This window comes from Lycium barbarum, chromosome 8, assembly GCF_019175385.1.
Source record: "Lycium barbarum isolate Lr01 chromosome 8, ASM1917538v2, whole genome shotgun sequence".
NCBI classification, from domain to species: Eukaryota; Viridiplantae; Streptophyta; class Magnoliopsida; order Solanales; family Solanaceae; genus Lycium; species Lycium barbarum.
This window is the reverse complement of record NC_083344.1, coordinates 103474726-103546814: the sequence shown is the minus strand read 5'-3', so window position 1 is coordinate 103546814 and position 72089 is coordinate 103474726. Positions and strand designations below refer to the sequence as shown.

General features: G+C 36.9%; 3 protein-coding genes across 7 annotated transcripts; 2 read left to right on the top strand and 1 right to left on the bottom strand.

Annotated features, from left to right (window-relative positions):
- Positions 1–1342: 1342 nt before the first annotated feature.
- LOC132608059 (uncharacterized) lies at positions 1343–1837 on the top strand. The gene has a single exon (XM_060322134.1). It carries the CDS (start codon positions 1343–1345, stop codon positions 1835–1837), a length of 495 nt encoding a protein of 164 aa, XP_060178117.1.
- A 52941-nt stretch (positions 1838–54778) lies between these two features.
- Positions 54779–60294, top strand: LOC132606496 (FKBP12-interacting protein of 37 kDa-like). 5 transcript variants are annotated; one of them, XR_009569915.1, is made up of 3 exons: positions 54779–56838; positions 57583–57738; positions 57960–60294. XR_009569915.1 is itself a non-coding variant. In XM_060320029.1 (3 exons), the coding sequence occupies exons 1-3, from the start codon at positions 56644–56646 to the stop codon at positions 58209–58211; spliced, it is 534 nt and encodes a 177-aa protein (XP_060176012.1). In that variant the 5' UTR covers positions 56352–56643; the 3' UTR covers positions 58212–60294. The 5 variants fall into 5 exon arrangements, 2 of the variants coding, with proteins under 2 accessions (XP_060176012.1, XP_060176013.1); XM_060320029.1 differs by having other exon boundaries at positions 56352–56769; XM_060320030.1 differs by having other exon boundaries at positions 56352–57081.
- On the bottom strand, positions 58760–60695 carry LOC132606497 (vegetative cell wall protein gp1-like). Its single transcript, XM_060320031.1, has 2 exons — positions 59936–60695; positions 58760–59061 (listed from the first exon to the last, which is right to left on the bottom strand). Exons 1-2 carry the CDS (start codon positions 60611–60613, stop codon positions 58978–58980), a joined length of 762 nt encoding a protein of 253 aa, XP_060176014.1. The 5' UTR covers positions 60614–60695; the 3' UTR covers positions 58760–58977.
- Positions 60696–72089: the final 11394 nt, after the last annotated feature.

Below are 72089 nucleotides of genomic sequence, written 5' to 3'. Positions count from 1 at the left end.
GTTCCAATTAGACACTTCAGGTGGGTCATTCCTATTCCACTTAGACACTTTTTGCACCGTTATCGGAGCAAAACCAACACCAAAAGGGGCGCCACCTCATTGCACATCCAACCAGCCCAAATTAAAAGCCCCAATTTTTAATGGCCAAAACTCCACGAATTTATAAATTAGTGAATTTACAATTAAAATGAGTTGACACAATTTAATTAAGTTGGCACAATTTAAATGAGCTGGCACAATTTAAATGAGCTGGCACAATGTGTTGGTTTTGCTCCGATAACGGTGCAAAAAGTGTCTAAGTGGAATATGAATGACCCACCTGAAGTGTATAAATGGAACAAGGGCCACTTTAGACACTCAAGTGAAAGAAATGGACGACCACAATTGTTTGTCGATGGGTTTGACCTTTTTTTAATCATTAAACCTCGAATGCTCCCATATAAACATATCTATTCAGCTTTATGCTTTTATTTGTACAGCGAATTGTTCTTATGAGGTGTAACGTCTTCAATTTTTTATCTTCTTAGTTTATTTTACATTTTGCTTATTGAAATAACACTTCAAATTTTGATCTTTTTGGTACTTGTAGAGCATGACAAATTCAAGGTTGTGAGGTAAATGCACTCGAGGAGAATTTCGAGGCTAAACAACAAGAATCTGCTTTTATTTTCTTTATGTTTTTCTTCTTCCCAGCACTTATTTTCTTCATTTCCCCCCACTAAATCTACGAAGTTCATGCATCTTCTACCTTTACACATTCGTATTGTCAGTTCTCGGCTCTCCAAAATTTTAAGCTAAATATAAAAATTGATGGAATAATGGATGACAACATTTCACCCGAGAAGATGATCGGTGATTCTACACAAATCAGACATGAAGAAGTTGATTAAGTTTGACGACATTTTTAGGGACTGTTCGTGGAAAAACAAGAATGAAAGAGTAAAAGAAAGAGTAAAGTGGAGACACTTTTATTCGTTTGTGCATAAAGGGACACGTGGACACAACAACTGGTCCATTTCTAGAACCTTCCCAATATTTTACAACCTGTAAATAATTTACATTTCTACAACAATCAATTTCCTGTAAATAGAGGTTGTTACAAGCAAACCAATAAGGATAGGACACTTGCAACCAATAAGGATAGGGCATTTGTATAGGTAGTTATTTACATTATTCTTTTACTTTGCTATAAATACATGTATTGAACAGTGAATGAATACACAAAATTTTCAGCACAAATTTTCTTTCATATTCATTAAATCCTTTATGGTATCAGAGCAAGGAATTTAATATCTTCTTTTTATCTTGCTAATCATCTTTTCCAATCCAGTTTTCTGCAAAAATGATTGGAAATGTTGCTCCTGCTTCTGAAACTCAAATTGCTCCTATTTCTGGAAATTCTTCTTCTACTGAGATCATAAACTCATCCCATCCTTTCTTTATTGCACCTTCTGATTCACCAGGTGCTCTTCTAGTTAACACTGTATTTGATAGGAAAAGTTTTGGTGGATGGAAAAGGGCTATGTGGATAGCTTTGACTGCTCAAAACAAATCATGCTTCATTGATGGGTCCACTGCTGAGCCTGAATATGGATCTGATCTACATGCTGCTTGGTCTAGGTCCAACATGATGGTAATTTCTAGATTATTGAACTCTCTTTCTAGGGATATATCTGAAAGTGTTTTGTATTATGCTACTGCTAAAGATATTTGGACTGAGTTAGAGGCCAGATATGGACAAAGTTCTCGGGCTAGACTCTATCAGCTTCAAAAGGAATTAAGTGATCTGGTTCAAGGTGCATCTGATGTTGTTGCTTATTTTACCAAAATCAAATGACTCTGGGATGAAATGGACACCATGGATTCTTTTATTCCATGTTCTTGTGCTTGTTCCTGTGGAGCAAAAGAGAAAAATATCAAGTTCAAACAGGATGAGAGATTGGTTAAGTTCTTAATGGGACTTAATGATTCCTTTTGTGGTGCTAGAGGTAACATACTCATGATCTCACCTCTTCCCACTATTGCTAATGCCTTTGCTCTTTTGGTTCAAGAGGAAAAACAAAGGGAGATGCAAAACACACCCAAGTTCCCTGGAGAATCATCCTCTTTTATTGCTACTCAACAGAACAATACAGGATAGAGGTCCTTTTCAACTGATTTCAGGGTACCAAAAGGGCATTATGATAACAGGAAATTCAACCTATTTTGCAAGTATTGTAAGAAACCTGGGCATACCATTGAGAAATGCTACAAACTACATGGATTCCCTCCTAATTTCAAGTTTACAAAACAGAGAAACTTTCAGAATTCTATTCAGAGCAATGTTGTAACTAACAGTGAAAATTCTGCAGATCCCTTTCTCTCTATTGCTCAATCTGATGAGCAAGGTAAACTACTTACCCCTGAAAAACTAACCCAAATTATGCAGATGCTACAACAAGTCAAAACAAGTGATCAAACCAACAATTCTGATGTTATAGCTACTGCCAACTGTGCAGGTATAAGTCTTAGCCCTTTCTGATTAAACTCTAACGTTGATGTTTCAAAAATTACTACTAAAACTTGGATTATTGACTTAGGTGCTACTGAGCACATGAGTTATATTAAAGAATATTTTATTAATCTTAAACCACTACCCTCTTCTGTCTTTGTTAAATTACCTAATTCTCAAAGAGTTTCAGTTTCTTATTTTGGTTCAGTGAAGTTGTTTTCCAATCTTACAATACATAATGTTCTTTTTATTCCAAGCTTTCATTTCAATCTGTTGTCTGTCCATATGCTTTGCCAACAACTTTCTAACTTCCTAATCTTTTCCCCTTTTCATTGCTTTATGCAGGACCCTTCAATGAAGAGCCCCATGCTGCTTGGTGAAGCCCAAAATGGTCTCTATGTGCTGACCAATAGGACTCCAGATGTTCCTTTCTCTTCCAAGTCTAGTTTTAAGTTTTCTAGTTCTTATTTAAATTCCCTAAAGGATGTATCATCCAGTTTCAGTTGTATTTCCTTTTTTGATGTTAAGAGTAGATTATGGCACAATAGATTAGGTCATATGCCTTTGTCTAATATGAAGAATATTAATGGAATCCCTTTCTCTGTTTGTTCTAAATTTCTTGTCCCTTGCACTATTTGTCCATTAGCAAAACAAAGCAAATTGTCTTTTCCAAACAATCATATATCTTCTTACACATTGCTTTGAACTTATTCACATTGACACATGAGGACCATATAAAACACCTACTTATGATAGTTACAAATATTTTTTAACCATAGTGGATGATTTCAGTCGTAGTACTTGGACATTTTTATTATCTACTAAAATCAATGCTTTCCCTATTCTCAAGTCTTTTCTTGCTATGGTAGAAAGACAATTCACTAAAAAGGTTAAAATCATAAGATCTGATAATGCATGGGAATTGGGTTCTAGTTTAGAAACTTCATCTTTTTTATCTTCTCAAGGGATAATTCACCAAACTTCTTGTGTTGCCACACCACAACAAAATGGTGTGGTTGAAAGAAAACATAGACATCTTTTAGAGGTCTGTAGGGCTTTATTATTTCAATTCCATCTTCCTTCCAAATTTTGGGGTGACTGTCTTATGACAGCCACATATTTAATAAATAGGTGTCTAACCAGAATTTTGTCTTTTAAAACACCTTATGAGAAGCGTTTTGGTCATCCACCTACTTACTCTAATCTGAAATGCTTTGGTTGTCTTTGTTATGCTTCCACACTTTCTCAAGGAAGGACTAAGTTAGATCCTAGAGCTCAACCTTGTGTTTTTCTTGGTTATCCATTTGGAAAGAAAGGGCATAAACTTCTTAACTTAAAAACCCAAAAATTTCTTGTTTCTAGAGATGTGATATTTCATGAGGATGTTTATCCTTTTAGTTCTATTAAATCCATTTTGCCTATTTTTCCACTTTCTGATCCTGTTGATCCTCATATCTCTGATTCTTCTTCTGATCTTCCTTTTAATCCCACTACTGTTTCTACTCCACCAGATTCACCTCCCCCCTCTCTTGGTCCTTTTCCTCCCAATTCCCCTGTATCACCCCCAGATCCTATTACCTCTTTAAGAAGATCAACCAGATCAGTACAAACGCCAACCTACCTTCAAGACTACATATGCAATTCTATTCATCTTTCTAATGTAACTTCTTCATGTTTTACTTCTTCAGTATCTATTCCTCCATTTTCTTTTAATGCTTTATCTTCTCTTAATAAACACTATCACAATTCCCCCTCCCAAATAATAGAACCTACCAGTTTTTCCCAAGCTATTTTATACCCTGGTTGGCAGGATTCTATGACAAAGGAATTAGAGACTTTGATTCTTAATGACACATGGGAAGTTGTCCCTTTACCTAATGGCAAGAAGGCTTTACCTTCAAAATGGGTTTACAAGGTGAAATTGAATTCTGATGGTTCCATTGAAAGGTTAAAGGCTCATTTGGTTGTACGAGGTGACATACAAAAAGAGGGTATAGACTTTACTGAGAGTTTCAACCCAGTGGTCAAAATTACAACACTCAGATGTGTACTTGCAATTGCAATTAAAAAGGGTTGTGGCCTTTATCAATTAGACGTGAACAATGCTTTTATTCATGGAGAATTAGATGAAGAAGTTTACATGAAATTCCCGGTTAGTTTACAAGTTTCTGATTCTACTCTTGTTTGTCGTTTAAAGAAGTCTTTATATGAGCTTAAACAAGCCTCTCGTCAGTGGTATTCCAGATTAACAGCAGCTTTAAGTTACAAGGGATTTCATCATTCTTTAAATGATTATTCTCTATTTTACAAGTGTACTGGTTCATCTATTTCTATCATAGCAGTTTACGTGGACGATATTTTACTCACAAGCAACAACAAAGAGGAATTGGATGCTCTTAAATCATTTCTTGATACTGAATTTAAGATCAAGGATTTAAGGGACTTACACTATTTTTTGGGGATTAAAATTATTCGTGAACCTCAGGGATTGATTCTCAGCCAACGGAAGTTCATTTTGGAACTTCTCTCTGAATATCAATGTCATGATTTGAAGCCAGCTTCTTCTCCTTTAGACCCAACTCAGAAATTATCGGCTACCATGGATTCTCCTTTACCAGATCCTTCTATCTATCGTCGTTTAGTTGATCAACTCAAATTTTTGACACACACTCGCCCCGATTTGTGTTTCTCTGTTCAGCATCTAAGCCAATATATGCAGAATCCTCACCATGGCCATTTTGCCGCTGCTAAACATGTTCTTCATTATCTCTTTACAAACCCAGGTTTAGGAATTTTTCTCAATAACACTCATTTATTCAAATTACTTGCCTTTTGTGATTCCGATTGGGCTACATGCCCAGATTCCCGACGATCTGTCAGTGGCTTTTTCATCAGCATGGATGGTAGCCCAATTTCTTGGAAAACCAAGAAACAACCTTTAATTTTACTATCATCGGCTGAAGCCGAGTACTGCTCAATGAGACGTGTAGTTTCCGAGTTAACTTGGCTTGTTCGACTTCTTTCTGATCTTTCTATTCCACCTTCACTTCCCATTTCTCTTTATTCTGACAGTCAAGCAGCCATATACATCGCCAAAAACCCTGTCTTTCATGAAAGAACAAAACATGTTGATTTGGACTATCATTTTGTCCGTCAACAGTATTTGGATAGTCTTATCTCTTTATCTTTTGTTCCTTTTTCGTCTCAAGTAGCAGATCTATTCACAAAACCTCACACCTGTCCTTCTCATCGGTTTTTTCTACACAAGTTGGGGGTTCATTCTTCACCCTCCAACTTGGAGGGGGGGGGGTGATGGAATAATGGATGGCAACATTTCACCGGAGAAGATGATCAGTGATTCTACACAAATCAGACATGAAGAAGTTGATTAAGTTTGAAGACATTTTTAGGGACTGTTCGTGGAAAAACAAGAATGAAAGAGTAAAGTGGAGACACTTTTATTCATCTGTGTATAAAGGGACACGTGGACACAACAACTGGTCCATTTCTAGAACCTTCCCAATATTTTACAACCTGTAAATAATTCACATTTCTACAACAATCAATTTCCTGTAAATAGAGGTTGTTACAAGCAAACCAATAAGGATAGGACACTTGCAACCAATAAGGATAGGGCATTTGTATAGGTAGTTATTTACATTATTCTTTTACTTTGCTATAAATACATGTATTGAACAGTGAATGAATACACAAAATTTTCAGCACAAATCTTCTTTCATATTCATTAAACCCTTTAAAAATTAATATTCATGTGTTTATTTTACTTATCAACAATAAGAAGTTTCTAATTTGTATTTTTAAATTTTTTGTTTTTTACACGCATAAAATGTAATATGTTTTATGACAATACTAAGTGCAGTAAAAAATGTTGCAATTTTGTAGGTGCAAGAAATAGCTGGGATGCTATAATCTCACCCAAAGAAATGGTCCTGTTGTACTTTTGGTGTTAGAAAACAATGATCCACTCTCTTTACTCCAAGACACTGCAATAGAAATTATCTCTTAACTATTTATTAGAAGTGTTTAAAAAAACTGATCATAGGCGCGCAGAATCAGAATTTCAACTTTACACTTTATATTGTTAATATTATAGAATACTATCAACTGAGATAGAGAAATAGGCTGCATTGATTTTGAAACACATGTAAAGTAGTTAAGCTGTGATCGCCCCTACATGAATAAAAGTATGAGTAATGATATACTCATATTTTTATGATATTTAATTTTATTTAGGCTAAACCCATAGGCGGCCCCCTGTGGTCGTCTATTTCTTTCACTTGAACACCTCAAGTGCCCTTTGTTCCATTTAGACATCTGAGGTAGGGTTAGACTGTGTCATTTAGACACTTTTTGCTGACTTGGCAACTTGTGTGTTTTACACACCAAAACAAGCGCGTGAAAAGTCTAAAAAAACATAATATTTTTTTTATTTCCTTCTTCTTCTTCTTCTTTATTTTTTTCCATTCACTTCTTCTACACTTATTCTTAGAAATTACATGATCTATACATCCATAGTTCTGTTTCTCTGTCTATTTATTGATTTTCACCTTTTTTTTTTATCCATTATAGAGGCAGTAATGATAATGATGATTTAATTATAGGCTAATCGGGTCCGGCATAGAGACTTACCCGATCTGTATCTTGGCTTGGAAAATTACCTTTGCAGCCATGGCGGGTCGCCTCTCTTTTGCATCGATCTCTTTGCATATCTGAGCCTCTCATTACTAAACAAACACAAACTAAAACTCCTTGTTTTTCGAATTTTAATTGCTTTTACGACACAATAATGAGGATGCACTCTTCTTTCGTGTGGTTTATATTTCCAAATTTTTACGACAATAATTACTTAACAGTGATAATAATGGAGATAAAATGGAAAGAAGATAATATTTTTTGTGAAATTCCGAAAATCTGGGGGTAGGGATGACGCGGCAAGGTGGAAGTTCTGGGGGTTTTGGGGACGAGGGGAAGGAGGGGTGGGGCAGGTGGGGTTTTAAAAATAAGTTGTTTCATTTATTTTTTTGCTGAAAAATAATTTTGTCTTTTTTTTTCTTATAATATATTTTTAAATTATTATTTTACACTCAAATGCCACATGTCATCTTTTAATTGGTCATCATGCCACGTTAGCAGCAAGTGTATTACACTCACTTTGTAATATTAGTTGATTGTCAAAAAAGTGTCTAAATGACACAGTCTAATCCTACCTCAGATGTCTAAATGGAACAAAGGACACTTGAGGTGTTCAAGTGAAAGAACTGAACGATCACAGGGGGCCGCCGATGGGTTTGGCCTTTTATGTATGAAGAATGTTTAAACAAGAACTGAATAGGAACGTATTTATCTCTATGTAAGAGTCTAGATACAATTACTAAAAAAGTTATGATTTAAAATAATTACTCCTTTCGTCCCAAAAAGTTTGTCTTCCTTTCGTTATTAGTTTGGCCCAAAAAGATTGACACATTTCTATATTTAAAAACAATTTAACTTTATGAGATGATTTACAGTTGTATAAAAATTTAAGGCTTGTTTTGGACCACAATTTCAAAAGTCTTCCTTTATTTCTTAAATTTTGTGCTAAGTCAAACTAAGAAAATCTTTTTGGGACGGAGGGAGTAATATTTTTAATGATCTTTAGTCACAGTACGGGGACTGGAAAGTCGGGATGATGCACATAAGCAAATCTCTATGTACAATTAATTAAATGTTGTTGTACAAATAATTAAATTTGTAAAATTTTCTATTATCAAATTCCAAAAGTCTCTAAATATAATTAAGAACAAGTATCATTATGTACGACAAATAATAACATTGTTTCCAAACAACATATATAATTACTAATTATGTTTTCTCTATCCCGAATTTTTAATACAACTAATATATTTTTAACAATATTTACTTGGTGGATTGAGCGTGAGGAAAAGGGTGTCTATTTTCAAGAACCCGTTCGGATTCACACTGAGATGATTGACTACGGAGGCTATTCATCTTGTGAGGAGATTGGTAGAGTAGTACATGGAAAGGAAAAGGCCTTTGCATATGGTGTTAATCGACCTGGAGAAAGCTTATGACGAAGTCCTAAGAGAGGTCCTATCGAGATGTTTGCAGGGTAGAGGAGGGCCGGTAGCATACATTTGGGCGATCAGGGATATGTATGATGGAGCAAAGACCTGTGTAATGACCGTTAGGCCGTTTTAGCAATTTTGATTGTTTTGCCCACTTTTGACCTTTCCCCTAGATTCGTTAGAGTATTTTTGACTTTGGGGATGGGTGGTGCGATTCCGGAGGCAATCAGATGTGTTTTGGGTGAGAAAATGGAAATTTTAATATTTCATAAATGTTGGGTTGACCAAAGTCAACATCGGGGTAAACACGTCTTTTTGGGAATTTTGTCGATTCCATTAGGTCTGGATTTCGATTATCGCTTGGTTGAGTAGTTGGTTCGGTTCCTGAGGGGCTCAAAGGCATTCGATAATTTGGTTGGAAAACTAGTTTTAATGCGTTTGGGTTTGACCGGTTCAAGATGACCTCTTTTGGAATTCCAAGTTCGCGGGTGAGTTCGTAGCGTGTCTTTATGTTAAGATGCATATTTGGTTTGTATCCGGGAGGTTTCGGATGAGTCTCGGGATTTCGGGGTGAAATAGCGAAAAAACAGATGTTTTAATTTCAGTCTTTTCTGATGTACTTCTAATCGTTCGCGAAGAAGGCACGCGTTCGCAATGGGTAGTGGACCCAAAAGGGATCGCGTTCACGAGGGCATGTCGCGTTCGCATAGTGTAAATGGGGTCTGGGCCAGGTTGACCGACAATCGCGTCCGCGATGGCCTGGTCTCATTCCCGAAGGCCTGGGCCAGGTCAGGTGTCGCGTTCACGAGGTAGCGCGGTTGCGTAGAACAAATTTCACCTGGATAGATTAAAATATCCCATTTCGAGTTTTAGACTCCATTTACATATTTTGAAATCTAGACTCGGATTAAGGGGATTTTTTAGAGGATTTGCAAGGTTCATCAAGTGGGTATGTCTCTAACCTCCTTTTTACATTTATATCATTAATTAGTGGAGATATCCATGGTTGAAATCATGATTTAAGAAGGAAGTTGGGTGAATAAGAACCCTAAGTTAAAATTGATAAATTCTTGATTTAAGCATAAAAATGATGTTGGATTTAGCTCATTTTATATACTGGCTCTATAAATCATGGGTGGACCGATTTTGGGCTGAATTTCCTATTTTTCCCTTCGTGGCTCAGAATCCTATTTTGAGTGACTTTTTGGGTTCAGATTTAAAATATGGTAATATGGGTATCTTTAGATTCGTATGACTTTCCAGAACAATAATTAGATCATATTGGACCTTATTTACCAACGAAATTATGGATTTGACCTTTAGGGCTTAGAACGGGGTTTATGGGCTTGACTTTCTAAACTCGAATCCTTTATAAGGCAATATGGGCATAGTTTGGCTCATATTCTTATGTATAATCTGTATTTGAATAGATTGGAATCGTTTGGAGGCTCCGCAAAAGTGCAAGTCTCTGTTGTGATTTGTTAGACTTCTTACTAGGCATATTGAGACTATGAACCCTAACTTAAGCATCATGGTTGGTAAATTGGACTAATAAGAGGGAAATAGGGTAATTAAAAGAGGTCTCAATACTTGTGAGGTGACAAGAACCTGTATCGGGTATCGGTGCCATGCTAACGGTAATTGTGTAATTCCAATTGTATAGTCTGGTCTGAATGTCACGCTTTGGGCATTAGCCAATAGCATAGATTGATTTGTGTCCGTGATTGGGATATGAGGTCCCTTATTTGCTGCTTCCATGCTTCTTACCTGTCTGATTGTGATTATGTGTTTCTCGTGACTCCTAAATACTCATTAAAAAATGGAAAAAAGATAAAGATTGAGTCTTTATTACTAGCATTTGTTGCTTATCATGTGGCATGGCATATTCATGCTTATCATAATATCTCATGTGCATTTGAGGGTACTAGTGAAAGGTCTGATGGGAAATGATTCCGGATGGAGTGATGATGGTATTTTCTCTAGATTGGCTATATGACAGGTTATGTAGGCCCAAGGGCCGAGTATTGTGATTAGAAGCCTAAAATGGCTAGAACCCGATGAGATTTGGGAGATTTAAGAATGCCAGGTTGCTATATGGACCTTACGAGTCCTCATGGGTCACGATTCGTTAATGTTCGAATGTGTGTGTAAGAGATATGAAAAGAGGTCTTGCATTGCATATCATACTATCTTAGTGATTGCTTAATTGTGGTTGTTGAGTTGATTCCCTGATTTGCCTTTTTTTTTTACTTAGAAACTTGATGGACTTGTTGATTAGAAGCTTTCACCTAGGCTTATGACTTGATGTTGTCAAGATTACTATGATTATTGTTTTTGTGGACTAATAGCAGTTAAGTGTGAAAGTAGTAATCGTAGGCCAACCCTCGTCTCCGTTTTCGTTAGGGTCGATCGATAATGATGCTGAGTACACGTTGTTTCCCGTACTCACGCTACACTTGCTATACACTTTTTGTGTTCAGATTTTGTGCCCAATACTAGCGGCTCTCGGGATGTTTCTACCATTGAGGAGACCATCTAGACGATTTGGGGTAAGTCATCAGTAGATCCATGGCACTGGATCTTCTTCGGTTATCTTTACTTCTGTCTTTTGTTTGAGACAACTTATGTTTCCTCGGGATGTATTCCCAAACTTATACTCTATTTAGTTCGTTCTTGTACTAGTGACACCAGCTTCTTGGGGGTTGTAACACTTCATCATGTTTTTCTATGACTATCTACTTATTTAGACTTTAAAGTGACTTGTATGAGTTCTTTCCGCATTTAATGTCCTTGTAAATTATCTTAACGGGCTGTGGATATCTTACTAACTTGGTGGGAGTTAGTGCCTTCGCGGCTTATTAAATTGGGTCGTGACGAACTAGTATCAGAGCCTTAGGTTAATCGATCTCACAAGTACAAGAACAATGTCAAGTAGAGTCTTGAGTGTCAGGACCCAACCGGAGGGCCATGACGGGCACCTGAAGCTAACCCACCGGGCACCTCTCATTGTACATTCACATTCGTATCTAGGTGAGCAACATAGCTTTTCAACAAACTCTATGCCTCAATAATACCATTTCCAACGGCTAAAACACTTTTATATCAACATCAACAACTTCGCCCATATACATATACACAAGCCGACGTGGCTTAACAAAATAATATACCAAAAGTATGAGCCGACAAGCCGAAGGACATCTACTATACATGACTGTGTACGAGCCTCTAAGAAGAGTATGAAACATCATCATAATGGCGGGACAGGGCCCCGCCATGCCCATATATACATAAAATAATAGTACCCCCAGCTGCATCTCCAGATCAAATAGAGCTCTTCTAAGCAATCTCTGGATAAGTAGCCTAAGGATCAAGTCTTTCTTCCTGTCCACCTGCGGGCATGACGCAGCGTCCACAAACAAAAGGACGTCAGTACGAATAATGTACTGAGTATGTAAAGCATAATCAATAGCATAATGGAAGCATGAGAAATAGCATAAGATAGAAGAGTTATGGGAGGATAGAGCTATTTATACCTCTAGCGACGTTCGTCGTATTTACTTACCCTCTTTGTAATGGGAACCTTCCATTTCATACATTTATACTTATAGTAGTATCATACCCGACCATAGAGGTTCGGTGTCTTACGTACCTGACCATAACAAAGCTCGGTGTTATACGTACCTGGCCCTACAAAGGCTCAGTGTTATCCGTACCCAACTGTAGTGGTGTGCGCAATAGATATCATACTCGTCCATATAAGCTCGGTGGTCTTAATAGTCATACTTTGATATATATATATATATATAGGTACATACGTATCCTCAACATCATCATCGTCATCATTACTTCATTATATCCTTCTTTAGAGGATCAACTATTATAGGATGAGACCAATAGTATCATGAGATTATCAAGAATCATGAACCTTAGTGATTCTAAGAATGAAGTCATCTTGGAAGACAATATGGAATTCACATGAGGGCATACAACGACGAGATCATGCCTTAAGAAAGAAGGGTTAGCCTCACATACCTCTTTGTCTTCCCAACGATCTAACGTTCTCCGCTAAGGCTTGAGAAATCTACATTTAAAAGGATTCATACCATGGTTAAGTCTCAAAGACACTATTGAATTCAAACTAGAGAAACTCATGAACTAACAAAAATTGGGCAGCATTTTCCCTATTTCATCGACTTCCACCATATCGGAAAATAACTCCCAAACAACCATAATAACATCCACAACATCATACTCAAGTAGTCATATGCAATTAAGTCTCCAAAATTCATTCTCATATTCAACTAACATCAACAACTTCACATCTACCCTTTGCAAAATTTTATACAATACTTCCTTGTTGTCATTAATATCCTTCATAGCAAGATTATATCCGCAGCATACTAAGAATCATGACTCAAGTTGGTTTACTACTCAAAAGTATCATGAAAACTACATTTAAGCCTCATCTTCTACTTTCTCCTTCTACCCAAGTTGTTCAACATCTAAGCGTTCTTGATAACATGAAATAAGCCTGAAAACTAACCTTTTATCTCTTAAGAATGATCTTTGGAGAAAGCTATCAACTTATATGGAAACCCTAGCTTCCATTCCCAAGTTATTCTTGAAGTCTACTAACCTTAGCGAGCCTTCCAACACAGGAATACCTTGATTCTTGCTATTTGATCTTTGTTTTCTCTTGAGTTTGAGTGGAATATTCTTGGAGAAGGATTTTGGAGCTCTCAAGACTTGGGGGAAATGTGGGAAATGAAATAATGAACAAGGGTAGCCATATATAACAAAAATGAATTCTGGCCCGACCCGGATATACGGCTAATTATACGGGCCGTATAATTTATACGGTCCGTATAATTAGACCGTATAATCTCACCAGGAGTCACCCTTCTCTGGAAGCATTCTACGGACCATTATACGGGCCATATAATTTATACGGTCCATACAAATGGCCGTACAAACTGGAAATTCTCGAATTTCACTCTCGTCGACTCGTTTGACTCCTAATCTTTGTGGAACCTTCTTGGAACCTATATAACTCTTCATTAACCATATAATAGGCCCTATAGCATCCCCTCAAGACATTTCTAAATACACATCAGATCAACTATTGCGAAAACCTTTCCAAACACGTCTTGCTTCTCACTTCGTTTGACGAAATTAGCTTCACATATTCATACGACTTCAAAATCTTATGGTATGCTCTTAAAACTATTAGATACTCTCCTTAATCTCATAAGAACTTCATGTTCATCTTAAGCTCGCATTAGTCTGCTCACAAGACAACAATCCGGAAATCTCCGAGATGTAACATTCTTCCCCCTTTCGGAACATTCATCCTCGAATGTTAGGTTCTTGGGGATTCTACAAAAGTTTCGCCAGAGTTTCTCCTGTAATATGGCACTCCCGACCTGTCACAGTAACCCAAAATATATCGCCTCACAGGGCTATAATAACAACATAAAAAACTGTGGCCATACACGACAAGGAAAACATCAAAGAAAGCATTACATACCTGAGAACGTTGGCGTCTCTGCCTGAGTCGCTTCTGGAGGTGGAAATAAATGTGGGTACCTGAATTTCATGTATTCTTATACTTCCCAAGTCATTTCCTCTCTATTATTATTTCTCCATAAGACTTTAACTGAAGCTACATCTTTGGTTCGGAGTCTCCGTACTTGCCTATCTAGAATGGCAATGGGAACTTCTTCATAAGACAATCGTTTGGTGACCTGAATTTCATGTATTCTTATACTTCCCAAGTCATTTCCTCTCTATTATTATTTCTCCATAAGACTTTAACTGAAGCTACATCTTTGGTTCGGAGTCTCCGTACTTGCCTATCTAGAATGGCAATGGGAACTTCTTCATAAGACAATCGTTTGGTGACTTGAACATCATCTACCGGTACAATCCCGGAAGGTTCTCCAATGCACTTATGAAGCATCAATACATGGAAAACCGGGTGAACTGACTCCAAATCCTAAGGTAGATCTAATTCATAAGCCACTTGGCCTACCTTGCGTACAATCTCATAAGGTCCAATGTATCGGGGACTAAGCTTGCCCTTTTTTCCAAATCTCATGACGCCCTTCATTGGCGACATCTTCAAGAATACCCAATCTTTCACTTGGAACTCTAAGTTCCTTCAATGATTAACGGCAAAGGATTTCTGGCGACACTGAGCTGTTAATAACTGGTCCTGTATAAGCTTGACTTTCTCTGTAGCTTGCTGGACCAAATCTGGCCCTATCAATTTAGTCTCCCCTACTTCAAACCACCCAATTGGCGATCTGCACTTACGCCCATACAAAGCCTCATACGGGTCATTTGGATGCTAGAATGATAACTGTTATTATGAGCAAATTCGATAAGCAGTAAGTGATCATCCCAACTACCTCCAAAACCCAATACACATGCTCGTACTATATCCTCGAGAGTCTGAATGGTGCGCTCAGCTTTCCCATCAGTTTGTGGATGAAATGTTGTGCTAAGACTTACTCGAGTCCCCAAACCTTCTTGAACAGATTTCTAGAAATTAGCCATAAACTGTGCCCCTCTATCGGAAATAATAGATACTGGAACACCATGGAGTTGTACTATTTCTTTGACATAAATCTTTGCATAATCTTTTGCTACATATGTAGTTTTGACCGGTAGGAAATGAGCTAACTTCGTAAGTCTATCCACAATTACCCATATAGAATCATATTTGTGCTTAGAACAGGGTAAGTCTGCAATGAAATCCATATTTATAACTTCCCATTTCCAAGTCGGAATTTCCATAGCTTGCAACAATCCACCAGGCTTTTGGTGCTCAATTTTCACTTGCTGACAATTAGGACATTGGGCCACGAATTACACTATGTCTTTCTTCATTTCATTCCACCAATATATGGATTTAAGATCATGATACATTTTCGTTGCTTCGGGGTGAACAGAATAACGAGAACAATGGGCTTCTCTCAATATTTGGTGGCGTAATCCTGCAACATAAAGAACACACAACCTGCCTCGACATCGGAGAACTCCATCTCCAGAAATCTCAAAAGATGACTTCTTCTGAGGGAGTGTATTTCTGTAATGAAATAGCATGGGATCCTCGTACTGGCGCTCTTTCACCTCAACTACTAGTGACGAGATAGCTGAATTTTGAATGGTAGCTCCTATATCGCCCGAGTCCATTACCCGAACTCCTAGGCTAGCTAATTGCTGGAGCTCACGAGCTAACTTTCTTTTCTCTGGCTGAACATCACATAAGCTTCCCATAGATCTTTGGCTAAGAGCATCAGCCACAACGTTCGCCTTCCCGGGATGATATAGGATATTAACATCATAATCTTTCAACAACTCCAACTATCGCCAATGTCGTAGATTCAATTCCTTCTGCTTGAAAATCTATTGAAGGCTCTTGTGATTCGTGTAGATATCCACATGGACACCATACAAATAATGTCTCCGCATCTTCAATGCATGAATCATCGCAGCTAACTCAAGATCATGGGTTGGATAGTTTTTCTCATGTTTTCGCAACTGCCTTAAAGCATAAGCAATCACCTTACCACGCTGCATCAACACATATCCTAACCCAACGCCTGAAGCATCGCAATAGACGACATAGCCTTCCGGTCCCTCTAGAAGTGTCAGGACTGAGGCCGAAGTTAATCTATTCTTTAACTCTTGAAAACTACGTTCACAAGCGTTTGTCCATTGAAATTTAGCTAATTTCTAGGTTAACTTTGTCAATGATGCAGAAATAGAGGAAAAGACCTCTACAAATATTCTGTAGTAACCTGCTAAGCCCAGAAAACTACGAACTTCCGTAGGTATTGTAGGCCTTGGCCAAGTTTTCACGGCCTAAATCTTTTGGGTATCTACCCGAATGCCATCGGCTGAAATAATATGCCCTAGAAAGGTCACTGAATTTAACCAAAACTCACACTTTGAAAATTTTGCAAATAGCTCTCGAGTTTGGAGAATCCTAAGGACAGTACGTAAATGATCCGCATGTTCTGCCTCAGATCGAGAATATACCAGGATATCATCAATAAACACGATCACAAATAAATCTAGGAAAGGCATGAACACATTGTTCATCAAATCCATGAATATTGTCGGCGCATTAGTTAGCCCAAATGACATTACCCGGAACTCAAAATGGTCATATCTTGTTCTGAAGGCCGTCTTAGGAATATCTTTCTCCCTAACTCTCACCTGATGATACCCGGATCTCAAATCTATTTTTGGAAACTATTTGGCACCCTGCAATTGATCAAATAAATCGTCAATCCTTGGGAGTGGATATTTATTCTTGATCGTCACCTTCAGTTGCCGATAGTCAATGAACATTTGCAAGGAGCCATCTTTCTTCCTCACAAACAACACGGGTGCTCCCCATGGGGATGAACTTAGCCTTATGAAACCTTTCTCAAGCAAGTCCTTCAATTACTCCTTCATCTCTTTCAACTCTACGGGAGCCATTCTATACGGAGTAATGGATATGGGCTTGGTATCCGGTAGCACATCAATATCAAAATCAATCTCCCGCTCAGGAGGAAGGCTTGGAAGCTCATCCGGGAATACATCCGGAAACTCATTCACCACAGGGACAGACTAAAGAGTTGACGATTTGACTTCTATATCTTGAACTCGGACTAAATAATAAATACAACCTTTAACAATCATTTTCCTTGCCTTGAGATAGGAAATAAACCTACCTCTCGTAGATCCCGCAATATATGGAGTAACATATGACAATATGGAACCGGGATCTATCAAAGCATATACATCATGAGAAAATACCGATAATATACCTGTGACGACATCAGGGGAAGACTCAAAATCCTGTTGCCCAGCCAATGCATAAATACGGTGCTGAGGACCACTAGAACTGGGAGCTCCTCCTCTACCTCTACCATGGCTGATCGGCTCCTGTGAACCTTGCCCCAGAGGGCGTATAGATAATGAAGACTCGGTTGTCAACCCTGAAGGCTGGATCCTACCACTACCACCAATCCAGAGGCAATCATGCATGATATGGCCTGGCTGACCGCATGCATAGCAAACATCTGAACCTAGTCAACACTGGCCCCAATTCAACCTCCCGCACTGAGAACATCGTGGCATGGGTAGCCTTGCCTGACCCGAGTCGCCTCTGTAATGAGAATCAGAAGCTCTGAAACTCTGACTCGGCCCGGAGTCAGTAGATCTATCAAATCTCAGGTCCGTAAACCGTGGAGGCGCACTAGTCATAGAATGGTCTAAATGCCTAGAAAATTGTTGTCTTTTCCCTCCTCTAAACTCACCAGTCGGACCCGAAGATTTAGCCCTCTTATTACTACCTCTATCAAGCTCACGTTCACCTCTCTGCGGTTGTTGGCTTTCCTCCAAATTCTGGGTGTGGGCTTGAATGTGAGAAATATCCATATTGTCCTGAAAGGATGCAGTCTAGCACTTATTCATCAAATGTGGCCCTAAGCCACTCACAAATCGGTGCACTCAATCACCCATATCGGCTACCATGGCCGGAGCATACCTGGCCAAAGAATTGAAGCGGAGACTATACTCTAAAGCACTCATGCTTCCTTGCCTAAGATTCAAGAACTTATTGGCTCTAGCCCGCCGAATCTTAGGGGGCAAGTAATGTCGAAGGAAAGCATCAACAGATTCTTGCCATACTGGGGGAGGTGCATTAACTCCCCTAGAAGAAAACTACACCGTATACCAATAAACCGTAACATCCCGCAACCTATACGATGCTAACTCCACCGATTCAACATCGGAGGCATACATTAACTGAAGTGTCCTAAACATTCCGTCAATAAAATTTTGAGGGTTCTCATCCGACTATGACTCGAAGAACTCCGGAGGGTTCAAACTAATAAAATTATGGGCTCTTGCACTAACCGCCCTATCACCATGACCTATACCTTACCGCTGGGCCTGAGCGGCATCCAATTGAGTCAACAATTAAATAACCTCTTTCACCTCTTGGCCCTAAACCTCCGATGGAAGAGCTGGGGGTGCTGGAGCTGGGGCTGAGGCTCCCTCATGCTCCTCAGAAATATGCAACGAGTGAGAGGACTGAGATTGAACCACATTCTGGGACTCACCCTCCTCTATAACCGTTGGCGATACTCTTTCAGCCCGCTTTTCTGCCACTGTCTTGCCCTTTTGTGTTGCTGTAGCTTTCCGCTATACAGGCATTTATGAAATACATAGCACATGGTTAAGGAAAGAGAAATCCTTATATCATAGCTCTATCGCACGATCTATGAAGAAAGAAGGTCATTCATTCCTAAAAATGCCTGTAGCCTCCTATTTAAAAGCGTGACGAGCAACACACCCATAAACAAGACTCTACTAGACACTGCTCGTAGACACACCCCAGGACGGAACTGCTTTGATAACACTTTTGTCAGGACCCAACCGGAGGGTCATAACAGACACCCAGAGCTAACCCACCGGGCACCTTTCATCATACATTCACATTCGTATCTAGGTGAGCCACAAGGCTTATCAACAAACTCTATGCCTCAATAATACCATTTCCAACGGCTAAAACACTTTTATATCAACATCAACAACTACACCCATATACATATACACAAGCCGACGAGGCTTAAAAAAATAATATACCAAAAGTATGAGCCGACAAGGAAAAGGACATCTACTATACATGACTGTCTACGAACCTCTAAGAAGAGTATGAAACATCATTATAATGGCGGGACAGGGCCCCCCGCCATACCCATATATACACAAAATAATAGTACCCACAGCTGCAGCTCCGGATCAAATGGAGCTCCTCTAAGCAATCTCTGGATAAGTAGCCTAAGGATCAAGTCTATCTCCCTGTCCACCTGCGTGCATGACGCAGCGTCCACAAACAAAAGGACGTCAGTACGAATTATGTACTAAATATGTAGAGCATAATCAATAGCAAAATGGAAGCATGAGAAATAACATAAGATAGAAGAGTCATGGGAGGATAGAGCCATTTATATCTATAGCGACGTTCATCGTATTTACTTACCCTTTTTCTAATGGGAACCTTCCATTTCATATATTTATACTTATAGTAGTATCATACCCGACCATAGAGGTTCGGTGTCTTACGTACCCAACCATAACAAAGCTCAGTGTTATACGTCCCTGGCCCTACAAAGGCTCAGTATTATCCGTACCCAACTATAGTGGTGTGGGCGCGATAGATATCATACCCGGCCATATAAGCTCGGTGTTCTTAATAGCCATACTTTGATATATATATATATATATATATATATATATATATATATATATAGGTACATAAGTATCCTCAACATCAACATCATCATCGTCATCATTACTTTATTATATCCTTCCTTAGAGGATCAACTATTATAGGATGAGACCAATGGTATCATGAGATTATCAAGAATCATGACCTTTAGTGATTCTAAGAATGAAGTCATCATGGAAGACAATATGGAATTCACATGAGGGCATAGAACGATGGGATCATGCCTTAAGAAAGAAGGGTTAGCCTCACATACCTCTTTGTCTTCCCAACTATCTAACGTTCTCCGCTAAGGCTTGAGAAATCTATATTTAAAAGGATTCATACCATGGTTAAGTCTTAAAGACACTATTGAATTCAAACTAGAACAACTCATGAACTAACAAAAATTAGGCAGCATTTCCCCTATTTTATCGACTTCCACCATATCGCAAAACAACTCCCAAGAAACCATAATAACATCCACAACATCATACTCAAGTAGTCATATTCAATTAAGTCTCCAAAATTCATTCTTATATTCAACTCACATCAACAACTTCACATCTACCCTTCGCAAAATTTTATACGATACTTCCTTGTCATCACTAATATCCTTCATAGCAAGATTATATCCATAGCATACTAAGAATCATGACTCAAGTTGGTTTACTACTCAAAAGTATCATGAAAACTACATTTAAGCCTCATCATCTACTTTCTCCTTCTACCAAGTTGTTCAACAGCTAAGCATTCTTGATAATATGAAATAAGCATGAAAACTAACCCTTTATCTCATAAGAATGAGCTTTTGAGCAAGCTATAAACTTATATGGAAACCCTAGCTTCCATACCCAAGTTATTCTTGAAATCTACTAACCCTAGCGGCCTTCCAACACATGAATACCTTGATTCTTGCTATTTGATCTTTGTTTTCTCTTGATTTTGAGTGGAATATGCTTGGAGAAGAGTTTTGGAGCTCTTAAGACTTGGGGGAAATGTGAGAAATGAAATAATGAACAAGGGTGGCCATATAAAACAAAAATGAATTCTGGCCCGACCCGGATATACGACCAATTATACGGGTTGTATAATTTATACGGTCAGTATAATTGGACCGTATAATCACACCAGGATTCACCCTTCTCTAGAAGAATTCTACGGACCATTATACGGGCCATATAATTTATACGGTCCATACAAATGGCCGTACAAACTGGAAATTCCCGAATTTCACTCTCGTCGACTCATTTGACTCCCAATCTTTGTGGCACCTTCTTGGAACATATAAAACTCTTCATTAACCATATAATAGGTCCTATAGCAGCCCATCAAGACATTTATAAATACGCATTGGATCAACTATTGCGAAAACCTTTCCAAACACGTCATGCGTCTCACTTCCTTTGACGAACTTAGCTTCACATATTCATACGACTTCAAAATCTTATGGTATGCTCTTAGAACTATTAGATACTCTCCTTAATCTCATAAGAACTTTGTGGTCATCTTAAGCTCACATCAGTCTACTCACAAGACAACGATCCAGAAATCTCCGAGATGTAACATTGAGGATCGGTACGATGAGTTCCGTATCTATGTTCAAGAGGATACAGGACATTTAAGAAAACTCTTATCTTTCATTACTTATCGTGCATACTTGATTCTTATAAGTTCTAAGAGTTCTTTGTGTTACCCTCTTACAGATGGCGAGGACACGATCAGCCACGGATGGAGACAAGGAGCCCGCAAAGGCACCCACTGCCCCAGTTGCTCGTAGGAGAGGCAGGGGATGCGGTAGAGGGCGAGGCAGAGCTAGAGCTCCCATTGCTACTATTACGGTTCACATTTCGCGGGCGAGGTTAGCGCTCGGAAAGCTACTTTGAACTTGTTGGTGCTCTTTCGGAGTTTGTTTTGAAGGAAAGAGTCGCCACCTAATTTTTAGGTAAACCAGTGCTGAAGGGTTTATTCAAATACCGTGAAAAAACGTTCGTAATCCAAAGTTCTAGGTAAGTGTTCTGGTGATCCCCTAGGGAAGGTGTTAGGCACCCTAGGATTAAGGATCCGTACTATACGGTTGACCTTCAAATTCCAGTGGATGATTATTAGCATGAACTGTTTATTTTGTGTTTATTTCCACATTTTAAAAGACTGTCATTATTGCATATCATTTGGTTTTTGGAAAGAGAATTGAATATATTCCCCTTACATATGGGTACTTTAGGTTCGAATTTATAATATCCGGATAAAAATAATTTCCTTTTATGTACAAGGATAGTATATTTTGTTAACAAAAGGTACAAAATGTTTTGGTTTTATAATATACGTAAGTAAGTATATATCCTTTTTCTATTCATTCTTAATCCCACACTTAACTTCGGGTCAACCCGTATAATGCTTTAGAACGTCTTATCCTAAAACTCCGTATTTGCAAACGTTTTTACTTATTATGAACAAGCTTAACTTAGGAAAATGGTTTGTTTTAGTATTATGAATTTGTGGACAAATTTGTATATACAAAATTGATTTTCTCAGTTTGGGCTTAAAGCCTAAAATATGACACTTTTATTGAAAGGGTTGCATTTTCCGTTTGGGGCTGGCCCAAATTCTTATTTGCATTTTTTTCTGTTTCCTTTTCTAAAAATCAAATGAGGTTCAGTCTAAAAAAATTTGTTTTATGTTGGGCTTGGCCCCAAAATCATTTATTGGTTCCTGGTGGGCTTCAGCCCAAAAAAAACCTCTGTTTTTACTACTGGGCTCGGCCCAAATCATTTGACTTGAATTCAGTTTTGGTCCAGAAAATTGTACAAATGTATTCCTTGATTTAAAACATGATCCGGTTTAAAGAGAAATGTCATAACATTTGTGGTCTTAAAAATCTCTTTGTCCTTCTATTTTAACTTGTATTAGTTATCCATTTAACTTGAGAAATTGGTATGCTAAATTCGGTTTTTGAAAAATCATTTGGGGACTTAAGGTCTACTAAACGACATAAGCACCGTTGTCCTAGGACGACTAGTTCAAACCATAAAGAATCCAATAATATATATGAGTTTTTTCAAGCATTACAAATACAAATACAACATTTTTTTAAAATGAGATAAAATAATAAAAGAGCGAAGGCAGGTTAGGGGTGTACCAAGCCCCTTAATTGGTCATGTTCACCCATGGCTGGGCCTTCTGCGTATATTTATAATATTAGCTTCCTTTCTTCGTCTTGGACCCTTTATGTCAAAGAATTGCCTATTGGGCCAAGACTTGCCTATTAAGCCTTGGCCCAACAGGTTGGCTTTGGACTCGGGTCAGGTGGTCATGCGGTGAAGAAGAGGAAAGCGAAAAGGAACCTGGTTAGAAAAAATACAACTGATCTTACCAAAAATATACGCATACACAATATGTAAGATGACGAGCGTATACGCATACATAACTATGGGGGCTTATAGAGCCTAGAAGCCTAAGTTCATTTTTTAAAGAAAGGCCCCTATTCGACACCTGTTCCCCTCTCTGTTTTTAGCTAAGTGTAAACATGGCCAGCTATTAAACTTAGAATGGGCCAGGCCCAATCACCTACTTAATCGATATTTTGTCTAAGTATTGAAGCTTAAATGGGCTATCTACTCCTTTTTCCATTTGATATATACTTCCTGAGGTCCCTTTATACACATACATATACAAGATATAACTGATGATATACCATATAGGTGTATACACTCTCATCATCATTGTTCCTTTTATCAATACCTATGTTTATCACCATGTATATTCCTTCTTGAACTTAGACTAAGTCTTAAGTCTGCTCTTAGTTATTAACCTCCTAATAATCTTTCAATATCTAAATAAGGATATCAATCCTAAACTAAGGCAAACTTAAATTCAACTAATCAAGCTAAACATGAGGTGAGTCATTCATACAAATTTAATATAAGACTCAAGCCTCTGGCAATTTGTAGAGCAAACATAGAGAAGTCAAATTAGACATATTGCTGCTCATGATTCTGAGCAGGGTCAAGTAAATAGAACACATTCACCCAATGAATCAAGCACAAACATAGGGGCTATAGGGGAGGGAAAGTTCACATTATCCATAAAAAAAAATACAAGGATATGAAGCTATCAGTTCAAGTGAGTAGAAATGGCACAAGAAGGATAGGGTTGCAATAGGTTCAAATGACCACAAGTCACCCAGAGATGACCCTTTACTTCAGTCCTTTTAACAGTTACAAAAGCATGTAAAAGAGGATGGTGCAGCATTCATATGAATTACCACTTAGGTAATATGGAAAGAAAGCCATGTTTCTACAAGATCTTCACAGAAAAAGAATGGCACAAGAACTCAATAAAACTAAATTATTTTAGTTGTTTTAGTGTTCCCTTCCAGACACAACCTCATTATCAGTATCTCACCTTAACCTATACTCGTTGTTTTCAGAATTCAATCAAACTACTGATATATAAACCCTCTACTTATTTTAAACAAGGTTATTTGGACCAGACAATCCCAAAAATTCAAAAAGCTTTAGCATTTCGTATCATAAAGGGATTTAGACCGCAAAGCTTTTACCAAATCCTTTTTAAGAGCCAGCAGCCTGAGGTGAGCAATCTTTTCCTTCATTTTTAACAATTTGTCTTAACAGATTCATTTTAGATCCCTTTCTTCTTTTGGTTTACTGATAGCAGTTGGAGAGTTAGAAGTGTGGATAATGTGAACATACACCCCATAGGTATGTGGGGCATACCATGGCACCCCTTATCTGGAGGAAATGCTATGATCCAAGTTATACTTGGTTCATGCTTAACCCTATCTTTAAAGGTTCCCTCATGTCAAGTGGTTTACAATTCACTTATACACACTTAAACTTCACAAATGCCATAAGCTAACACAGTATTATCACGATTCCACCTTAGCTAAGCATACTCACATCAATAACACTCTTAAACCAAAAAATCATCACTCAAATTAAACAAATAAGACTGCAAGAAAATAATCACAAGATAACCTCAACTATGTTTAATTCATATCAGCACTGCTGCTAAACTAAGCATATTATCACTAACAGTCCAACTAAGCAGAGAAAAACAAGCTAACCTCAACTAGCATAACTCATATTAGCAATGTTCCCAAACTAAACAGATCACTAATACTCAAACTAAATAAAGAAGACTATAAACAAGATAAATGGTTACCTTTTTGATGTGCAACCGCGAACAAGATTGAATTTGGAGCCTTAGTGCTTCCAATCCAAGAACTCAGCCACAAAAACAGAAAAGAAATAAATTTTAGAACTAAGAAAGGACTTCACTTTTAAAGCTAAGTTTAAAATTTTACCTAATAGCTTAAATTTCTAGTTAAATACTCAAGATTTAAGCTTTGTGGATTCTGAAACTTGTTTAAGTGTGAGGGTTGGGGTTCTATTTATAGAACCCCAGAACTATTGAAAACCCCTAAAACAACGATGTAGGACTTGTAGTTTTTTCAGATGCAAAACACTTAATTCATGAAATCTACGGCTAGGATTTAAAGAAAACACACACGTACGATCGGATTTGACCTATTCTAGGTCAATCCGACCCAAACCCTTGTGAACTAATGAGAATCGATTTTTAAAATTCAAAATAGGAAAACAATAAAAAAAAAATATGCAATGTTTGACTTTAATGTTAATACAAAATGCGAAAAGAGAGTGTGTGTTACCATTTTTTATGCTTCAAGGGTTGTGTTTGGTGAAATGGAGCGGAGAAAACAGAGATAACAATTAATGCTACCCAAAACGGACGTATAAAAGCTGAGAGAGGACTGTACTCTCTGCGCATTGCCATTTTTGGCATGAGAGAGGCGAGGCGACGCTAGGGTTTGCACGAAAGAGGAAGCGAGAGAAGAAAGAGAGTTTAGAGGGTGTGTTTGGTGTGGAGCAAAATGAAAAGAGAAGGAGTGGTTTTGCCCCCTTAAGCTGAGGTGTGTTTGTTGGGCCAGGTCGGTCCACTTTATTGGACTGGGCTCGGTCCAAAATTTTACAGAAGAAGAAAGGGACCTCATATATGTATATAATGCATATATGTGTGTGTGTGTGTGTGTGTGTGTGTGTGTGTGTTCAGTGTATACACACGTATAAAGGGTAAAATGGGTAAAGTTAAAAATATCGATTATTGACCATAATATTATAATTAGGACATAATGAACCTATTAATTAATTTAAAATGCGGCCAATTATGCCAATGGGCTAAGCTTTGCAGATAAGACCTTAATTGATTTATATCTAATTGATTATTTCAATCATGGCCATATTTGGCCTAATTAGCCAATTTAAAGTTAATAATGACCTTAATTAATTTAAGCCAATGAATTTGGTTATTTTAATTAAGGCCATAATCAAATCAACTAAACCATTAAAAGGCTAGTTTTGCAAAAATGACCCCAATTGCCTTAAACCATGAATTGTTTATTTCAATTATGGCCATAACAGAAACAATTAAACAATTAAAATCAATTAGTAATAATGACCATAATTGAATAATCAACCAATAATCATAATTAAACACTAGAAATAATTATGATTAATTGTAACAAATTATGCCAATGCATATTAAATATACCGAATTAAGGATTGAGGGATAAAATGGTCAGTTCTTTTAATGAATAAAATCCTTAGATTAAAGGGAATAAAATATTTGCTAATTTGATTTTTGACAATTTAAAAAATAAAAAAAAATTATTTAAAATTGCTTTCTCTTTGGTTAAATCTAGTAAATAACTCATATTTATTGTAAAATGTGCCAATTAATTCCTAAATGATCTATAATATTTTTAAAATTATTTTACCAGATAAGAATGGTAGAATATTGACCTAAATAGTTTTATAAAATCATTTTGACCTCTAAAAATTCATGGTGCACTCTGTTTATTATCCAAGGACCCTGAGTAATTAAAATAAATTACGAGAGGTTTGGTACGGTAATTTCGATTTTCGGTTTCTAAAAATACTATACCATTATCATACCAAATTAATTCGGTATTCGATTTCGATATTTTACGGTACGGTAAATTGGTACCATAGTTTATCCGACTTCGACTTATACTCATATCGTGGAGAATTATGACTTTTGCTACTTAAAGAACGTCACAATTTTTATGTACTAAACACCTTACACATGTAAAAATATTCAAAAGAAAGTTCAAGCCATCCCCTTAGTAAATTAATTACACAAAAAAGACATTTAAATCAAGATAGAGTAGTCAAAGTTCAAACGTTTGAACAATTAGTTTTCTAATAATACTAGTTTATATATTTGTTAGTATTATAATACTAAGATATATGAATTGTATATGTAATTATATACTTCGGTATGATATTCAGTATTTTGGTATTTTTTTATGAATATCGAATACCGTACCGAATACCAAACTTTTTAAAAATGCATACCAAATACCATAATACTGAAACCGCGATATAAAAAAATTCAGTTTCGGTATGGTAATCGGTATCTACCATACCATGCCCACCCCTATTTCAAAGGGTTCCCAAACCAAAGTTGGAGCTCAGTCGCCCGATTCGATGGTTGCTGCAGGGTATAGGACCCCAGTTGTATAGCCAGCTGCTATTATGGCTCCTTAGTTTCAGGGATTGCCAGTTTTGGGGGCTGCTGTTCGCCCAGTTGCCCAGCCTACTATGACAGTTGAGGAGCAAAAGAGGTGGGATAAGTTTGAGAAGATCAGGTCACCACAGTTTGATGGGCATCATGATGATGACGCATATGATCAGTTTCTGGTTAGTTGTCATGAGCGCTTGTACAATTTGGGGTTGGTTGAGTCCAACAGAGTTGATTTGTGGCTATGCAGATGGTTGGCCCTGCCAAGCGGTGGTGGAGGATTTTTGTTGAGACTAGACTAGCAAGGTTACCTCCACTTACTTGGCCCGAGTTTCTCGCGTGTTTCTAGAGAAGTGGGTTCCCCGTAGCTTGAGGGATGAGAGGCATAAATAGAGTGATAGGTTGAAGCAGTGTGGGTTGTCTGTGACAGAGTATGAGATAATCTTCCACTCGTTGTCTCACTATGCTTTGACCGTTCTACCTGATGAGACAAAAAGGATTAGGAAGTTTATTACAGGGTTGTTGTATCGCCTTTGAGTCGCAAGGACGCATGTGGCATCTTCGAAAGGTACTTTTTAGCAAATGGTGGATGTTGCTAAGAGCGTCGAGTCTACCAGGCGTGATGCGTTTGGGGATAGATCGGGCAAAAACCCCACAGCTTTGGCAGTTTGGAGATACCTCATCTAGAGGTAGGGGCCAGCATGGTAGAGGTTATCGTCCTCAGTTCAGTAAATCGATTCAAGCAGCGATGCAAGCTTGGACAAGTGGTTCTTCGGGTAGTAGTGCTCATGGTTCTGGGCAAGGGTCTTAAAGTTCGTATTCCCCCTCTTGAGGTCGAGGTGGTCATTCAGGTTATTCTGGTCCGTCTCAGCAGCTTACGACTCATCGAGGGTATTCTGAGTGTGGGGACTTAGGGTATTTCACCAGGAAGTGCCCCAGACTTAGACAGGGTGGCTCATACTCAGGTTCTCAGGTTATTGCAACTATGTCAGTGGTACAACATGCTAAAGGTGGTGCACAGAGTGGCATAGGTGGTTCTCATTCTGGTAGGGGTGGTACTCAGTCTGGTCGTGGCGGCAGTAGTGGAGGTTCTCAGGTCGAGGGTTGCCGTGCTCACTTCTATGCATTTTCTGGTAGACCAGAGGTAGAGGCTTCTAATGTAGTAATTACAGGTATTATTTCAATTTGTCGCCGGTTAGCTGCGATATTATTTGATCCAGGCTCTACATATTTCTATGTGTCTAATTGCTTAGCTTCGGGTTTGGATATGATGTTTGAGTCGCTTGATTTCCCTGTTAGTGTTTCTACTCCTGTTAGGGATTCTGTAGTGGTGGATCGAGTGTACCGATCTTGTCTTGTGACTTTGATGGGTATGACACTTGGATTGATTTGATGATCTTAGATATGGTAGATTTTGATATTATTCTTAGTATGAGTTGGTTATCTCTGTATCATGCGATTTTGGACTGTCATTCTAAGACAGTTACCTTAGCTATGCCAGGAGTCCCTAGGTTGGAATGGAAGGGTGATTCTAGTCGTGTGCCGAAGAGAGTGATATTGTTCCTTAAGGCTCGTTGGATGGTGAAGAAGGGGTGTTTAGCATATTTGGCTTATTGATTTTTGTATCGACTTGGAGTCTAGCACCAAGCCCATTTCTATACAGCCATATCGGATGGCACCGACTGAATTGAAGGAACAGTTTCAAGATATGTTGAGTAAGGGGTTCATTAGATCTAGTGTTTTCCCTTGGGTTGCTCTCGTGTTGTTTGTAAAGAAGAAAGATGGGTCAGTGTGGATGTGCATTGATTATAAACAGTTGAACAAGGTTACCATCAAGAACAAGTATCCCATTCCTCAGATTAATGATTTGTTTCATCAGCTTCAAGGTGCATCGATCTTTTCCAAGGTCGATTTGAGATCAGGTTATCAACAGTTGAAGATTAGGGCAAAGGATATCCCTAAGACAACCTTCAGGACCCGCTATGGTAATTATGAGTTTCTAGTGATGTCTTTTGGGCTGACCAATGCCCTAACAACCTTTATGGATTTGATGAACGATGTTTTCAGATCGTACTTGGACTCATATGTGATAGTTTTCATCAATGATATCTTGATATACTCTCGTAGTAGAGCGGGGCACGAGTAACATCTGAGGATCGTGCTTGAGATCTTAAAGGAGAAGAAGCTTTATGTTAAGTTCTCGAAGTGTGAGTTTTGGCTTAATTTTGTGGTATTATTAGGTCATGTAGTGACCAAGAATAGGATTATAGTAAATCCTAAGAAGATTGAGGCAGTTCGTGATTGGGTCAGGCCTACTTCAATTACCGAGATTTGGAGTTTCGTTGGCCTCGTTAGTTACTATAGAGGGATTTTCATCTATTGCATCTCTTTTGACTAGATTGACTCAGAAGAATGTACCTTTTCAGTGGTCAAACTAGTGTGAGGCGAGCTTTCAAAAGCTCATGACTTTATTGTCAACAACTCTGATTTTGATTCTTCCTGTGGAGGGATAGGCTTATACTGTATATTGTGATGCTTCATAGATTGGCTTTGGTTGTGTTTTAATGTAGAAAGGGAAAGTGATAGCCTATGCTTCTAAGCAGTTGGAGGTGCACGAGAAGAACTACCCCACTCATGATTTAGAGTTGGCAGCAGTAGTTTTTGCATTGAAGATTTGGCGGCGCTACTTTTATGGTGTGCATTATGAGGTGTTTACCGATCATAAGAGTCTTCAGCTTATTTCCAACCAGAGGGATCTTAATTTGAGGCAACGAAGGTGGTTAGAGATGCTCAAGGACTATGATATGTCGATTCTTTATCATCTGGGCAAGGCCAATGTAGTGGTGGATGTCTTGAGTCGCAAGGCGGTAAGTAGGGGTAGCCTAGAGTGTTTACAGGTTGGAGAGTGGCCTTTGGCTATGGATGTTTAGGCTTTGGCTAACAACATGGTTAGACTTGATATTTCCAAACCTGGCAAGGTTCTAACTTGTGTGGAGGCACGGTCTTCTTTATTAGAGCATATTAGAGCCCAACAATTTGATGATCCAAAGTTGTGCAAAATTTGAGAGAATGTGTTGAAAGGAAAGTCAAGAGAGGCAATTATTGATGATGAGGGAGTTTTTAGGATCAAGGGTCGCATATGTGTTCCCCAGGTAGGGGATTTAACTAGATTGATTATGGATGAGGCTTACAGTTTGAGGTATTCAATTCATCTGGGGACTAGAATGATGTATCGGGATTTGAAGCAACATTATTGGTGGTGTAGTATGATGAGGGATATCGCAGAATTTGTTGCTAAGTGTTTGAATTGTCAACAAGTGAAGTATGAGCAAGAAAAGCCGGGTGGAGTTACTCATAGAATGCCTATACCTGAGTGGAAATGGGAGAGGATCGCTATGGACATTGTGGTAGGATTGCCATGGACTTTGGGAAAATTCTATGCTATTTGGGTCATTGCAGACCGTTTGACTAAGTCGGCACATTTCATACCAATTCAGACTACCTACAATTCAGAGAAGTTGGCTAGGATTTACATCCAAGAGATAATCCGTTTGCATGGTGTACCCATTTCATCATTTCGGATCTATGCACTCAGTTTACATCACATTTTTTGCGGTCTACGCAGAAGGAGTTGGGTACGAGTAGAGCTTTGTAAAACATTTCACCCTCAGACTGATGGACAGTCCGAGCGTACTATTCATGTCCTTGAGGATATGTTGCGGCCCTGTGTGATTGATTTCAGTGGTCATTGAGACCAGTTCTGCCCTTGGTGGAGTTTTCTTACATCAACAGTTACCATTCGAGCATTGAGATGGCACCGTTTGAGGCAATATATGGTAGGAGGTGATGTTCTCCATTTGGTTGGTTTGATGCATTTGATCTTAGGTCGTGGGGTACAGACTTGCTTCGTGATTCTTTAGATAACGTCAAGTTGATTCAGGATAGGCTTCTTACAGCTCAGAGCAGACAAAAAAGTTTTGCGGATCAGAAGGTTCGTGACTTAGAGTTTACGGTTAGTGAGCTAGTATTATTGAAGGTTCCAACCATGAAGGTGTGATAAGGTTTGGGAAGAAGGGCAAGTTGAGCCTTAGGTATATTGGTCCATTTGAGATAGTTCAGCGCATTGGTGAGGTGTCTAATGAGTTGGCTTTGCCTCCTGGTTTGTTCGGTGTTCACTTTGTGTTTCATAGTTCCATTCTCAAGAAGTATCATTCCGATGGTTCTCGTGTGATTCAGTGGTATTCGGTTTCGCTTGATCAGAATTTGACTTTTGAGGAGGAGCCAGTTACTATTTTGGATAGACAGATCCGAAAATTAAGGTCCAAGGAGATTCCTTCTGTGAATCCAGTGGAGACATCGTCCGGTTGAGGAGGCTACTTGGGAGATCGAATCAGATATGCGGATTAGATATCTTCAGTTTTTCAGCGATTCAGGTATTTCTTCTCACTTTCATGTACGAGGACGAACATGTGTTTAATTGGTGGATGATGTAATGACCCATTAGGTTGTTTTAGTAATTTTGACTGTTTGCCCCCTTTTGACCTTTCCCATAGCATCGTTAGAGTATTTTTGACTCGTGGGGATGGGTGACGCGATTCCCGAGGCAATCAGATGTGTTTTGGGTGAGAAAATGGAAATTTTGGAATTTCATAAGTGTTGGGTTGACCAAAGTCAACATCCGGCGTAAACACATCTTTTTGGAAATTTCATCGATTCCATTAGGTCCGGAGTGGCGATTATAGCTGGGTTGAGTAGTTGGTTCGGTTTTCGAGGGACTCGGGGTATTTCTGTCATTTGGTTGGAAAACTAGTTTTAATGTGTTTGCGGTTGACCGGGTCAAGATGACTTCTTTTGGAAATTTCGAGTGTGCGGGTGAGTTCGTAGAGTATTTGTTACGGTTTACTTTTACACGAACTCATAAAAGCTACTAAAAGGTTATTGGTGCTCTAATTGGATTTTAGTATTTTACAGTCGCCGCCTAATTTATTCAAGGAAAACTAGGAAAACCGGGTTTAAAAGTGTTTATCATGCAAGAGAAAAGTCCTTTTTGGGATCAGAGTTCGAGGTAAGGGTTCTGGTGATCCCCTAGGGAAGGTTTTAAGCACCCTAGTATTAAGGATCCGTAGAATACGATTGACCTACGAGCTTCAATGTGTGATTAACGTATTTATTTGCTTAAGAAAGTTTAATTTTCCGCAAAGTCATTCATTTATCATAAATTTAAAATTTTGGCAAAATATCCCCCTTAAAATAAGGGGGTTTTGGTTTCAAAAATCCATATAAGTGTTCAACTCACTTTATTGCCGACTAAGATACACTCGGGATTTCTTCCATGTAGAGTCACCACTATTTTAGTCCTAATTAAATGAGTTTAGTACTTATATAGGAAAGTATGGAGTATATCTCCTATTTTATATATATATATATATATATAAATGAAAGTTTTTATTTTAAGTCCATTTTATACATTTGAAGCTCATATAGGTCAGGTTATATCTACACCAAATCCATCTTATCTCAAAATTAGTCCAAGTATATGTCCTCTTGTTTTGTCCTTTTAAGTTTGAGCTTTTTGCCCCAAAAACACTTTGCTCTTTTCTGAAAATTATCTAAGTCCGAACAGGTGTTGAAAAGAGTTCAAAAATCTAAATTTTTTATTCTGATTTATACTCCAAGTCTAACAATCTTAGTTTTGCAAATGAATCTAAGTTAGTTTTGAGGTTCAATTTCAGTCCTCTTTAATGTGAGTCCCAAAGGGCAAAACAACTTCATACTTTGATTCTGAGAAAAAACAGTCCACTAATGAGAGTAAGGCCCAAAATCAATCCATTCTTGTAGTTCAAAACATCTTTCGGATTGTTCCAAGGGCGGAAGGCCCAAAATCATAACTTGGTTCCATTTTGAAATTACTTAGCCTTATCCGAATATCCAGACTAGTTTTTAAACTTTAAAAAAAAAAAGATTAACCGATTTCATGCAAGTATAAGATTAAGCGATTTTGGAAAGCTTTTGAGCGACTTCCTAATAATACTAAGGGTTCCTCCTAAGTTTTAACATTCATAGGTACTTCAATATTACACAAGTATCTTACAAATATATTACACATAATTAAAATGAAAATGGAGAAGAGTTAGGTTGGTGGGTCCACCTAAGCCCACCAGTTGCCTATTTTCACCCATAGGTGGGCCTTCAATGTATTTGCTTCCCTTTCTTTCGACTCGATCAAATAAGTAAGAATGTGCCTCAGGCCCAACAGGTTTCGAATGAAGAGAAGTGACCCAAGTGGCCTCGGTGTTTGTTCACATGCAACACAAGGGGAGAAAAAAAATGATGGTTAGAGGGGCATCTAGAACTACTTACTTAATACAAACTAATCATAATTTTAAGTGCACAAATACATTGATACACCCAGTCATATGATGCAAAAGGAAAGGGTCCATCCCAGAATCAACTATACAAAAGAAAAGATTTGATCACACAAGCCCAACTTAGAATAGTGATAGTCAAGTACTGCGGCCCAAATGAGGCTAAAGGACAACAAGAAGAAAAGAGGCCCAACTAAAGGCTAACCATGATATATAAGGCAAGCCCAAACAGAAGGAATAAACAAATAAAGACCAAGCCCAAATCAATATTATTACAAGGCACAAAATAGTAATTTTGAACCCATATATGTGATATACCCTATTTATATTAAATATACAAGTTTCTATATACCAAAGGTATACATAAACTGTATATACCTGATATATTTAGGTATATTCCTTGTATACTCAAATAGAAATCAACACTTAAACTCAGAGAGACATGTTATATTCCATTTAGCATATTATGACACCATTTAAGGGATACAAAGATGAATTCCAAAGAAGAGAAAAGGGATATGGTATAGATGAGATGCATAATTCTCAATATTCAAAGAAGAACAAGCACAGTTACATGCAGTTAATCATACTCAGAAGAGGAGAAACAACCCTTAGAACAACAATCAAATTGAAACAGAGAAATGACATTAACAAATGCTTAATGCTAAGATCATTAGCACTTAGTGTAATTAGTTGAATGCATACAAAACAGGGAACTTATACAGACAGGATCAGATGCCATGTTGGATAAACTTTAAGTAACCTTTAGAGAAGATGTTATGCCTTAATAGTTTCATGCAATGTATTTAAGACAACCAGGCAATTAGTCATGCTAAAACTTAGAAATACAGGCAGTTTTGACAAACTAAACATAAATCAGGCCAAACACAGGATTGGACTTTCAGTCAAATACATTCATATACCTGATATATTTATGGTAACTATAGAGCACCCTAAGCTTTATGCTTATTTAAATTCACATATAAAGAAGAGACAGAGCTAAACATGCTATACCTACTTCATAAAAAAAGGTTCATGCTATTTTAGGGTCTTTCAAATAAATATTCAACCTCACATCTACATTTCTTATCAGAGAAAAGACAGAGGCTTAAATCAGATATGCATACATACTAGTATTGACTAACATAGGCAGAATAAAGATCTACAGAGACATACATGATCATTTTTCATGTGAAGGAATTTTGCATATCAAGTTGACTCAAGTACCAAACTAAACAAATGCAAAGTAGTTTAGGCAAACACACACATGAGCAACTTCATTCTTCAAAACTATCAGGCAAATACAAGACAAGAAACATGCTAGTATATTGACACTCTCGTTTCTAAAGTAATTAGGCAGCATGTGCTTGACCCTTAAGATGATGTAAATAGGCTTATAAATGACTTAAAATGCTTATCACTTAACTATTTGGTCAAACAGAGCCAATATTACCAATAATACTCTAACAGTATACTAGAAAAGGTTTCGTCTAATCCCAATATTGGATGTTCAAACAAATACACATCAACGTTTACCTTTATCCAACTTAACTGATCATGAATCTTACTAAACATGCTTTCAGATGCATATAACAGTTAATAGGGTACATTAACACACATGTAACTAAACTACAAGTACATTAAGAATATAAACCAGCCTGAAACAAAGAAAGTAATGGCCAAACATAGCCCTAAAACTTCTAATACCATACTAACATTATTCAAACAACATAATGAGGACCAAATTATCCACTAAACAGCAAAAGCATACTAAACTTAAACTAAACAAGAACTAAACTAACAACTAACACCTATAATATGGTTAAACAGGAATTAAAACATGCATAATATGCCTAAACTAGTAATTAAACACATAAATCTAACTAACCAGGAAGAGCAACTAACACAAACATGAATATACTAGTAATATGGCGCACATAATCATCAAGTAGGTAAAAATACCAAAATAAACTAGAAGGAAGGAAAATTACCTTTTGTATGCGCAACCTTTGTCAAGAAATGACTTAAAGACCCTTTTGCTCCTCAAATCCCAACTCACCCACACACAAAAGAAAAGACAAACTTTAAAACTTTGACTAATCGAAAAATTAAAGGCCTTAAGCAAAAATTGCTAGAAACCCTAGGTATTGCGATTTTGGGAATATGCAAGTGATATTTTAGGTTGCAAGGTGCTAAATAAAGTGATTTTGGGGTTCTATTTATAGAACCCCAATTCCTCAAAACCCTAGCTTTCAAATGATGTGAGAGTCTTGCAATTTTCACAATTGCATCTCTCAATACCAACATCCAACAGCTAGGAATCGGATAAACCAACAAATTAAGGGTCAGATTCGACTCGAATTTGGTCAATCTGTGGGTTTCTTCATGAACCAATAATAATCGGGTATTTAAAATTAACAAAAACAAAACCCATTAAGGTTTCTCAGTAGTATGACCGTTGAAAGTAGCAGAAGATTAAACAAAACAAAGAAGATGAGATGATTGCTCCTTGTTTGGGGTTGAATCGCGGTGGAAAGTGGGTAAGCATTTAATGCTTTACTCAAATCAGTTGAGCAAGCCTGCTAAAAGCTATGTACCCCTGATCCATTGCCATTTTTGGCCAGGTGACGAGGAGAGAGAAAAGAAAGATGGGGCGGCTAGGGTTTCTCTCAGAGAGAAACCCTTTTCGCATATAAGGGGTCGTTTGGCCTTTGAAGGAAAGTGAAAAGAAAAGGGCTTGGGCTTTTCCCTCTTCTTTACTGATGTGTTGGGCCGGGTCACGGTCTTAATGGACCGGGCTCGGTCTAAATTTTAAAGGGAAGGGAAAGGGGACAGGTCCTATATACATATGATATACAGTGTATATTTATACATGGGTGTATATGTATATGGAGGGTAAATATGCAATATTTAACAAATAGCCAAATCTGAAATAATGTTCATTAATTGAACATTTCAATTATGACCAAATTATAACCAATTGACTAATTAAAAGCTAATTTTGCAAAAAATGACCTTGATTGACTTAAACATGAATCATTTATTTCAATTATGGCCACATTTGGCCCAATTAGCCAATTAAAAGCTAATTTTGCAATAATAACCTCAATTGAGTTAAACCACGGAATGTGGCTATTGCAATTAAGGTCAGATTTGCAATAATGACTTAATTGATTTAAACCAATAAATTTGGCTATTTCAATTAAGGCCAAGATTAACTAACAATTGATTATTTCAATTATAGCCACTATTAGCCGTGTTGCAAAAACATTATGGCATTTAACCAAATTAAACACTTGATTAATTACGATTAATTCTAATAAACTGCACAAATGCACATTGAATATGCCAAATTAAGAATTGAGAGGTTAATGATTAATTTATTTAATTAGTCAGATTCCTTGAATTAGACAGGGTGAAATGCTTGCAAATTAATTTTTCTAGTAATTTTAACAATTAAATGAATAATTGTTTTCCAGTGATCTTCTTGATTGACTTTAGCAAATGTCTCATAATTATTGAAAAATATGCAAATTAACTGCCAAATGATTTATAGTATTATAGAAATTATTTCGCCCAATGAAATGGAAAAATATTATCTAAATAATTTTATAAAATCATTTTGATTTGTAGAAAATACATATTTCACTCTGTTTGATATCCAAGAACTCTAGGTAATTAAAATAAATTATGGGAGGTCAAAAATTAGGTGTCAACGGTATTTTTATGTTAAGATGCATATTTAATTCTACGTGTTCGCTATGGGTAGTGGACCCAGAAGGGGTCGCGTTCGCGAGAGGCGTCTCGCGTTCGCGTAGTGTAAATGGGGTATGGGCCGGGTTGTTCGATCATCGCGTTCACGAAGGACTAGGCCGGGTCAAGTTTTGCATTTGCGTAGAACAAATTTCACCTGGGCAGATTAAAATATCCCATTTCGAGTTTTAGACCCCATTTACATATTTTGAACTCTAGACTTCGGATTAAGGGGATTTCTGAGAGGATTTGCAAGGTTCATCAAGTGGGTATGTTTCTAACCTCCTTTTTATATTTATATAATTAATTAATGGAGATTTCCATGGTAGAAATCATGATTTAAGGAGGGAATTTGGGTGAATAAGAACCCTAAGTTAAAATTGATAAATTCTTGATTTAAGCATGCAATTGATGTTCGATTTAGCTCATTTTTGGTATACAGGCTCTATAAATCATAGGTGGACCGATTTTGGGCTGAATTTCCTATTTTGCCCTTTGTGGCTCGGAATCCTATTTTGGGTGACTTTTTGGGTTCGAATTTAAAGTATGTTAATATGGGTATCGTTAGATTTGTATGACTTCCTAGAATAATAATTAGACCTTATTGGACCCGATTTTCCAACGAACTTACGGATTTGACCTTTGGGGCTTAGAATGGGGTTTATGGGGTTGACTTTCTAAACCCGAATCCTTTATAAGGCAATATGGGTTTAGTTTGACTCGTATTCTTATGTATAATTTGTATTTAAACAGATTGGAATCATTTGGAGGCTCTGTAAAAGGGCAAGGCTCTGCTGTGAATTGTTGGACTTCTTACCAGGCATGTTGAGACTATGAACCCTAACTTAAGAGTCATGGTTGGTAAACTGGATTAATAAGAGGGAAATTGGGTAATTAAAGGAGGTCTCGATACTTCGGAGGTCACAAGCACCTGTATCGGGTATCGATGCCATGCTAAAGGTATTTGTGTAATTTCAATTGTATAGTCCGGTCTGAATGTCACAGTTTGGGCATTAGCTGATAGCATAAATTGATTTGTGTTCGTGATTGGGATATGAGGTCCCTTATTTGCTTCTTCCAGGGTTATTACCAGTCTGATTATGATTATGTGTTTCTTATCACTCCTAAATACTCGTTTAAAGTGGAAAAGAGCTAAAGATTGAGTCTTTATTGCTTAACATTGGTTGCTTATCTTGTTGCGTGTCATATTCATGCTCATTGAGGGTACTAGTGAAAGGTCCGATGGGAAAGGATTTCGGACGGAGTTATGGTGGTATTTGCGCTATAACGGCTATATGACAGGCAATGTGGGCCCAAGGGCCGAGTATTGTGATTGGAAGCATAAAATGGCTGGCATCCGATGTGATCCGGGAGATCTAAGAATGTCGGGTTGGTATATGGACCTCGCGAGTCCCCTATGAGTCACGATTCGTTAATGTTCGAACGTGTGTGTACGAGAGATGGAAAGAGGCCTTGCATTTCATATCATTGCATATCATACTATCTCAGTGATTGCTTGATTCTGGTTGTTGAGTTGATTACCTGATTTGTGTCACACCCCAACCTAAGTGAGGTGTGGTTGGCACCCGATGCCTTGCTAGGCCCGATCGAACCAAGCTGAAACTCGTACAATCTATGTCACGAAGGACAAAATGGGCCAAGGAGGCTGATCTATTGTCACGACCCCACTTACGGGCCGTGCGGGCACCTACCATATTACTAACTAGTAGGTGAACCCTTACCAACCAACCCAAAATTCAACTAGTTTATAATTAACAATTTCTTAATGATCACAACATTTAAAAAGTAAATGCTCAACAGACTCTGTTATTGATACAAGAAAAACTGAAAAACTCCCCGGGATCTAGTCTAGACAGGTATAAGAGCTCCTACTGCACAAGAAAAACAAAATAAATGACCCAGCTCCTGCCTGAAATGAGATGAGCGAGACTGTAGGAGGACGCCTGGTAGTCCATACGAAGAAAGTTCAACTTAAACCTACAACATACCTACACCCAAAAGGGATGTAGCAAGAGTAGTATCAGTACACCACGCGTACTGGTAAGCATCATAGGTCGACTAAGATTAGTTCACGCAACACAATATAAAGTCAATAAGATAAGAAGATAAATCAACGACCTTCAAGACTTCCGACATAGATTATATTCACTGTCACAAACTTACCTTTCTACGCCCAGTTATTCACTTCTCTAATCCCCATAGAATTATCGGTTATCTAACTAGTCATTGAGGTCCCATTCCACATTCCCTTAAGCCAATTAATTAGGTCACATCTCCTCATTTACACTAGCATCTAATTCCTAACTTTTAGTCGTGGAGCCTTTCTATCCAGTTCACTTACTAAGATATGATGCATTTATGGGGCAAACTTACCACTTAGAATTTGTTCTTACACTTACCTTCGTAACAATCAACACCTCAACAAAATCATAAGAGATGCACAATGCAATATGGCAGACTGACAGTACACAAACATAAGGACATAGCAGTAAGAAATGTAATGCAATGCAGATGCGATGCAAGGGCCCAATCACGATATACATACATGCTAACTGATGTCATTGCTCAGTAGTCATGACCTGCAGGGGACCATGGTGTGCACGTACCACTCGTTCCGGATACTCGTCCGACCCGAGCCATAAATCCTCCGCTTTGGAAAGAACCTCGGACATGGATCCACATCGTATAAATATACTCACCTTTACATCACTGCCAATGGTTGGCTGACAAATAGTACCTCATATTCAACCCAACTCGGCCATATGACCGGATAACACAACTGACACATACTCAGACTTTCTGTACCTCATGACCACATGTAATTTATGCAATGATGCCATGAATGAAAAAAAAAATGTCATGAGCTATCCCCTTGATGGGTGTAGCACTACTATGACTCCCTTCAGTCCTTCCAATACAATACTCTTTGTTAACAAGAATGACAATCATATGAATATTTTAATGTACTTGGAGGTAAAGACAAAAATTAAATTTACATAGGAATATATATTCTGAACAACGAAATACCCCTTTCTAGCCGTGACGAATAGTCACTTACAATCTCGTAACACATAACCCTCAACAATAGTAGCACTCGACACTCAAATAAATATTCGTTGTTACCCTAGTTACTATTTACACATAGCTTTCATTAGGTTTTCGAATATGTCCATCCAAACTCCGTGTCCGAAGACTAATCATGTAATCTCCCATCAACTCTAAATGTATTTACGTTTCACTAATCAAAGTCTAACTCAAGTAAACCGTAACCTACCTCGATGATGAATAGCTATTTGAATTTCCATGGACTACTCTCCTTCCCAACCCTTATCCGAATCCATGAGAGATGATAGTTATGGGGAAAGATGTGGAGAATGTTGGGAAAAGCCTCTTCTCTTGGTGTCAAGAGTTTTTCTTCTTGTGAAAACCTAATAGCAGCCTTAGAGGGTCTTTTATTAAAAAGGAGGGTGAAATATAAACTGAGTAACAAAAAATACATTCACTGCCCCGCCACGTCCGCTACGGCGGACGGAGACTCGCTATAGCGGGACCGTTGTGGCGGTCCCTTGGCGGCTATAGCGGTCCACTTCCTTCCCCAGGCCCATGACTTTTAACTCTTTTCGAAACTGATTTTATCCCCTATTAATCCTTAAAACACCCCATTGGGCTTACTATTTACGATTATAGACCTAGATTGGGCATGGGTTCGCGAAGTATTAAATAACGACCTGACAGGCTGTTACATCTATGAGCGCAATATCATAACTTAGGCCGGCAAGGCCATACACTGTAATATCTATAAATGATAGCCAACTCGACTGACGCAGGATCATCCCGGGTATATATATAACTGAACGGCCAACAAGGCCTACATAAGTCTTTACAAGCAGCAAAACTCAAGATAGACTATATACAAGGGCCGACAAGGCCTCTATACTGACAAAACAAGTCTGCAAGCCTCTATTGAAATATAACCGTACTTGGTCGGGACAGGGCCCCACCCTACCTATTATCTGTATATACACAAAACTCTAGATCTGGCAACTCTGAAAGACATTGAGCTTACCACACTAGATAATACTCAAAAACTCTACTGAAGTGATCACTTCGGCAATCTACCTGAACCTGCGGGCATGAACACGTCCCAGGTAAAAGGGAGTTTAGTACGAAATAATGTACCGAGTATGTAAGGTGACTGAAACTAAACTATACTGAAATATAAGATACTCTGAATATAAACTGAAGAGTCAATAAAGAATCTGGTTGTACTTACCTGCCTCTGATGTGTAATAACTAATAATACGACATCAAACTACTTAACCTCGTATAAGGCATCTAGACATGCATGATTAGCTCCGTAGGCATTTTGTATGTGTCACGACCCCAAATTGCAGCTTGTGCGGGCACCTACCTTATCCCACCTAGCAGGCGAACTCTTACCCCAATACTCCCTTCATAAAATCTTTTATCATTTAGTACCAACAATAATGAATAAAATAAGTACATAAAATGCCTTTCTAGTAAAATTTACACCTTACAATTTTAACAATACACATTCCCGGGACCTAGTCTAGACGTGTACAAGAGCTTCTATGGCATACAAGGATGGTCAAGTAAAAATAAAATAATGACACAGCTTCTGTCTGGGAGAAGATACACAAAAGCTGTCGGAGAATATCTACCGCTGCAACACACCGAAACTTCTGAGCAATAACCTGAAAACACATCTACACCCCGAAAAGGATGTAGCAAGAGTATTTTCAGTACACCACACGTACTGGTAAGAATCATAGGACGACTAAGACTAGTTCATGCAATATAACATAAAATTAATCAGAATAAACATATCTGTTCAATAACTAACGATTACACTTATTAACTATTTCCACTAAGTAACAGTATACCATGAAATTACTCGGAACCCCTCTATCACTATCACTTACATAATCACATATAAAGGACTAACGTAATTCAACAGCCTCATCTATTTCGCAGACTCTTTGACATCCATATCACGAAAATAAAAAATCGGGACAACTCTTCATACCACTACGTCATATCAGAACTGATTAACATTTCCCTTTATTTCCCACAATATAGCAAACTCACTAATTAACGGATAGACACAATGATATAATGATTCTAGAAAACCCTCAACTACTATCTACTTATAAATTATTCCTTATAACAAAAATCAACAACCCATGACAACCGACACCCAATTTACGTATTTCGTTCTTAGCCTTCCCTAGCATAGACACTAAATGCACGAAGAACCACAACTACTTTGCTATGAAGGGATTCAACTCTAAAATCTCGAAAGTGAGTCATACCTTAATATAATGCCATGAGACTCGTGAACACCATCAACAAAGTATATGTATACACATAAAGAAATAATTACGGAAGTACAATGACATAAATGTAATCTCTCACCAACCATGTACACACATGCTAAATGGTAATATTTTCCCTAAATAGCCATGACCTGCAGGGGACCCATGGTGTCTATGTACCACTCGTTCCGGAACGAACCTCGGACCACGAGTTCACAACAAGGCCACATCGTCACCCCCTGTCAAATATGCCTTACATAGATGTATATATTCCATCTTTAATTATTATCGGTATTATCCATTACAATATATTATCAGTAATTTCCATTACAAGTTATTATTCATAATGTCTTAGTCGAACATAATCAAATCATAAACACGAAGTGATGCCAGAATCAGTGATGTACCAATCGAATTACCACAAGTCATACTAGAACTCGATAATAATCATGCATACCCACAACGTAAATTACTATAGTAAAGTACGAGAAACCTAACGTAGCGTAATCCAACCTATACTGAGACCAATTTACAACCGCATCAAGCCCAACCCTTCTAGACCTTCCATGATTACACATGCAACACTAATATCCCTCTTAGAACAATTAGCTAAGTTTCTCACTACTACAAGAAATTTTTTAATGCTAACAATGTCAACCTATCGTATGTCCAACCGAACTTCTTGTCCGAAGACCTAATCATGCTTTCTCTCGTCAATTCTACGTCATATATATGTTTTACTAATTAAAGTCTAAATCAAGTAAACCATAACATACCTCGATGCCGAGTATCTATCATAGGCGCTGTGAAGTCTCCTCCTATCGAAGATTCCGAACCGAAGCCTTGACAGCGAATTCTAAGAATTTCATGAACCCGAGAACAAAAGTCAAAATCAAGCATGCATAATTAATCTAGATTATGAGGTGATTAATGTTTCTATGTCATTTACGGACAATTCTCCTTTTATTAATCCTGAGGGGAAACTTACTACGGGTGGGATTTTCTTTATGAATTCTTAGCAATAAAGATGGTCGAGAACTTACCTTAACGAAGTCTCCGAATGTTCTATCAAATATCTCCAGGAGGCAGCCTAGAATAAGGTTTTGAGGAAAAGTGGGACCAAACCCCGGAATAAGGCTATATATATTTTTCTAAATTTTCGCCACCTTCGTTGTAGCGATGGTTTCTTCGATACAACGGGATCGCTGCAGCGGTCCCTGTACCACTGCGGCGAAGGTTTTTATTCAGGCCAATGAATTTTGATTTCTTAGGATTTGATCACGATTTCAATTTTACGCAACATTTCTAAGTGAATTTAGTCGTTATTCCATATGAAACTTGGTTTTTGAACATGGTCTGCAGAAGGTTTTCAATAACGACCAAGCGGGTCATTACAGTATATATAGTCATAGCCCTAAGGCAAGCGCGCACGTCTGTATCATGACTAACCTCCAAGGTACCATGACTAACTTACTTTATATAATTTCAAAGATGATCTTATTTTTTAGCTTACGTCAATTGACTTACGACATACTTGACATATGAAAACGCGGGATGTAACAATTTGCCTTATTTGTTTACTTAGAAACTTGATGGACTTGTGGATTAGAAGCTTTCACCTAGGCCTATAACTTGATGTTGTCAGGATTACTATGATTATTGTTTTTGTGGACTAATAGCGGTTAAGTGTGGAAGTAATAATCGTAGGCTAACCCTCGTCACCATTTTCGTTAGGGTCGGTCGACGATGTTGCTGAGTATACGTAGTTTCCCGTACTCACGCTACACTTACTGTACCCTTTTTGTGTGCAGATTTTGTGCCTAGTACTAACGGATCTCGGGACGTTGCTGGCCCTTGGGGATACTATCTAGACCATTCGGGGTGAGCCATCAGTACATCCATTACACCAGATCTTCTTCAGTTATCTGTAGTTCTGTCTTTTGTTTCGGACAGCTTATGTATCCTCGGGATGTATTCCCAGAGTTATACTCTATTTAGTTCGTTCTTGTACTAGTAACACCATATTCTTAGGGGTTGTAGCACTTTATCATGTTTTTCTATGACTATATACTGATTTAGACTTTAAAGTGACTTGTATGATTTCTTTCTTCATTTAATGTCCTTATAAATTGCCTTAACGGGTTGTGGATGGCTTACTAACTCGGTGGGAGTTAGTGCCTTCGCGGTTTATTAAATTAGGTCATGAAAACCTAGGTATGGACAGTGCGAGGAAACTCGGGAGACTTTCAAGTCATAATGGGGTTGTACTAGGAATCAACTCTTAGCTTGTTTTTATTTGCCTTGGCGTTGGATGCCTTGACGAGTCACATTCAAGGGGAGTTCCATGGTGTATGTTATTTGCAGATGATATTGTATTGATCGACGAGACGCGGCGCGAGGTGAACGCCAGGTTGGAGGTTTATAAATTGTCCCCGGAGTTGAAAGGCTTTTGGTTGAGTAGGACTAAAACAAAGTACGTGGGGTGCAAGTTTAGTGCGGTGACGAGTGACACGAATGTTGAAGTGAGGCTCGACTCACAAGTCATCCCGAAGATAGAGAGTTTTAAGTATCTGGGGGCTATAAGCCAAGGTAATGAGGATATTGATGAGGATGTCACATATCGTATTGGAGCAGGGTGGTTGAGATGGAGGCTCACATTTGATGTCTTGTGTGATAAGAAGGTGCCACCAAGACTTAAAGGTAAGTTCTACAGAGTAGTGGTGAGACCGACGATACTATATTGGGCGGAGTGTTGTCCAGTCAAGAACTTTTATGTTCAAAAGATTAAAGTTGTGGAAATGAGAATGTCGATGTATGGGCTGACTAGGAGACACGTAGTCAGAAATGAAGAGATTCAGGACAAGGTAGGGGTGACCTCCATGGTAGACAAGATGCGGGAGGTGAGACTGAGATGGTTTGGACATGTCCAGAGGAGAGGCACAGATGCTCCGGTGAGGAGGTGTGAGAGGCTGGTGAGGCAGGGCTGGAAGAGAAGTAGAGGAAGGCCGATGAAGTATTGAGGAGAGGTGATCAGGCGGGATATGATTAGTCTTCAGCTTACTGAGGACATGACACTAGATAGGAAGGTGTGGAGGTCGAGGATTAGCATAGAACGCTAGTAGTAAGATTAGTAGTACTTCCTTTATTACTGGACCAGTATTATTTCTGTCATTTTGTTGAATTTTTATTTTAGCATTCGCATATCTCTTATTTTTATTTTAGCTTTGGATTACTTGTTCTTATCTCTATCACTATCTGATTGTTTCTTTTACTTAGTCATCTTATTATCTTGCTGCTATTATTGTTTATTATTTCTGTTTATTATTACTAATGCTTTTTCATCTCTCCTTAAGCCGGGAGTCTATCAGAAACAACCTCCCTACTCGTCAAAAGGTAGGGGTAAGGTCTGCGTACACTCTACCTTTGCCAAACCCCACCCAGTGGGATTATACTGGGTATGTTGTTGTTATTGTTGTTGTTGTTGGTACTTTCACAATCGCGCGAAGCGCGGATGCATTCACTAGTTTAAAATAAACCAATATCATCGGTGAGTTACGAATGAGAGACGAGTCAAAATATTCACTTTAAGCATTTGTTTCGACATTTTAATCAAATATAATCATTTTTAAAAGGTGAAAAGATGTCATTTTTTTGTATTGATTCACACGGTCCGCACGCTGGTTCATACAATGCGCGCCCGCTCTTGTATTTGGAATAACTTGTCTTGAATTCAATTAAATGTTGATGGAAAAGAATTATAACTATGTAACCCTATTCCTAATAGATTGACCCTAAAATAACATATCCAAATTATAAGATAGCCTATAGACGCTACAATTGCAAGGACTTTGGGGTTCTTATGGATCTAATTCATTGAAATTCCATCCAATAAAACGGAAGAATTATAAATCTCCAAAATAATAGAAGGACTTTGGGGTTCTTATGGATCTAATTCATTGAAATTCCATCCAATAAAACAGAAGAATTATAAATCTCCAAAAGAATAAATAGAAATACCGCAAATAACTATCAGACTATCGATCAATTCCCTTGTATCCTTATAAGTAACTTCCATTTATGAAAAGTAAAAAGTTGTCATTTTCCTTCATGTACATCATACTATCAATCAATTTTCTTTTATTTTTATAAGTAACTTACATTTTTTAAAAGTTAAAAGTTGTTGTTTTCTTTTGTTCCCATTGGACTATCAATCAATTTTCTTCCATCCTTATAAGTAACTTTTATTTTTTAATAGTCAAAATTTATCATTTTCCTTCGTTTGCATCGGACTATTAATCAATCTCTTCTATCATTATAAGCAACTTTCGTTTGTGAAAAGTCAAAAGCTGTCGTTTCTTTCATTTCCTCAGATGGTCAATCGTTTATCTTCGATCCTTATAAGTAACTTCAATTTTTTGAAAAGTCAAAAGTTGTTGTTTGCTTCAATTTATCAAACCATCAATAAATTTTCTTCTATCTTTATAAGTAACTTTCATTTATAACAAATCAAAAGTTGTCGTTTTCTAAATTTTGGAAAGTTGAGAACTCAAATAAATAAAAAATTCTAAATGTTGAGAAGATATTTGAAAGGGTTGGAAATTGTTGAACTAAATGTATTTACACATTTCAAGATATTTTTTTGAGATTACACATACAAGTTGTTATCCCTGTATCCAAATTATACTGAAAAAACAGAAAACGTTTTAGTTCGAGCCCAAAGAAAACTATGTTTTCCTTAAGGAATTTAATCCCTTCACAATTGTTCAAGGTTTGGATTAATTCATCCCAGATAGAATGAAACTCTATTTTGCAATACTGACAATCGAAATTGCAAAACTTCAGTAAACGCACCAAATGGCAGTAAGTCACACGACACTGACTTTTCTCTTTGAACAAATGATGCACAAAAGAAGGGATGAAGCAGATTAATTTTCGTGATTTCAGTGTGTGAATTGAAGCGAAGCCTCTAGAAAATCTATAGCCAACTAACAGGTGCAAAGGTACTTGTTCGGGAAGAAGGTGATTGTCTGTTTGGTCGTGAATTTTTAAGTTTGTAAAATAACCATTGCTGTAAAATTATTCCCTTAATTAAATTCTGCACGAATTAATATCAGAAAAAGCTAATTAAATAACGAGAATGGAAAAAAGATATGGTCCAAAAAAATTATTAATCAATCAGATCTTTTGACCAAATTCATATCCAAATTCAAATCCGAGCTGCGCCACGATGGCGACACGAGGGGAGACTCTCTTCTCAACTCTTTATGAGCCATGAGATGTGCTTCTACATATAAGCACACAAATGTTGCTTTCTCTCACCAATGCGGAAGAAGTAATTTTTCAAATTTCATTTCCCATCATTTCCAATTCGCACTTCATCTTTAAAGCCCAACACTTAGTGTTCTTTAAAACCCACCAGGAGTATCTTTCGAAGCCACTAGTTTATATATATATATATATATATATATATATAATTTAACCAATTAAGGAATGGATGTCTATAGATTTATTTTGGCTAAACTCATCGGGAGACACCTAAGGTTAGCAACATCTTTCACTTAGAGACGTTAATTAAATCTTGTACCTATTGAGCACTCAGACTACGTCGAATTTGTTCCAATTTGATACTTTTTGACAATCAACTAAAATTACAAAGTGTGTAATAAACTCGTTGGTGACATGTCATGATGACTAATTAAAAGAGGACACGTGACATTTGGGTGCAACATAATAATTTAAAAATAAATTATGAGGGAAAAAAACTGTTTTTCAACAAAGTCACCCCTCTAAGCGCTGCTCCTTTTCCCATTCTCATCTCTCTCTGTGCGCCACTGCTAAGCGAACTCTGAAGAAGTCATTGCTAGTCTAGCGAACGAATAAGTTCCCATTCCCTTCTCCCTTGATCATCGCCACAACTGCAAAACGCAGTAGATATGTCCAGTGAAAATGCTGGTTCTTTGTTTCTTCTTGTTATCTTCTGCTTTTTAGGCGAAGAGACTAGATCTGGACACGGCTGTCACTCTTCTCCGGTGTCCGCATTTCTGCATTTTTCAGTGATGAATATCGTTTTCCGACCACTCCTTTAATTTTATTCTCCATTTAAAAAAAAAAAAGGAGTTAAGATTTTATTTGCAACATTAATATGTTATTTTCAACAAGGAATGACCCATCTTCTTCCAATTTAGCTATTGCAACTGAAGAGACCAAATTTGACCTCCATTGAAGGAGTTTAAGCTTGGAGAAATGGTGATAGGTAGTGGTTGGAAAAATGGGGAAGAACAAGAGAAAAATAAAATAAAAATTGGCTAAATTAAGCCTCTCACGCGCTGATTTTGAGTAAAATACACTCATCATGCCATATCAGCAAAAATATATGAAATTGGAACAAATTTGATGTTGTCTGAGTGTTTAATAGGTACGAGACTTAATTGAGCTGTCTAAGTGAAAATTGTTGCCAACTTTAGATGTCTTCCGATGGGTCCAGCCAAAAACATATGCATCTAGAGAAGATAAGATAGGAGTCTAAAATGGATACGCGTTTAGGTGAAAGTAAATCTTTACTTCTCTCTTTTATAATATTTCTGTTTACCAAAAAATAAAAAAAGTTTTCTTTGTGTACATCCGTTACTAAATTTGGAGCAAAAGGGTTTACTTTCATCAAGGTAAGCTTATTATTTCAAAAAAATACAATCGCATTTGTATTACTTCTATTAGCATTTTGATTTTGTTTATTTCAAATTACACCCTTAAGAACAAGAGTTCCATATAGAAGTTTTAAAGCTTATAATGCGAGAAGAAAGAGGCATCATTCCTTTTTAATGTTCTTTTTTGTTGCCACTCAAAAATTTGTATTTCATTTTTATAAATTTTCACCCTCTAAAATATGAACGATAATAATAATATTAAAGTTGTAACAGCTGTGGTATTGGCTTTAAGATGAAATTTATGTAAATTGAATTTTAGAAAGTTTGACTCTCGAAATTAAAACGGTATCATGTAAATTGGGACAAAGGAAGTAGTTAGATACTATATGCACGGTAAGGGTGGCAGGGGGGACGGGACGGGGACGGTAGGGGACTTTTTGGGGGGACGAGACAGGCCTGGGGGGACGGGTGGGGGGGGGGGGATTTTTTTTTTTTTTTTATAAAACTTCAAACTTAACATTTAAATTGATAACTTATTAGCTAATATTAAATTTTCAAGTCTTTATAAAAAAATTAAATACTTGGATTTATTTTTAGGTATTTATATTTTATAATAGGAGAAAATAATTTCAAGTAAGAACTATTTATTTTTTATAACTTATAACTTTAAAGTCTTTAAATGTATTTAACAACGACTATTTTTTGAACTTCTAAGGGCTATTATTTTTAATTTATTACATAATATTAAATATACTTTCAAGTCTTTATAATCTTTATAAAGAATTGCATTCTTTTTCGTAGTTATGTAAAGAATAATAATTTCAAGTAAGAACTTCATGTTTATTTATTCAAAATAGATCTTTTAAATTTCACAAAACTTGCCTCAAAGTCTCAAATACAAGAAGAGCACCTAATCTACACAACCACCTTCTAGGAAGGGTTCTGTTTCAATTAGGCCTCTAAGTTACAATAAGATCACCTAATCTACACAGCCACCTTCTAGGAAGGGTTTTGTTTTAACTAGGCATCTAAGTAGTTAATTATAAATTATCACACTAACACTTGTACAGATCTATGTACATTTTTTCTAATTGTAGTATCGCTTCCGTTGCATTCAATTCTGGAATTGGTATATCTCCTTGACGGTCCATAAGTTCCATGCCATCATCGCTATTAGTGTTGATTATCTCTTCATATTCTTCTTCTTCTTGACGGGTTAATTTTGGTAGCCCGCGATTTCTTCTTTCTGCGTTGATCCAATCCCTGAATAAGACAGAAATCTCCAAGCTATCTTGTGCTAATGAATGTCTGTGATCTCCAAGTTGAAATCTTGCCGCGCTAAAAGCTGCCTCTGAAGCTACTGATGATGATTGAATAGTTAGGATATCTCGAGTCATTTTTTAGAGTAATGGCAATGCCTTGCCACGCTCCCTCCACCATCCTAAAATATCTTCATTGTCGTCGTCGTCCACAGTGATGCTTTCCAAACTCTGATCAAGATAAGATTCAAGATCACTTTCATTTTGAGTAGTAGCAATACCAAGCCATGCAGCATCCATTGATCTATCAAATTTTCTATTGCCAAATTTAGCCTTATTTTTTTGTGAAGGACGTTGATTTCCACTTCTACTTTCTTCAGATTTATAATTATTATACATTAATTTAGCTTTTAATTCTATGCTACGTTTACAATCTTCAACATTTGGATATTCATCAGGAGGAATATCTAATTGCAAATAAATTTTGTCAACAAGTCCCTGAGCACCTCTTAATTTTAAAGACGGGTCAAGTATCTGAGCAATCAAATAAATATCGGGAATAGGAAAAAAATACTTTTTAAATTTGAGAATCATTTCATCAACGGCTTCCTCATGTTCGTTTGATTCTCTATATTCCGCAAATAGTTTTGTAAGCCCACAAATATAAAATAACATTTGTGCAATTGTAGGATAGTATTGACCGGAAAATGCTTTTGTTGCAATATAAATTTTTTCTAAAAAAATACATAGTCCTTCAATTTCATTCCAATCACTATCTTGTATTTGTTCATGGGGATGATAATGATGTGCATTAAAAACATATTGAAGGGGGTTTTGATATTGGTGAGCAACAAGTAGCATTTCATGTAAAGAATTCCACCTAATACAAACTTCTTTTGGAATTTTTCTAACAGGCAAATTTTGCTTAACACAATATTTTTTAAACAATAATTCTACTTTGCTTATGAGCGCTAAAAACATATTGACAAGCATATCGTATTTTTTGTAAAGAACCCTCAAATAAATCAAGACAATCTTTTACAACTAAATTAAAAACATGGCATGCACATCGGACATGAAAAATATCAAGGTTAATGGGGCAAATTCTTATAGCCATAAGTTCAACACTTTTAGTCATGGAAGAAGCATTATCAAATGTAACAGTTAATACTTTGTCAACAAGACCATATAATTGCAAAATGTCTAGACCATTTGTAGAAATATAAGAACTTGTTTTTTTCTCATCAATATATTTATAACCAAGTATACGCTTTTGCATATTCCAATTATGATCAATCCAATGTGCCGTGACACATAAATAATCATTGCCATTAACACTACGACCTATATCAGAAGTGACAGACACTCTAGTATCTAGGTGATAGAACACACAACACATATATTGACAATAATCACTTTGAAATTTAAAAACGTCGCTCTAACGGTAGATCTAGGAATGCCTTGAAAAGTAGGGTTATACATAGCTCTAATATAATGCACAAAACCGGGGTTAGAAGGAAAACTGAAAGGCAAGCCACAAACTGCAACCATTTTAGCTAGTTCTTCACAATCTCTATCTTTATTATAAGCCATTTGAGTGATAGCGGGGTTAGAAGGATTTAAAGTTTGTTGGACCATATTAGATCCCCCAACGGATCCACCGGGAGCAGACTACTAGCGCCGGTCGGTGTGTTTTTAAGTCTGGCTGCTAATCGAGCATCTGATTATGGTTTCCAACTTATGTTCTCAAGTGTCTAGTTAAACCACCCGTCCCACCCATCCCTCCATCGCTTTTGTGTTTTAAAATTTGTTTACATTTGTGACAAATAGCCTGAGTTTTAGTATCATTTAAAGTCATGAATTTCCATACGACACTAGTTCTAGGACGTTGCGCCTTAGTCATACCCCGAGTAGGAGGTATAGGGGGGACAACCAGCTCCAGACTGAGATGTAGTCTGAGTTGGAGCTTCGGTAACGGGACTAGTAGGTATCTCATTTAAATCTAATTCCTCGCCTTCTTCTACTTCTAAATTTTCCAAATCATCAAATTCTAAATTACCATAAGCTCTATCTAAGGCTTCAGTTTGTAATTCTAAATCTTCTGGAATAGGAGGAAAACTGGGGGAGCAAAAAATTCAGTTTCATCAACATAAGTGAAATCCTCTGTATTGTTTCTAAATTGAAGTTTAGATTTACTAGAAGAACCAAATTACCCTTACTACTACGGCTAAAAAGGTTAGGGATTTCGATAGTTTTACCTACGACCGGGATCTTAACTTTTTTAGACATATTATCAAAGTATAATAAAATAAAATATGAAAATTAATTGAAAAAAAGACGCACATAAAATGCAAGAATTAAATAAATTAAAGGATGGAACGAGTGTACCAAACGTCTGCGTAAAAGCAGACGTAACCGTAAACGTTGAAATTGAAATTATGTTACTTGAAGCTTGAAAGTTGCTCCAAAATTCAAATATTGCCCACTTCACCAAAATAATAATAATAATACTAATAATAATAATATTTCACCAAATATTAGAGAGAGATATAATTGATAATAAATATTAGAGAGAGAGAGAGATAATTGGTGGATGATTTATGTGAAAATGAATAAAAATGAAGAGGTATTTATAGTTTAGAATTTGGATTAAAATGCAATTTATTAAACTTTGGGGGCATTTTTTTGTGGGGAAAAGGGGACTCCAACGACTGAAAATGAGACCGTTGGAGTCCCAACGTTCAGTTTCATTTGCCCAGCAGCTGGGCCCCAGCTCCAACGGTCAAACGCTGACCACCTAAAAAAAATTAAGTTAACATTTTCCGGCGGGACGGGACTGGTCAGCCGGTCCAGTACCGGGCCTCACCGGGACTTTTCCCCCCTTCCGCCCCCTAACCCGTCTCCTTACAACCCTCTGCCCGCTCCCTCATCGTTGACCGGGACCAGAACGGTCTGGTGCCGGACCGGGCCGAACACGGGGCGGGACCGGGACTGTCCCCTCCCCACTAACAGCCTTAATGCACGGGCACTTTTCATCTTGGATATACTATAAAGTAGATCATCAGCCGTTATAAATTTGAAGGGACGCACTTGGCTGTACCTGAATATTTAAGTGTTTATGCTATCTATACCATCTTCCAACTCGATATGCTAGTCCGGTTAGATTTTCGTTATCTCTTCTCCCCCAAAACCCCGTTCATTTTCTTTGCTTATTATGCTTGTATGATTGGATACATTTTTCTGGCCACAATCGGGAAGAGGAAGTTGGTGAAAATGGGTTGGGTTGGATTAAATGTGTGGTTTTCTAAAAGACAGTGAGAAAATGACAAAAGTGGTTCCTTACGTTGGAGGATAGGGTAAAAATAGTCCCTTAAGTATGCACTTGATAGTTTTTGTCCTTTAAATTTGTCAAAAGTTAACACTTTTAATCTCAGGAAAAATACTTACCGACCTATGTCTGTTAGATTTAACAGGAACTATGAAAAAATATTAACTATTAACACCAAGAAAGTACCATCAAATCTTAAAATTGCAACACAAAAAACTACACTACAATAAAAAACATTCCTTCTGTCCCAATTTATGTAAAATCATTTGACTAGGCACGAAATTTAAGAAATAAAGAAAGAAAAACTTTTAAAATTTGTGGTCTCAAACAAGTCGTACATATTTACGTGACTGTAAATCATCTCATAAAGTAAAACTGTTTCTAAATATAAAAATATGACATTCTTTTTGGAACAAACTAAAAAGCAAAGTGTGTCAAATAAATTGGGATAGAGGGAGTATAAATTTCAGGGACCACTTTTGTTAATATTTGGCAAATTTAAAGGACCAAAAACTACTAAATACATACTTAAGGTGCTATTATGAACCTACCTCAAACAGAAGGAACCATTTTTGTCATTTTCTCCACAGGCACTTTATATAAATTACAACCATCAGCCTTTTTAAATTTGAAGGTCACTCTGGTTTGTACCATTTCAGGTTTTAAGCTATGCTTCTCCAATCAGCTTTCCGTTCTCTCTTCTTCACCAAAACCACGTTCCGTTATCTCCGTTTCTTTTGCTCTTCACAACTCCATCAAACGCCGTCACTTCCACAATTAGAACCTTCAAACGACGCCGATTTAATATCCCAACTACTCCTTCAACACCACAACCCATTTCACGCTATGGAATCTTCTCTTCAGCTCAACGGCATTTCCTTCACTCCTTTCCTTATCAACCAAACACTCCTTCGCTTAAAACATAATTCCAAAATTGCCCTCTCCTTTTTCCACTATTCCCAAAATTACCCTCTTGATACCACTGCTTTTAATATCCTTATTGATATTCTGTGTAAAGTGCACCAGTTTGATGTTGCGTGGCAACTTATTATACAAATGGAAACGAAATCTGTGAAAATTAATTTTACTACTTTTTATTTGTTGATACGTAGGCTTATTGGGTCCGGGTTGACCCGACAAGCTATTCGGGCATTTAGTGAAATGCATGTGTTTCTTGATGAAAGTGAAGATGTGGTTTGGAAATGTTATTTTTGTTATTTACTTGATACACTTTGTAAATATGGGTATGTTAAGGTTGCTACTGAAGTGTTTAATAAAGAGAAATGGAGATTAGAGTTGAACTGTAAGGTTTATACTATTTTGATTTATGGTTGGTGTAAATTGAAGAATATTGATAGGGCTAAGAGGTTTTTTGATGAAATGTTGGATAAAGGAATTGATCCAAATGTTGTTAGTTATAATGTGCTGTTACATGGGATTTGTAGACGAGCGAGTTTGCATCCGGATGGGAGGTTTGAGAAGGTTATTAGGGATGCAGAGAAGGTGTTCGATGAAATGTCTGAGAGAGGTGTGGAACCGGATGTCACTAGTTACTCTATACTCTTACATGTGTATAGTCGGGCTCATAAACCCGAATTGGCGCTTGAGAAATTAAGGGTTATGAGACGTAAAGGGATATGTCCGAATATCGTGACGTATACGTCGGTTATTAAGTGTCTTTGTTCTTGTGGTAGGATTGAAGATGCGGAGTTGTTACTCGAGCAAATGGTTTCGAATGGGGTGACGCCTACGTCCGTGACATATAATTGTTTCTTTAAAGAGTTTAAAGGGAGGAAGGATGTCGATGGTGCGTTGAGGTTGTACGGGAAAATGAAGGAGGGTTCGTTTTGTGAACCTAGCGTGAGTACGTTTAATATATTGTTGGGGATGTTGTTGAAATCGGGTCGAATAGGGGTGGCGAGAGATATTTGGGACGATATGAAGGATTCTGGAGCAGGGCCTGATTTGGATTCATATACATTGTTGATTCATGAATTTTGTGAGAAGCAAAAATGGAAAACGGCATGTGAATTCTTTATGGAAATGATAGAAAAAGGATTTCTTCCACAGAAGGTGACGTTTGAGACACTTTATAGAGGCTTAATACAAGCCAATATGCTGAGAACTTGGAGAAGGTTAAAGAAAAGACTTGATGAGGAATCAATAACTTTTGGTTCAGAATTTGAAAATTATCACCTCAAAACTTATAGAAGGTAATCTGATGAAGTTTTTGAAAGAGGTACAAGGCTGAACTATCTGCTGTCAAGCTAAAGGGCTAACTGATATTTCCGGATTCGTGGGGAGCTGTTTATAATTGATGATGTAACAGACATCAAGGACAGAAGTAAGATGCTTATGCTTCAGTTCATGCTGTAATGGGCGATGCCAGGCACATTGAAGGGAGCACTCTTAATCTCAAGGAGGACCATTCGCCCAACCAAGTAATGGAATGATTCAGATTGAAAGTATGTTCAAGCAAATGATGGGCAATAATTCCCAAACGGATGCTCAAATGGCTTCTCGCAGGACTTCCATCGGCAATCTTGAAGTGCAAATGGGCCAAATTTATCAAGCCCTCAACTCGAGACCAAAGGGTCCTCTACCAAGTAATATGGGGGCTAACCCTAAAGGTATAGAGGAGAGAAAATGGAGAACACTGGGGTAATGTCAACAAAATATAAAGAAAAATTGTGGTGAGGGTGAGTAAGAAGGCAGTGGAATGTTGAGTGTATTGTTTTTTAGACCCTTTTTGTAATGCACAGAATGTTGGATGTTTTTCCCCCTTATCTTTGGTTGCCTTTGTTTTAAAATGTATACATCCAGTTCACTGTTTTCTCCTTACTTTGTGCTGGTCAATTCTTTCTTCTTACTTTTCCTACTTCTAAATGTTCTGGTCTGCAGTTCGGGACCTTAGAGTTCAACTCAAGCCGCTATCTATGCAGGTAGTAGTAATAGTATGTAGTATGTAGCTTGTTTTTCACAGTAGGTTGGTACAGGAGTAGCATTTTAGGAGTTCGGTTAGACTTTGATTATGATGCCATTGGCTGCTGCTGCTCGATGAGTTATGGGGACGTTAAGCATTAATGCTGGACGTTCAAGTAGTTTGATGTATGTTGCGGAACTGTCAACCTACGGAAGTCAGTTCTGCTCTGCTCCCACCTGAATATCCTCCAAAAAAAATTATAAGACCTGTTCCTGTCATGTCATTGTTACTCAAAGTTTCTTTTGTACGCGCGGAGGGTGGTAATTTTCTACCGCAGGTTAAATTAGTGTTTCACTCAGCATCCCCACGTCAATTTTTCTTTTCTTTCCAAATTGCATCTTGGCTTAGTTTTGTCAGCCAAAACCAGGACAACACATTTTCGTGGCTGCCTACATCTCAATTTTTGAAGTTCCTTTTTCTTACATTCTTGCTTATATCTTTTCTTGTTTTACAATGCCAGAATTTGGTTGATGAGAAGGATAAGAAAGTGAAGGAGTTGCAGGATGACATTGCTGCAGTCATTTTTACCCCACAAAGCAAAATGGGCAAGATGCTAATGGCTAAATGTAGGACACTGCAGGAGGAAATTGAAGAGATCGGAACCAGGCTAATGAAGGTATTAAATGATTTTCTTGACCAGTGAAGTGTAATGTATAAAATTCTTTTATTCAAAACTGAATTTAGAGATGGAAGGGACTAGTATACTCATTGGCTACCTAATTAATTGCCCAGCTTGTTTTTTTACCAGTTTTAATAAATTATGATGGTTGCTTTAAAGGTGATAATTGTGAGATGTTACAGAAGTTCTGTTAATTAACAATGAAACTGGCTTTGCAGAAGTCTCAGAATGCTGATCTCAAAAGTGAATTTGAAGGTTACTGTTACCTTCTCAAAAAAAAAAAAAAAAAAAAAGTGAATTTGAAGGTTAATTTTCTCTCCAGTTGCTTTAGAAAATATCTCTCTTTTCCTTTTGATTGGGCTAGGATTTCTTGCTTGCTGCTAGTCTTATTGGGATCGACTGGTTGGTTTGGTCCAACAGGTATTCTGGATATGATCCATGTGGTGATAATATTGGTGAGGATATTTTAATTTGCCTTAAATATTGAAACTGCTGGTAATATTTGCATATACGCCCCCTGGTTCATCAGACATTACATGAGTAAAGACGGTCACTATTAGATTATATTTTTGTTGCTTTTTGGTAGGATCTTTTTGCTTCAGTAAGCAGTTGACAAGGAATTATACTAACATTAATTAATGTTTTTTCCATGAAAATGTATTACCTTGAAAGATCGTTTCCATGATGATTTTCTATTGTTCGGTTGGATACGAAAATAGCAGATACTATATTGTATGAGATATACGGTAGGATAGTAGAATAATGTGTTCATAATATTGGTAATTTGGTAAAAATCATAATGAACCTGTTTAATTATAGATGAAAATTCACTGATAGCATAAAAAGCTCTTTACACTATAAGTATATATAACTTAAATAGATTAAAAACAAGTATGATTGAATAAAAATTGGTAAGTCTGTAAAAGGAAATGAATTCCACTTCATTATACTAAACGCAGATGAAAATCTAGTTTGATTGCGCATTTAAATTGTGGGGGAAGGGAGAGGAACTAATAGATAAAACAAGATATAGAAATTTCAATTAAAAAACAATCCTCTCAAAATACAAAAATTAAGCTCCCTTAACAAGATCCTCCAAAAAAATCCAAGTGAATGTATAATCCAAGTACAGGCAAGGAAATGGGCCATCATCATCATCCTAAGCTAAAGAAAGAGATAGCAATTCATACATATAGAAGCAAATTAAAACAAATGATGCAGGATGAAAAGAGAGTTCTACATTAGAAAGCAGAGTAGACCCCATCCTAAGACCAAGCTTTCCACAACCATTGTTGACAACTTTAGGCCCTCCACTCCACTCTGCAAATTAAACATGCTTCCAAATTAATATCAATAAATGACCATAAGAATAATTGCTTGTAAGAAGAGTTACTAATCAAATAGGATTACCGACTTATAAAAGTAAAGAATGTAGGACAAAACGCTAACAAAATGCAATATAAAATAGTGTTGGATTACATATCCGATTTTTTTTTTCCTAATCCTGGTAAAAAAAAAAAAAAATCCAAAAAACAAGATCTTTGTTAAACACATCAGATCTATACTTAATCAATGTGAAGTACAATCAACGATTGTAAGTGCAGCAAGTGAGACAATAAAAAACTTGGCACATACATAATGATCCAAAACAATTCAAAATTTAAAAATGATTTACTTATTACACTGATGAAGTGTACTTGTATTAGATTATATCTGCATCTTTATCTAGGTATCGAATCTATCTATTTTGTTACAGATAATTACTCAATATACTAAATTGTCTAATTTAGAAATATATTTAATTAGATCTAGCTAGCATATTTAAACTGAACGTATTATGAAGCATGCAATCAGCAGTGGCGGATCTAGCATGCTAGGTGGGGGTTCCATTGAGCCCCAACTTTCGACGCGGAGCATAAATTTATGTGTAAAAATTTATTAAAACTGCAATAAATAGTAGACATGAACCCATAACTTTTAAAATACGACGGGTTTACACTAAGAATAAGGTTGAACCCATAGAGTTTAAATCCTGGATCCGCCTCTGGCAATCAAACCATAAATCCAACATACGGGATCCTAACTAACTAGTATGTATGTACTTGTATCTTTAATTTTAAATTATGGAATCACCTCAACTTTAAATGATTAACAAATAATATAGAAAAGTGCATGCATGGAATTATGAATGTACCTGATCAGTAGCTGCAGGAGTTAAAGCTCCAAGACTCGGGGATAGGGCTAGGGCTGGAGAACCAGCGGGAGGTAAGGGAGGACTCGAGCCCAAAGGAGATGGTGCTGGAGAAGTTAATTTCTTCGCAGGAGCGGGAGCAGGAGTTGATACAACTGGCGCAGGTGAAGGTGGAGAGTTCACTGGCGGAGGAGGAGTAGCTGGTGCTGGTGGTGGAGAAGTTACAACAGGAGGTGGTGAAGCAGGCGGCGTTTGGGTGTTAACTGGAGGAGGAGAACCAGTAGGTGTTGGTGGAGCTTGGGTAGGCGCAGGTGGTGCTTGGTTAGTGGGTGTGGGAGGAGCTTGGGTGGTGGGTGTTGGTGGTGCTTGGTTAGTGGGTGTAGGGGGAGCTTGGTTAGTGGGTGTTGGTGGTGCTTGGTTAGTAGGTGTAGGAGGAGCTGGTGTAGTAGTAGGTGTTGGTGGTGCTTGGGTGTTGGGTGTTGGTGGTGCTTGGGTATTGGGTGTTGGCGGTGCTTGGGTGTTGGGTGTTGGTGGTGCTTGGGTATTGGGTGTTGGTGGTGCTTGGGTGTTGGGTGTTGGTGGTGCTTGGGTTGTAGGTGTTGGAGGTGCTTGACCACCAACTCCAGCTATGACAATGCAGATCATAAATCCCAACAAAACGACACTTTGCCTACCCATCATTTTGACAATGGAGAGGAGGAATTTAAAGGTCAAGGAAGGAAGAAATGTGCTAGCTGCTTGGAAATGGAGAGGTTTGGGGAGGGAATATATAAGGGGTTCTCTAAAAGTAGTAGTAGTATGTTTGAAGGTTGGAAAAGAACGAGTAGAAAGGGGGCGAGTCTCATTTCTACGAATAATATGTAGTTATAACAGTACTGTGAGTTGTGATGATTACTGACTACCAAATGCTTATGTTGTTGTCTTACGTTGGTACTAAGAGATGTCGACTAGCTAGGCTAGGCCTTGTATTGCTCTTTACTTTACCCCGTCCCTTAGTGTTCTTTTTTTTCTATGTTGTTGGCATGTTGCTACTGGTGTTCAAGAAATAATAGTAGTTCTTTCAACTGAAAAGTCGAATCATCAAAACGATTTAACTCTAACATGTATCTAGTTTAATTTGATTTGGTTTAATATTGGATAAGAGAAAAAAAGGAATGAAACTGACGACCAAGTAATTTTAACTTTATAGATCATTAAAACATTTATACAATTTTTTTTTTTAAAGAAGTTAGTTTAGACATATTAGTGATCATTACTAATATGACTATCGAAGAGGATTCAATTTTGTTTAGATGAATGTTTGATCCTTGTGTGTATGGGCGAACTCTTATCAGCTGCTATTGAAATACTTCAATTTCTTTTTTCATTTATCATTACAAGCGAGGTTGATTAAGTTCCTACATCTCAGTTTGCTGATTTAATAAAAAACCAATAAAATAAAAAAAATCGAACCAACAAACAAAAAGTAATTCTGGTAATTTCCTATTTGATGAAGATCAAATCATGAACAACCCGACTTATGTTGCAAAACAAAATAGAATTTCAGTCTTTCGCAATACCAATAGACTAAAGTTTATAATGTAAAATGGTTAAGCTAAACTTTGGTTCTTTGAAGGCTTAAACATGCTAATATGAATTTTGGTGATGTTGACGTAGTCAGAGGTGGATCTAAGATTTAAGCTATGACTTTAATCTAGGTTTTAAGAGCATTGAATTCATTTTATTTTCAAATGGGGTTATATCTACTACTTATTGCTATTTTAATGGATTGGAACACATAAATTTATGTTCTTCGTCAAATGGGAGGGTTTCAGGTTTGAAACCCCTTGCATGCTTTCTCGGACGAGCTCGTTACGGGGCTTGTTTAGTGCGGTTTACCTCTCCCGTGTGGTTTGCAGATTATTATACTGGAGTGCACCGGAAGTATAGCGGCTGGGGTTCGCTTGTCAACAATTTTTATTTATTTTTTATGTTAGGTTATTTTCGTTTGTGAAAATAATTGCATGCAGAGGCTGTGTAGCTGTGCATGCCAGAGAGGGAAGGCATTAATGATGGACGATCTCAACAAATGGGTGGCCCAATGGTTGGTATTGATTCCAAAGAAAGAAAAAATCATTCGACGTAATTGTGAAGCCATTTTGCTTGCAAAGCAATTCGCTTTCCACTCTCTGCATAGAGAGATAAAAGCTCACAAGATTTTTTTCTTCATTATGATAATAAACCTCATCAACAGACAAGTTAATTAAGTGAGAGATCGTCACATTACCTTTTTTAAAGCCTAAATCATGAGGTTTGCATTATCATTATACCTAAATAGTTCTCTTTGTTTTAAGAGGTGAAATAAGTATTCATAATTAGGTTGGTTAGGTTTTTTTCTTAAGCTCTCATTGCCCATCATTCTAAATTATGCATTAGTGCATTACATTCTGCCACCTTCAACCCGGGCGTTATTTGTACTTAACCAACTTACTCAACAAGGTAAGATATATAGCATATTCATCAAGCTACAAAATTGCATTTGTTTTCCCGTAGAATTATAATTTTCTATGGCATAATCTATCTTTTGATGACAATCTACAGGATGTTATGCAAAACTTTCAGATTATAATTGTATTAAGTTCCCGTCGACTGAAGTAGTGAGTGCTGTGATGTTTTCACCAACTGCTTTCAAATTATGAATCCTCTTCAGTGACATGAAGAAATAAATAGATTGAAGCTAGAATTAGGAAAAGTAGCCCCTTAATGGCAAGTTAAAATTGAGCTAGTGTAAAAGTCAACATCATGGATCTATGTGATCATTAATCATTAGTTGAGACGCTGAACAGACAAGTATCAGTAATCCTTTTGATTTCGATGGTTTAATTATGTCAAATCACCATGCTGGATTTACCCACAAATAATTGTACAGCTAGCAGGTTGGATATATTGGGTGGACCCTTTATTAGGCACAAACAGCTTAGAGTAAAAGGAATAAGGTCGATACACTTCTCTACACGTGTAAAGAATAATTGGGGTCACATTTTCAATTTTTGTGCGGAGTGCCTTCAAATGCACTGGTCTTTAATATCAATGAAATTGGTCATTGGTGGACATATTCAGTTGAAGGAGTTGCTTTATTTATCTATCAGTGTATGTATTCACATATTTTCTTCTTCATTTTGTATCAAATAACTAGAGAAATGTGCTTACGTTGCGTTTACATAACATGTATCTCCTTCAACTGAATATGTCCACCAATGACCAATTTCACAGACCTCAACCAAATCCCCTGGGCACCTCTCACAGACACAACTGAAAGAGCAGTTATTTTAGATTGAAGTGTATTCTAATTTAAATTTCGTTTATTAAAGTTAAAACGGTTGTTTTGACTTAAATTTCTTATATAATGACAATGCATGAAATGTAGCAGTTTCGTACTTTTGAAAGTCTAATTAAAGATAATTATTTATAATTAGTTTAAACATTGAAATAGAGCAAGAGATTTGTTTTACCCAATTAAATATACTAAGGGGTCATTTGACTCAATTAGTATTTCCCCTTTTTCTTTTTTGGTCTGAAAAATAATACTATATTTCTATTTTCATAGAAAATTTGTTACATAGATTAAAAAATAAAAAATAACATAATTTTTAAAAAGTAAAATAAAGAGACAAAGGCTTATATAAACTACTGCTTATATCACAATTTATTTGGGGTAACAATCCCGAATTACTAATCCCATAATAAAATCATATAATGATACTTTTGTCCCTTTTCAAAACTTTTTCTCAAAAGTCTTTTAAGGAAGTCAATGTTACAATTGAAAACAAAAATTTATCCAAATTTATCTAGTTTAAACAAAACACGTAATTTATATTATCAATAGTATCTCATTGTTTGTCTAATCAACCAAAATATCTACCAATAGAAAAATACACTAAATAATTCTATTAATATTTAATTTTTATATTATAATTCCAATATATAACTTATTCATAATCAAACTATCAAAGGGTGTTAAATATCTATTATTATTATTATTATTATGGTTTATATATGTTAAAATCATTTTGATGTCCACATATAGCAAATGAATCAGTCCAGTCCAACCCCTTTGCAGTTGCACGTCCAAAACTTACCTCAAGCTCAGCATAGCCCAAACTGAATAGAGGATAAAGGTCTTTTTTTTTTTTTGTTTTGCGCGACTTCATTTGGGGTGGTCTTTAATTTTTGTCCTTCAAATTGATGGTCTTTAATTTTTGTCCTTCGCCTAATATCTCGAAGTTCTGAGTTCGAATCACAAAAAAAAATAAAAAATAAAAAAAATCGCAAGGCATATGTTTGGATTCGCAAGACAGAGTTTTGGCATAGTTTTGAGGCAAAAATTAAAGACCACCAATTTGAGGCGCAAAAATTAAAGACCACCCCCAGCAAAGGGAAATCCTGCAAATTGTCCGGGTAATTTAATCAAAATTTTTGTGCGAATTGTCCTTCATATGGACGGGTCTTTAATTTTTGCCCCTTAAATCGACGGTCTTTCTATTTTGTTCTTACTTCTCATTTAATGAAAATTTATGGGTCATTCGCTGATCTATGAAATCAGAGATTCGGGTTTTAACCCCAGCAAAGAGAAAAAAAATTCACAAGGCAAGATTTCATAGCAAACTATGCCTATTTAGGCAAAAGTTTGTCTTAAGGATAGTTCTACAGAACTATGCCGGCCAATGCATGCATACTTTACATAGAAATTATGCCTTGAGGCATAACTTTTGTCAGGATAGGCATAATTTGTTATGAAATCTTGCCTTGTGATTTTTTTTTATATTCTGCTGTGAATCGAACCTAGAATCTCAGAGGTATTTTCGGCCACTAAAAGTGCCGAAAGGCAAACATTAAAGAACAACAATTTGAGGGACAGCAATTAAAGATCACCCCTGAAATAGGGCAGTTGTGCGAATGACCCCAATTTAATAAAGGGATAACTACATGGCATAACTAACTCTAGTACATATTTAGATTTAATAACTATAGTTTAGATTAATTACATCCTATAGCTAAAAGTAATATGTTAAATACAATTAATAGCTACATATATATTTAAGGTAGATTACTCATCATCACATTATTCACTTCCAATCCAACCCTCCCATCTGTCTCTCTCCCCTCTTCCCCCACTGCTCTGGCGAGGAGCTTCCAGCTCCGGTGAACTGGAGCAGCCGTATTCTTCGACGAACTGTACAACTCCACACCACCGCCAAACCACATGACCGCCACTGCCCAGCCATCTTCTCCGTCTAGATCTGACCAGCGTTAGTTGTCTTCTTCGTCTTCTCCGTTTTGCTATAGATCTGATCGGAAAAAAAAGTTTTGAAGGAATTGCACGGTTTGCCCTCCAAATGATTTGGTCTTTAATATTTTCCGTTCAAATAGGCTGGTCTTTAACTTTAGGACTTCAGAACTTACATGTAGCGGTGTATTCATTAATTTTTGTCGGATCTGGAAACATTTTCTGGTGCCGGATCCAGAAAATAGTGTTTATTTATGAGTGTATTCAATATTTTTTTAGCATACAATCCAGTGTATTCATTAATTTTTTAGCATACAATCCAGTGTTTGGGGAGTATTTTATTTCTTGTATTTAGTATTTGAGTGTATCCGTTAAATTTTAGCGCAAAATTGTGTTTGGGGTTTATTTTATTTCTTGTATTTTGAAGGATATTTTACAACCGATTTTAAATATAATAAAGTGAATACAGTGTAAAAGTAGCTACAAATGAATACAGTTGAATTGAATACATTTGACTTGAATACAACTTAGTTGAATACATCTGACTTGAATACAGCGAAATCTGACTCAACCAAATTTTGAATATAATTCGATTCTTGAATACAATCTACTGTAGCAAACTACTGTAGCGCGCGACTGTAATTACGAAATGTAATTAGCTAAAATGTAGCTATGCCCAATTTTAAACCCCTAAATGTTAGTCATTTATGTAAAATTCCCTTTAATAAAGCAGGAGGTCCAAAGGCGTGGATTTGCGTTTTCCCAGACTAAAATTAACAAAATGACTACTTTTTAGTAGTTTCCTATCATTTATAACTATCTTTTAAAAATTATCATTTGTAGCTATATTTTTCCAAATTAAGGTATTTTTTCGGATATATTTGATGCTTACAAATACATAGTAACACAGTAAAAAATAAAACGTATCCCTTAATTTAAGGCCATAACGGTGGGATCAATTAATTAGCTATTAATTGAAATTTTTTACCATACCCTTCCAGAAAATCAGATTTTAGATTACCTTTCCATAACTATTTTCTATTCCTCCATCCAATCTTCAACATTCAAACAAAAAAAATCAAAAATTCAAAATTTGAAAACATTCAACGGCCAATATATTTGAAGTTTTCAATATTGATTTTGTTCTTAATTTACCCATGTATTTGATAGCATAACCAATGTATTTGAAATTTTCAATCAAACCCCATGTATTTTATATTAAATCTCATGTATTTGTGTGAGTAACAATTTGCATCACTCATGCATTTTAGCGGTAATGTATTTGAAGTTTTCAATAATGATTTCGTTTTGATTTACACATGTATTTGATAGCATAACTAATGTATTTGAAGTTACCAATCAAACCCTATATTTTTTTATATTAAATCTCATGTATTTGTGTGAGTAACAATTTGCATCACACATGTATTTGATGGATTAATTTGAACAAAATACACAAATATATAGAAAACTTACAATGTATTTTTCGTCACTCATGTATTTGAAACTAGATGAACTGATGGAATTAGTTTGAACAAAATACACAAAAATATAGAAAAACTTACATAAATACACCACCAACCACAACAATTGGTAGCTGTATCATAAAACATACACAAATACATATATTTTTCATCTTCTCAACACCTTAAAAAACCCTAGACCACCAAAAAAAATCCTAGCCACAGGTCAAATGCAACTCGGTCCAAATTTATGGGCACTGGTCCACAGCCCAAAAGTCTTGGCATTTACAACTACAACTTGCCCGCAATGGGAGATAAGCCCATAGCCATAATGAATGACCATTCTAGTTGGGACATCATTCACATAAAAAAAAAAATGAAAAGATTAATTGCCTTCTTATGTTTAATTTGTCGACAATGCTTGAAATCATGGAAACCAAAAAAAAATTGAGAGAGGGGCGGCCGCCACCCGTGGTGGTGATGGTTGATAGAAGGAGAGAAAGAATTTTTTAGGGATTTGAGAAATGAAAAATCTGAAATGGGTAGTGAATGAGAATAGAGAAAGTCAAAAATTTATGAAATCGGAGAGAGAATGGTAATGTATATTAAGTGATTAATATTGTTACCATTAAAAGGGGAATATGGGATTGGGAGTGCTAAATTTTAGGTGTATTTGTGCACCAGTAACTGAAAGTTATTGTGTAGCTATATTAGTTAAATTCAAAAAGTATTTAGTTATTATTAGTAATTAAAACAAAAGGTAGTTAATATCACTAATTATGTACTAAAAGTATCTATAACACGTAATTTTTCCGACTAACAAAGGGGTCATTTGCACTCATGTCCCAGTTTTATGTTGTTCTTTAATTTTTGGCCCGCATAATACTTTTTTTTATCAATTTATGTGACACAGTTCGAATTTTGAAGTTAGTTTAATTCTGATCTTGAATTGGGGCAGAAATATTTAAGATTTTTTTAAAATAAAATTTTTACATTTGAAAACCATGTAAAAAGTACTATAAGTCACAATAATTGACAATTCAAAATATTAAAAGATATATGAAAAATTACAATAAAAAAGAGACTTATTTTAATTTCAAAATTCAAAAGATGCCGCATAAATTGAGACGGGCATAAATTTATATTTTCACATATCGTATCAGTTATGCTCCACTTGCTTAGAGAACACCTGCTAGGCATAAGTTAATTTTGAAAGACAAAAATTAAAGACCAGCTTATTTGAAAGGAGCACAAAAATTAAAGCCCCGCCGATTTGAAGGACAAACCGTGCAATTTCTTCCTAAAAATCACTTTCCACTCTTATCCACTTCTTAAACAAAACTTCCCATTTTCAATTTCAAAAGAGCATATATTCTCTTCTCTGCAAATCTAACAATGGCGGTGTCTTTGGGATTTTTCTCAACTTTGTCGACTGTAACAACGGCATTATTGTTGAAGTCATCTTCTTCTTCTTTTAGGCTTGCAGATAATGTGCGGATGGCGACATTTGCGGGGTCATCGAAGGCAACTACAACTACAAGGGAGCCAAAGAAGAGGGAACCAAGAGGCCTTCCTTGGTGGGCTTCCCGAGATACCTCGTACTCAAGCACTCAAGTTCATTTGGGCCCACATTAAACAACACAACCTTGGGCAATTCGTAGAATTGTTGCGAATTGCCCTTCTTTTGGGATGGTCTTTAAATTTTGTCCCTTATATTTGAAATCTTTAAATTTTGTCCTTTGGCTAAAACTCATGCATTCTAGGTTCGAACCCCTACACAATCATTTTTTTTTAAAAAAATCGCAAGACAGAGTTTAAATTTCGCTATGCCCCCACCAGCATATACTTGTGAAGGAATTATCAAAGTTATGCCGGACCCGGCATACTTATGCCTTATGGGCAGACTTGGCATAAGTATGCCGGGTCCGACATAACTTTGGTAATTCCTTCACAAGTTTATGCCGGGTCCGACATAACTTTGGTAATTCCTTCACAAGTTTATGTCGGGCCCGGCATAAAAGTTTGCCCATAAGTATGCCCCCACTGGCATAAACTTATTAAGGAATTACCAAAGTTATGCCAGACCCGACATACTTATGCTAAGTCTGCCAATAAGGCATGAGTATGCCGGGTCCGACATAAATTTGGTAATTCCTTAACAAGTATATGTCGGTGGGGGCATAACTTATGGGCAAACTTTTATGCCGGACCCGACATAAACTTGTGAAGGAATTATCAAAGTTATGCCGAACCTGGCATACTTATGCCAAGTCTACCCATAAGGCATAACTATGCGGGTCCGACATAACTTTGGTAATTCCTTTACAAGTGTATGTCGGTGGGGGCATAACGAAATTTAAACTCTGCCTTGCAATTTTGTTTTTAATTTATGCTTGAGCGGGGGTTCGAACTCAGAACCTCATGATTTCTGCGTGAACGCTCAGAGTTGCAATGCGAAGGGCAAAAATTAAAGACCAGCAATATAAGGGGCAAAATTTAAAGACCACCCCAAAATAAGGGCAATCCGAGCAAAAAAATGCACAACCTTCTGGTAAATTTATAGCGTCAACTAAAACACAATATAAATTTATTCCAGACTTAATCATGGGATATCCACCTTATCCTATCAAACTTGCGATTCTTTTATTCTACCTCGCGGATGATAAATTAATCCAAGGATTAAAATCAACTATAATCCCGGAATAATTTAGTGTTCCAACCAAATGACCCCTACTAGTTTCTTCTCGAGTAAGATTAGGTACCACTAAATTACTCTCTATAAAGGGTGTTTTTCGGTGAAAATGGATTCAATCAGAAAACCAGTTAGAGATTGGTTTTTATAGGGTTTGAAGATAAGTGGAATGTATCTAATCCCGAGAACTCTTTTATGAGCCTGATGCATATTAGTTTAGATCGTGGATAGAGTTTAGTAAGCAACAAAGATTAAATGATATGATTCAAGTAGCTAAAAAATAAGAAAGTAATGATTCTGTGTATATTGCTCGTTCTTGGAGAGAAAAGTAGTGTTTACATGAGTATGAGAAAGAGGAAGAAGATGCCTTCCTTCCACCCTAAGCTAAGTTTATGTAAGTCAATCCTCAACTTTTCAAGCCCCATAGTACGGGTGATGTGACCTTTCTGTCACCCCAACGTGCACACTTGCAGTGGCACTTTGATCGAGGACTGTTGATGTGACATGAGTTGGTGGAAATGGAGGCCAGCTGGATAGTCCCTGCGGTCATAGTGGGTATCCGGTCTTGTGGCCGGCCCCGGGTTCACTTTTACCCCATACAAAGGGTTTAATGAAATAGAATACAATGGGAGCAAATAGATTGTGTGGACATACTAACTAATTGATACTCCCTTCGTCCATTTTTACATGTCCTGTATACTAAAAATAGATGTTCACTTTTACTTATTCAGTTTGGGAAAATCAAGAGATAATATAACATTTCATACCTATTTTACCTTTATTATTAATTATTGGTTGAAACTTCAGGGAATTATTAGTGGCTGCACAACTTTTAAAGTATGATTGGTTAATTTCAATTATTTAGATGATTTATAATAATCAGGGGTTATATAGTAAAATTGTCATTTTATTTATTGCTCCTTAAATGTTGTTCCAAGTCAAACATGGACATGTTAAAATGCACAGAAGGAGTAATTGAATAAATGTTTGTTGTTGTTGTTGTTGTTGCTGCACAGTTACATTAAGTTTTATCAATGTTGGTTGGTAGTCCTTTTAGTCTGGTTGAAGTCGTTAATATAAGAACGGAAAAAGCTGATAAATACCCCTAACCTATGGGAAAAGGTTCATAAATATCCTCCTTCCGTCTTTGGGTCTAGAAATGCCCTTAAAGTTTATTTTTAGCTCAAAAATACCCCTCAAACTAACAGAAAATATTTGACTGTTTACAAAGACACGTGTCATTTTCTAATTGGTGCCACGTTTTAATTCAAAATAATTAAAATCCATCCAAGTTTTAAAACCCAAACCCGGCCGACCTGTTTTCACCTCCAACATTAAACGATTACATCACTTTAGCAGCAACAAAACCAATGAAAAGAGACCACGCTAATAGAAGAAAAATCTTCGTTCTCTGCACTTTGTTCTCCGAAGTATACATCACATCGTTTAATGTTGGAGGTGAAAACGGGTCGGCCAGTACGGGTTTGGGTTTTAAAACTTGGATGGATTTTAATTATTTCGAATTAAAACGTGACACCAATTAGAAAATGACACGTGTCTTTTTAAACCGTCAAATATTTTCTGTTAGTTTGAGGGGTATTTTTGAGCCAAAAACAAATCTTAAGGGTATTTTTAGACCCAAAAGTGGAAGGAGGGTATTTATGAGCCTTTTTCCCATAGATTAGAGATATTTATGAGTCTTTTCCGCTATAAGAATAGGTGCTGATATTTAGAGAACCTTGAGAATCATTAATTTTCGTTAAAAGATAATTATTTATCAATATTGGAAATATGGAATGATTAGTTGATTTATCCGTATTGGAATGAAATGAGTCCAAATAAGGCGAAATTGATATGGAAGATTAATATAGTTGACTCCAACTAGTTTTGGATACGAGTGTAGTTGATTGATAATTTGATACGTATGTAATGTTCTTGTTATTGTTGCATTACTGGGCTTCCTTTGGGTTTGATTTTGGGACATATGTGTCGTAAATAATTTTGTTCCGGTGGTTAGCACTAGCCTGAGGGGTTTTTATTTGGTTATGCTTCCTTTTACACTTGAAAAGAATGAAAAGCTTCTTAGTTTTGGTGTTTAAGGTGTATCAATTTGTTAGTTCTGTGTTGTATGGTAGTAAGTTTTGTGTTCCTCATGTTCTTTTCAATTGCATTTTTTAAGTAAAGACATATTGTGTCGGAAAAATCTTACGGAAAATACTTCATCACGAGCACGTGTAGGGATTTTTCTTCATCACGAACACTTGTAGGAACTTCTTTACACTTGAGGAAAATGCTTGATCATGAACAATTGTAGAGAATTCTTCGTAGCTTGAGGCATGCCAATGACACTGTCCTTAAGGATATTTCACCCGGTATGGGTATATCCCCAAGGATTCAACAAGCTCTTCTAGTATAAAACTAGGAGCCAAAATCTAATAAAAATTTCTTTTAATATATATATAAAACCCAGCAAGACAAAATGAGAAGAAGAAGAATGTTTGTTTATTTTCTGCACACTGCAATAGTGAAGCCAAAAAAATTATATATGCAACCAAATGAGGAGGACAACGTTCACAAAGGAACAGAAACGTCCAGTATTTAAGAAATATTAAATGCCTTAAAGGCTATTCAACATATATGAATAAAGATAATTGGCAACGAATTATATCACATGAAATCACATAATGGCTGATTTAAGAGTCTGGTCAACTTGAATAATAAGACTCATTTGAATGG

Coding starts and splice junctions, on each gene's coding strand:
- LOC132606496 (XM_060320029.1), top strand. CDS start 56,644: ATGCTCAAATGGCTTCTCGCAGGACTTCCATCGGCAATCTTGAAGTGC. Junction 56,770..57,582: donor TATGGGGGCTAACCCTAAAG/GTATAGAGGAGA, acceptor TTACAATGCCAG/AATTTGGTTGATGAGAAGGA. Junction 57,739..57,959: donor TCGGAACCAGGCTAATGAAG/GTATTAAATGAT, acceptor CTGGCTTTGCAG/AAGTCTCAGAATGCTGATCT.
- LOC132608059 (XM_060322134.1), top strand. CDS start 1,343: ATGATTGGAAATGTTGCTCCTGCTTCTGAAACTCAAATTGCTCCTATT.
- LOC132606497 (XM_060320031.1), bottom strand. CDS start 60,613: ATGATGGGTAGGCAAAGTGTCGTTTTGTTGGGATTTATGATCTGCATT. Junction 59,062..59,935: donor CTCCTGCAGCTACTGATCAG/GTACATTCATAA, acceptor TTTAATTTGCAG/AGTGGAGTGGAGGGCCTAAA.